At 49.0% G+C, this 56178-nt stretch overlaps 2 protein-coding genes and 1 long non-coding RNA gene across 3 annotated transcripts; 2 read left to right on the top strand and 1 right to left on the bottom strand.

The window, feature by feature from the left end:
• The first annotated feature begins 17734 nt into the window (after positions 1–17734).
• Positions 17735–32767, top strand: LOC122230699. Its single transcript, XR_006207745.1, has 5 exons — positions 17735–17930; positions 18839–19016; positions 21152–21248; positions 24098–24151; positions 32699–32767. It is a non-coding gene; the product is annotated as an uncharacterized LOC122230699 (long non-coding RNA).
• A 1466-nt stretch (positions 32768–34233) lies between these two features.
• On the bottom strand, positions 34234–35370 carry FOXL2 (forkhead box L2). Its single transcript, XM_042956918.1, has one exon. The coding sequence runs from the start codon at positions 35368–35370 to the stop codon at positions 34234–34236; it is 1137 nt and encodes a 378-aa protein (XP_042812852.1).
• A 648-nt stretch (positions 35371–36018) lies between these two features.
• FOXL2NB (FOXL2 neighbor) lies at positions 36019–39340 on the top strand. Its single transcript, XM_042998357.1, is given in 2 exon segments — positions 36019–36118; positions 38432–39340. Coding segments are annotated over 2 exon segments (633 nt in total). The 3' UTR covers positions 38965–39340.
• The last annotated feature ends 16838 nt before the right edge of the window (positions 39341–56178 follow it).

Raw genomic sequence — 56178 nt, 5'->3', positions numbered from 1 at the left:
TGGATACCAACCCTTCATTGGATATGTCATTTGCAAATATTGTCTCCCATTCCATAGGTTGCCTTTTAGTTTTGTTGATTGTTTGCTTTGCTGTGCAGAAAATTTTTATTCTGATGTAGTCCCAATAGTTTATTTTTGCTTTTATTTCCCTTGCCTCAGGGGACCTGTCTAGAAAAAAGTTGCTGTGACCAATGTCAGACAAGTTACTGCCTGTGTTCTCTTCTCTTCTAGGATTTTAATGGTTTCCTGTCTCACATTTAGATGTTTAATCCGTTTTGAGTTTATCTTCATGCATCATGTAAGAAAGTGGTCCAGTTTCATTCTTGTGCGTGTTGCTGTCCAGTTTTTTCCCCGACACTATTTGTTGAGGAGACTTTTTCCCATTGGATATTCTTTCCTGTTTTGTCGAAGATTAATTGACTATATAATTGTAAGTTTATTTCTGGGTTTTCTATTCGGTTCTATTGATCCATGTGTCCATTTTTGTGCCAGTACTATACTGTTTTCATTACTACAGCTTTGTAATATAACTTGAAGTCCAGAATTGTGATGCCTCCAGTTTTGCTTTTCTTTTGCAAGTTTACTTTGGCAATTCGAGGTCTTTTGTGACTCCATGCAAATTTTAGGATTGTTGGGGTGCTTGGCTGGTTCAGTTGGAGGAACATGCAACTTTTGATCTCAGGGTTGTGAGTTTGAGCCCCATGTTGGGTGTAGAGATTACTTAAAAATAAAATCTTCAAAAAATTTTCAAGATTGTCTCTTCTAGTACTGTGAAAGATGCTTTTGGTATTTTGACAGGGATTGCATTGAATGTGTAGATTGCTTTGGATAGAATCTACATTTTAACAATATTTGTTCTTCCTATCCATGAGTGTGGAATATCTTTCCATTTTTTTGTGTCCTCACAATCTCTGTGGTTTTTTTTTTAATGTTTACTTATTTTTGAGAGAGAGAGAGACAGAGAGGGAGAGCATGAGTGGGGGAGAGGCAGAGAGAGAGGGAGACATAGAATTTGAAGCAGGCTGCAGGTTCTGAGCTGTCAGCACAGAGCCTGACATGGGGCTTGAACTCACAGACCATGAGATCATGACCTGAGCCGAATACAGAGGCCGGCTGAGCCACCCAGGCGCCCCACAATCTCTGTTTTTTAATCTGTGTATTTAGATGATTCACATTTGAAAACTATTTGCGAAATATTCTTGTTTTTAGAGCAGTTTTAAGCTTACAGCAAAATTGAGCAGAAAGTAGGAGAGTTCTCAGGTATTTTCTCCCTATTTGTAGCTTGTCTTCTGATTCTCTTGAGACAATTCACATTTAAAGTGATTACTGATATCACTGGATTAATATTCACCATGCTTGTAATGTTTTCCTATTTTTATTCTTGTTCTTTATTTGTCTGCCCCCTTTTATCTGCCTCCTCTGGTTTTAACTGAGGATTTTTGTATGATTCCATTTTAACTTGATCTCTTTTTGAAGAAAAGTTTTGCTGTTATTAGTTATATTAGTGGTTCTCAGCTGACAATGATTTTGCTCCCTAGGTGACATCTGGCAATGTCTGGAGACATTTTTCATTGTAATAGCTGTGAGAGTGTTACTGGTATTAGCAGGTAGGGGCTGGTGATGCTGCTGAATATCCTACAATGCATACTACTGTCTTCCCCAGCAAAGAATGATCTAATCCAAACTGTCAGTGGTTCCACATGTGCTCCCCTTTATTCACTGTGTAAAAGCAGTTCTACCTCCTTCTGCTGATCAGGGTCAGTTGCCTTTTCCACAATGGCGACTGTTTCTGTCATCGGCAGGATGCTAGTGAGGAGCTGTAGCTTGTAGTTCAGTGGGAACTTGTATTCCTTGGCAAGAGTGTAGCCCGTTTGGGGACCAGAACCTTCTACCTTGCAGAGTCCAGAGTTGCAGGCATGGGAAGCACAAATTTGGTCATGGGAGAGATGGTAAATGGGCCACTCCTTCTTCTCCTCTTTAGTTTCCAGACCCTGGAGGATGTTCTGTTCCACTGCAGTTTACCTTCTTCCCCAGCTTAGCTGACCGATTGCCTCTTGGCCATCTGCACGCCAGTCTCACTTTGTGGCTCTTCAGTTCTGTCTCCTCTGTCTCCTACTTGGATTAGTTTTGCCTCCTCAGGGTGCCACTAAGCTCCTGCCACTGGGTCCCTGACTTCCCCCTCTGGGAAGCTTCACTGATTCCTCAGGAAGCTCAGACCAGCACCTCAGACTTTCCGTCTAGTGTTACTGAATGCCTCCCCAGATCTTTGCCCAGATAAAATGTCCTGAGACAGTAACTTAACAAGAATAGGGAAGACTTTTGGAGGAGGAACCTGTATTGCTGAGTTTATTTATCTGTCTAATTCTTGTTATATTAATGCTTTGGTTAGAATGGGATATTTTATAGGATATACCAAGAGGCCTGCTAGGACTGGTTGTTTTGTTGTTGTTGTTGTTGTTTGTTTTGAATGAATAATTATTCACAGTGCTCAAAGTTCAAAAGGCACAAAACAATATTCAATGAAATGTTTCCCTCCTACCTCTATTTTCCAGCCACCCAATTCCCCCCCCGCTTTTTCCAATGTTTATTTATTTTTTTGAGGGGGGGAGGGGAGGAGAGAGAGGGAGATACAGAATCTGAAGCAGGCTCCAGGCTGATGCAGGGCTCAAACTCACAGGCCATGAGATCATGACCTAAACCGAAGTTAGCCACTCAACCAACTGAGCTACCCAGGTACCCCAGTTAATTTGTGTTTTTAACTTCATTCATCTTGGAGATTTTTCCATATTGGCTTCATTAACTTTAATGTCTACACAATCATTGGATAAATGCATCATAATTTATTTAACTATTCCTCTGTTGACAGACATTTAGGTTGTTTTCATCTTTTTTTTTTTTTTACGTTTGTTTATATTTATTTTGAGAGAGAGAGAATTCCAAGTAGGCTCTGTGCTGTCAGCACAGAGCCCGATGTGGGGCTTGATCCCTCACACCATAAGATCATGACCTGAGCCAAAATCAAGAGCCAGGTGGTTAACTGACTGAGCCCCCCGGTGCCCCAAAGTTGGTTCCATCTTTGACAAGACTGCCACAAACCTCGTTCATGAGTCTTTGTGCAAATGTGCTCGTATATGTTTACAATAAGCTCCTAAAAGTAGAATTGCTGGGTCAAAAACTACGTGTATTTTAAAATTTTGATTGATGTTGACTGACTATTCAGATAACAGGTCAAACTAGCTCTCATGGGAGGAACTGAGGCCCCTAGAGCCAATTCCTCCTCAGTCCTCCCATGACACACATTCCAGCATTGCACAGGACTCACCATTTTTTGACATTTGGTCTGACTTGCTGATACGGGTCTCAAGATGTCTCTATTGGCAAGATCTTCCTAAAGTTATATTTTATTCTATAGAAGGTGTACATCACAATCTGCCTAGTCATGTCCCTATTGAGGTTGCGACAAAATGGAGCTAAGCAGATGACCTTATAGAGAGCATTTTGGTGAACAGGTCAACTTGTGTTTTTTGTCAAGTAGTTTGTCAAGTAGTTACTATTTGCCTAAGCAAATAATGATAGCTAACACTTGGTATGAGCCAGGCACTGCTCTAAACCATTGTGATATATTTTCTCAAAAGTCCTGAGTTAGGTATCATTATTATTAGCTTAATTTTATACATGTGAAGGCTTAGGCATACAGGTAGACAATATTTCCTGGGTCCTAGACCTGATAAGAGATGGGGCTGGAGTTAAAACCCAGTCATTCCAGACATTCTAGGGGCACCTGGCTGGCTCAGTCAACAGAACATATGACTCTTGTTCTTGAGGCTGTGAGTTCAAGCCCCACATTGGGTGTGTAGAGTTTACTCAAAAAACAAAAACAATGGGGCACCTGGGTGGCTCAGTTGGTTAAGCCTCCAACTTTGGCTCAGGTCATGATCTCACGGTTTGTGAGTTCCATCCCTGCATGGGGCTATGTACTGATGGTGTGGAGCTGCTTGGGATTCTCACTTTTCCCCCACCCCTCACCCCCATCCTCTGCCCCTCCCCCAACTTGCTCTCTCTTTCTCTCAGAATAAATAAATAAACTTTAAAAAACAAAAACAAAAACCCAGTCAATCTAGCTCCAGTCAGTAGTCCCATATTGAGGCATTTGGTTCAATGGGTAACTTTATTTACTTATTTTTATTTAAATCCAAGTTAGTGAGCATATAGTGTAATAATGATTTCAGGAATAGAATTTAGTGATTCATCACTCACATGTAACACCCAGTGCTCATCCCAACAAGTGCCCTCCTTAATGCCCATCACCCATTTAGCCCATCCCCCCACCCAACACCCTGCCAACAACTCTCAGTTTGTTGTCTGTATTTAAAAGTCTCTTATGGTTTGTCTCCCTCTCTGTTTTTATCTTATTTTTGCTTCCCTTCCCCTATGTTCATCTGTTTTGTTTCTCAAATTCCACATATGAGTGAAGTCATATGATATTTGTCTTTCTCTGACTGACTTATTTTGCTTAGCATAATACACTCTAGTTCCATCTACAAAGGGTAAGTACATTTACAAGTAAGATGCTGTTGGGGCGCCTGACTGGCTCAGTTGGAAGAACTGGCAACTCTGGATCTCGGGGTTGTGAGTTTGAGCTCCACGTTGGGAGTATAGATTGCTTCAAAATCTTAAAAAAAAAAAAAAAAAAAAAAAAGTTATCAAATTACTCTCCAGGAAGGCTGTGACAGTCTCTGTCCCACCAGAGTGAAGGTGGAGGCCCTTTTTTCTTTCAAGCAGTATGTCTTTTTTACTTCCATATCCTGGCTGTAGAGGATATGAAAATGAAATACACCCAGCATACAGTCCAGCATAAAGTAGGCAGGTGCTCCCCTGACTGCTGACTAAAAGAATGGATGGATGGATGGATGGATGGATGGTTGAAGGGGGGCAGACAAGTGTGGAGAGAGGGCACCTAGGTGTCTCAGAGGAACCATTGCCCAGTTCGGTGCCCTACTTGGAAAACTCATTCACACAAGTGTGAAGTGTTTGTTATTTTTCTGCTCTTACCTCAGCTAGCTGCTTAGGTGCTGTCGCCCCTTCTTTTAGGTATCTGCTAAAACGTCTCCCTCTGAGAGGCCTTCCCTGACAACACTGCAGAAAATAACAATCCCCACCCCACTCTACAACTCCTTACCCCCCTACTCTGCTTTACATAGCATTTATTCCCTTTGACATCTATGTGCTGCTTTTTACTACTTCTATCTTATTGCTCGTCTTCCCTGCCTCCCCTCCCTGCCCCTGCAACAGAATATAAACCTCACAAGAGCCTGGGCTTTGTTTTGTTCACTCATTTATCCCCAGTGCCAAGGACATTTCCTGGCATTAGCAGGCTTTAAATCAATATTTGGTGAATACGGCATTTATTATGCACTGTTCCAGGAAGTGACGGTGCAGCAGCCAGCAAGACAGAGGACCTGCCCTCAGGGCCCAACGCGAATCCTGCTGGGGGTAGCAGCCAAAGAGCTTCTCCCTACTCTGGGCTCAAGGTCCCTCGGCTTCTTTCTGAGGAAGTGTGACCAGCGGCGACGCCCTCCGCGTCTGCCGGCCACGCCCCCGGCAGCCGGCCTGCGCCGCAGCGCCCCCTGGCGGGCCTCGTTGGCCCGGCGTCCCTGCCGCGCGAGTCGGCGCCTCGCTCGGCTGCGCGCAGGACCTCCCCCCTGGCCTGGCGCGCTGGGAACCCCGGGAGCTCCCGGCCCGTTTCCTGCCGGCATTCACACACTTCTGCTTCTGCCCCAGGCGGGAAGAGGAAGGAGGGCAGAGGGAGGGCGGAGCGCAGGGCGAGGCTGGCGGGGAAAGGGAGGAAGTTCGGGGTTCTGGCCTCTTCTCCCACCTTGTCATCAGCAAACGTGACTTTTCAAGCGTGAGGTCTCCTCATTTTTGGACGGCCTGGCTTCTTCCCCGGGCCCACCTCGGGTCTCATCTGACCCCCCTTCTCCGCGCGGAAGGAGGTCAGAAGGCGGGGCCGAGGGCTGTGCCAGTGTCCTCCCGGGGACCTGATGTCCCTGCCCGGTACTAGAGTTTGGGGGGTGAAAGCAAGCGGTGCCTATGCATTTGGGTCGAGTTCTACGGGTTCACCGGCACTAGGCGCGTCCCGGCGTGCGCCGCGTGGGTGGACGCCCTGCCCCCAGACTTTAGGGAAAGGCAAAGCCGGCAGCAGTGGGAGCAGAGGTTAGGGTGACACCTGGCGGCCGCAGGCTTCGAACCAGACATACCTTAGGGGTCACTTGCCCGAGGGATCCTGGTTTTGGGCGTCTCTTTCTAGGCCTGCCCCTAAAGCAGATCCTCAGTCTACTTCACTTAGTGGCTGGGAGCCAGGATCATTGGAAATTTGCACGATTAGGAGGGGATCGGTTTTGAAGAGCTGAGGAATGACAAAACAGGATAGTTCTTGGTGTTGGAACTCAAGTTTCTTGCCTTCGTGGTTGGTGTAGTGGCCCTCTGTAGTCTCCCTCCTCACCCCATCTATATATATTTTTTTATTTTTCTAATTTGTAATTTTTTATTTTAGAGCGAGTTAGAGCACGAGCCGGGGAAAGGAGCGGGGGAAAGATTGAGAGAGAATCTCAGTCAGGCTCCATGCCCAGCCCTGAGCCGACTGTGGGGCTCCATCCCACGACCCTGGGATCCTGACCTGAGCTGACATCAAGAGGCCGCAATCAACCCACTGAACCACCCAGGTGTTCCCTATATTGTTCTTTTTATTCTAATCTTGAAAGGGCCTTTGTGATTATAAAAATGATGCCTAGTCATTGTTAAAAAAAAAAAAAGGACAAAGAAAATATTGTTTCCGTTGGAAGTCCTCCCCTTCCCTTCAACATAGGCCTGTGATCCCTGGGAGTGCAGGTGTGCTAGTTCTCTTTCCCTCATCCTGGCAGGAGCCTTCCGTTAAGGGTCAAGTCCACACCCTTCCTGATGTTGGCAGGATTGGCCCATCCACCCCAAGGTTGGAACCCTGCTAGAGGCAGCTTTATAGCTGGTGGAGCCCTCCCGCCAGAGGGTGGCAAGGGGCTTCCCCCAAGGTTTCTCACTGTCTCTTTTTGATTAAATTTGATTAAATTTTTTGTCCTTTTTGTCCTTATAAGGTTGTTGCCTACTCAAAGACAATTTTATTTATTGTAGTAGATTTACCTTAATGTATTATTGGTAGCCACTCTTACCGTGGGTGATTCCCTTTTTCAGTTGATGGGCCAGATCCCAGGTCTGGGGTGGGAGAAACCAAAGGTTGTGGGCCGCTCTTCTGGTTTAGTTATGCTATCCTTGTTTTCTACCTTACATAGTATGTGACTGTATTTGTTTGTTCCTCATAAGCCCACAAAAATAGCCAGTTCAACAATTCTGCGAATATCATGCTCCAAAACTTAGGTGTTCTCTTTCAAAGAGCTGACAATCTGGGCGTGTCATGCAGTTTATTGAGAAAGGCTGTGGGTAGACAGAGTGGGGACAAGTCTGGGTGCAGAGGCTGAGGTTCCCAGAGATTCCCACTCATATGAGGCCTAGAGCCATTGTCTCATGTGGTGGTTCCCAGGTTTTTGGAGTTCATGAGCCTGTGAAGTATCCCCTATAGTTATTGGGGAAACAACACGGACTTGCTTTGGCACATCAGGATGTTGGCCAAAACAAATGCTATGATCACTTCAGAAAAGAAGGGGGTGTTTTAACACCAAGAATCTCTAAATGGAAGTTTTTCGCATTTCACTAAGGACTGGTGGAACAGGCAAGGACAGTATGGGTCCTATTGGGCATCTAGGAGCCCTGGGTGATTCCCTTCACCAGGGGCTGGCTGCCGTGAGCACCCTGAGGCCTTGGTGATCAGGGAGGGACATCCACTCAGAGTGGAAGTCTCTGAAAACGCAGGCTTCACAGTATCAAGCTCCGTGTTTCATGTCCCTGCTCTGTGGCTGGTCACCATCTCTGGACTTTGGGACCTTCGGGACAGGTCTCTGTCTACTTCCCACATTGTTTTGTGGTTCTGACTGCCCACTCAATGACTAGCTGGCTAAGGATAGGCACCTTGATAGATGTTCATATTATATCGGGCATAGTGCCCGATACTCAGCAGGTGCTTACAACATGCTTATTGCCGGAATAAAGTATACTCACTTTCCCCCTTTTGTATTTCCAATTAAATAATTAAGGAAGTACTCACTGTAAGCTACTTTAAAATGAGAGGGGAAATGGCTAATTTCATGCTGAGAGAGGAAAAATATGTGTTAGTTTTCCCACAGGCTACTTTATAACCACTTGATTTCCTTTAAGTTGTGTATTTTCTGTTGCACAATCTACACTCCTCAAAAGAGAGGTACTCATGCCTTTCACTGTCCCACCTTCTAGAATAGGGATTCTTGGGGTGCCTGGGTGGCTCAGTTAGTTAAGCGTCTGACTTTGACTCAAGTCATGATCTCGAGGTTCATGGGTTTGAGCACTGTGTCAGGCTCTGTGCTGTCAGCGCCTGTGTGATTCTGTGTCTCCCTCTCTCTCTGCCTCTCCCCCTACCCCTCAAAAATAAATAAACATAATTTTATTTTTTAGAACAGGGATTCTCGGCCTCACTGCCCATTAGGAGAGTGGGAGGTTAAAATATTGACACTCAGGGCCCTTCCTCTGATGAACAGAATCAGGGTCTTGGGGTGGGGGGGGGGTAAGGTGGGGGCTGGAGGTCTGAATGTTGGTTTTTGTTTGTTTTTTAAATCAGTTTTACCAGCGATTCTAATGTGCATCCGTAACTGAGAACCCATAGCCTAGATGCATCTTTTGGTGCCCTAGCAACTGAGTAAGAGGAAGGGATGAGGTAGGAGGAAGTTATGGACAAGGATAGGAGACTGGGGTTTCAGACCTGGTTCCCCACTTGTTGTGGTTTCTGTGGTTTAAGCCCTTGGTTTTGTCTTTTGTAAAGTGGGAATGATGATGACTGCCTATAGGGTTGTTTTGGGGATTATCTGAGTGCCTGGCACTGAGTAACAGGTTGTGATGGTTATTTTAATTACTTACTCAACTAATTTATTTTTGAGTGGGCTCTGCACCCAGCATGGGGCTTGAACTCACAACCCCAAGAACGAGTCCCATGCTGTACCACTGAACCAGCCAGGTGCCCTGTGATTTCATTTCTTTTCTTTTCTTTCTTTCTTTCTTTCTTTCTTTCTTTCTTTCTTTCTTTCTTTCTTTCTCTTGCTTGCTTTTTTGCTTTCTTGCTTTCTTGCTTTCTTGCTTTTTTTTTAAATGTGTCACTTGTCTAGGTTACGATATCCAGCTCTCTGGTCAAACACCAGTCTAGATGCTGCTCTGTGGTTATTTTTTAGATGTGATTGACATTGAATAAAGCAGATTACCTTTCAGTAATGTGAGAGAGCCTCGAAACAGATGAAGGTCTTGGAGGAAAAGACTGCAGTCCCCTCAGGAGGAAGAAAGTCTGCTTCAGACTGCCTTTGGACTAGAGATTGCAACATGGACTCCTGCTGCAATTTCCAGCCTGGTGGTATGCCTTACAGGATTCAGGATTTCAGACTGGCCAACCCCCTAAATCTCATGAGCCAATTCCTTAAAATCTCTCACCTTTTGCACTGGAGAACTTTGACCAGTGTTCCGTAAATAATGGCTCCTGCCGTTATCATCTAACTCAGCAGTGGCTCCGGCTGGTTTGGGTTAAAAAGGCTGCAGCTTTATAGGTCAGGGCAATAGGCATTATTGTGAGGAAGTGATAGCAATGAGCTTCCACTCTGAGATTCCAGTGTGTGAAGTCCAGATCCAAAGATAAACACATGGCACAAAAATCCTTGTCTCTTTCTTCATCTGAAATATAGAGATTTCCCTCAGGAGGGGAGTCCTATAGCACATGGCACAGAGCCCCAGACTTGGAGGTCGAGAGGCTTGGCTTTGGCTCCTGGCTCTGTCACCAACTTATTGTGTGACCTTGGGCAAGTCCCCTGCCTTCTCTGGGTTTTGGCTTCCTGAGGGACTTGGGCTGTGTGATGTGTGAGGGGCTTTTGGTCGCAAAGCCTCTGAGTCTAGAGTTTCCTCTGGTGCTTCGACTTGCAAAGCACATTTCCCACCAGTTTGTTTACCTGCTGGAGTCTGGTTTCTGCTTCCTAAGTTGTTGCAGGTTGGTGCACTTATATTTATGCTCAGGGGAGAGGCCACATGGCTGAACTGTGGATGTCCTATCCTGGCTTGAGAGGATGCCTCAGATCTCACCCCCAGCTGTCCCCAGGCTCCTAGTGGCTAGGAGGCTCCAGGACGTGGAAAAACCTGGCTCCTATAGGTCCCTGCTGCTGGGATTCCCTTCCAAGTTTACTCACGCACACTGGACTTTCCCTTCCCTGCCAGCGTGCCCTGGAGAGGTCTGAGACCACACACAGAGGACCTAATGCTGTTCCACAAATACGCTGAGAGAAACAGCGCAGCTGTGGTCCTCTTCAAATGATACCGATTCTGACTAATCCCCATCCTGCTTGATGTCGGGGCCCTTGTGACATTGGTCCCCACATATTACAGCCGAGTTGTTTGCTGTCCCTTTGGGCCTGGCATCGCTGCTGTCTCACTGCCATGCTGGTGAAGCTGGGAACCCCGGTGTAGCCTGTGGCTGTTCCCTCTGAGCCTCTGCCTCCTCCCCAGGGCATCCTCAGGAACATTACTAAACTAAGGTCCACTGAGCCTTTCCCTCCGGTGGGTGTTAAGGGTACCCAGCTCTAACCCTGACTTCAGTGACTTCAGTCTCTATCTGCAGAATGCAAGACCTCGGTTTGCTGCAGAGCTACCCTGTCCCCACAGTGCTGCCGGACTCACCAGGGGAATTTTCAGAGAACTCAAACACATTTCTCTCACCTTGGTCTATTCTGGACTGCCCCGCCCCCTTGTGGAACTTTGCTGCCTATGAAGTCACTTGAGGGTGGTGGCTCTTCCCTATCCTGGCTGTGAGGCTATTTTCAATCCAGGGGGCATCTGCCAAGCTGTCAAAATGGCAGTCCTCAAGGATCCACAGGGACCACACAGTTGTGGTCTCGCTGCAGCCGGGCTGTGACCTTGGCAGGGGTAGGAGGATGCTCCCTCCCTCGCATCAGGGTTGCATCTGGTAACCTGGGCACGGATGCGGTACTGCTGGTAGTTGGGGGCTCTTAGGACCCTCCTGATGAAGATTTCTAACTCAGCCTGTGGCTGCATAGGATCCCGACACATATCCGTGATGACCCGACTCCTCAGACAGCCCCCACACGTTAGCCAGGAGTCTGCTGTTTGCAGTGATGGAAACTCAAGCTGCTCAAAAAAAATTTTTTAAAGGAAATTTATTGGGGCACCTGGGTGGCTCAGTCGGTTAAACATCCAACTTCAGCTCAGGTCATGATCTCAAAGTTCGTGAGTTCGAGCCCTGCATCAGGCTCTGTGCTGATGGCTCGGAGCCTGGAGCCTGCTTCAGATTCTGTGTCTCTGTCTCTCCCTGCCTCTCCCCAGCTCATGTTCTCTTTCTCTTTCTCTCTCTCAAAAAAAAAAAAACAAAAACAAAAAAACCATTGAAAAATTTTAAAGGAAATGTATTACTTTATATCGCCAAAAACTCATGGCAAGTCTTCAGGTATGGCTGGAACCATGAGCTCAAACAATGTGGTCAGAACTCAGTCCTTTCTTTTGTGTTGGCTTCAATCAGGCTGACTTTTTCCACTTGGCTGACCCCAAAACTTCCAGGTTTTTATCTTCCTCATAGCCACCAGTCTTGGTGGAAAGGGATCTTCCCTTTGTCTTTAGTCCCCACAAAAGTTCTGGAATTAGGTCTCCTTGGCTTATAATTCACTTGCCTGCTACTGAAGCAATCTGTGTGGAAGATGGGTTGAAATCAACATCCTCTCCCATGAGAATAGAGGTGGCCCCATCTGGACCACTGAAATGAGAGTGAGGGAAGGTCATTCTCCCATAGAACATCAAGGTTCTCAGGGCGCCTGGCTAGCTCAGTTGGTGGAAAGTGCGACTCTTGATCTCGGGGTTGTGAGTTTGAGCCCCATGTTGGGTGTAGAGATTACTTAAAAATAAAATCTTTAAAAGAAAAAAAGGAAGGATGTCAAGGTTCTCTTAGAAGAAGAAAGGAAAATAGATGCCAGATAGAAACAATTTCAGTGTGTGCCTCCTCTAGGCGTACCTGCATTCCTGGACTGAGAACACGTGGGGCTTAAGCTGGGCCTCCCAGCTACAGCTAAATGCCAGTACAGGAGAGGTGTGAGGACTTGTCCAGTAAGAGGCACAGGTAGCAAAGGGGGTGAGAGTTCAGAGGAGAGGGTGAAGGGACTACAGCTCTATCGTAGAGCGATGCTTCTCAAATTTTAACATGCATGTGAATCGCCTTGGATCTTGTTAAAATGTAGATTCTGATTCAAAGTCTTAGGGCAGTGGTTCTCAACCAGGGGTGATTTTGTCCCCCAGGAGACACGTGGCAGTGGCTGGAGACATTTTTGGTTGTCACAGCTGAGGAAGGGCGTTACTGGCATCTAACAGGTAGAGACTACTGTTGAAGAACAAAAATTCAACTCAGTAAGTATGAAGATCTAATTGGCTTTATTAAGTGATTCATGAACCAGGCAGCATTTCATTTAGCAAGAAGAAGGGAGCTCTGGGGAGTTACACAAAATTGTGAGTTTTTACGGGAAGGAGGGTGGGGTAAGAAAGTTATTAGTGAAGGAAAAGATAGGATTGTTCACAACAAGGGTAGCTTCCCTTACAGGGAAAGAGAGGGAGTCTTATTAGGTGGATTACTTCATCTTCCTTTGGGGTATGGAGAGGGCCTAAGTGACATGTTACCTCATCGGTGCTTCTCAGAAAATTCCTGACTGATTGGTTGAGACATTTCTTTCTTTTCTTTTTTAAGTTTAGCTGTTGTTTTTGTTTGTTTGTTTGTTTTGACAATGACAGAAAGCACAGGGGAGGGGCAGAGAGAGAGAGAGAGAGAGAGAGAGAGAGAGAGAGAGAATCCCAAGCAGGCTCTGTGCTGCCAGTGCAGAACCCAACACGGAGCTTGAACTCCCAGACCATGAGATCATGACCTGAACTGAAGTCAGACGCTTAACTGCCTGAGCCACCCAGGCCCCCCTCTTGTTTGTTTGTTTTTTTTAAGTTTATTTCTTTATTTTGAGAGGGGGAGGGGCAGAGAGAGAGAGTGAGAGAGAGAGAGTCTCAAGCAGGGTCTGTGCTGTCAGCCAGAACCAGAGGAGGGGCTTGATCTCAGGAACCGTGAGATCATGACTTTAGCAGAAAGCAAGAGTCAGATGCTTACCCGACTGAGCCACCCAGGTGCCTGGAGACTTACATTTCAGGGGGAGATTGAAACTGCAATTAGGTCAGGTAAGCCCCAGGTTTGGTGACTTGGCCTGGCCCAAGTGATGCCATTTTGGGCGTATGGTTTTCTTTTTAACACCAGGAATGTTGCTAAACATCTTCCAGCATACGGGACAGCCCTTTACAACAAAGAATGATTTGGTCCCAAATATCGGTAGTGCTGTGGTGATCTGGAGAACATGGAACTAAGGGAGGACTTTGAAGCAGAGGAAATGTCCAAGCAAAGGAACTGAAGGAGGAAAGTGTCTGGTTGATGGGGGCAAGTCACAGGCAGCCTGGCGGCAGGGGAGGGTGCACGCTGATGGAGTCTTAACACTATATATATCCTGGGTTAGAAGGAAGCCCAAAGGTTGCCCACAACTTTGCTGCTGAAAGTGTGCTCCAGAGGATCTGCAAGGGTATTGCCTGTGAGTGTTTTAGGACTTCAGGCCCCACCCTAGATCTTCTGAATTAACACCTGCATTTTCATAAGCTCTAGGTGGTTTGCATGCATGTTAAAGTTGGATAAACACTGGCCTATAACAACTCCTTGGGATGAGGTGACTAACTAGTTGGTACTTATTGAGCACCGACTATATGCTCAGAATTGAATTAGATAGGGTTGACTTACCTGGAGTGCTCGTTTGGTTATAGAAAAGCAAAATGAATTTCAGGTGTCAGACCTAATGGGAAGTGCCCTGCCCCATCCCCACTGGGACTTCCCAAAGGGGCACATTTCAACAGTCGGGTTTTGTGACAAGTGACTCTGTTCTCTTTCTTGGTCAGAGCTGATTGGAGCTGGGGTAGCTCATTTCCCCCAGGGCAGCCACTCCAGATGCTGGCCAGGCCAGCAACCTCTCAGGTGGCTTGTCTTGGCAGGATGATCAGCCCCAAACAGAGTCACTAGTCTTGGCGATTGGAATTAGGAATTTCCAAAAGAGGTTGTCAATTTGCAGAGGAAGTGGGAATTGGAGGGGCCTCAGTGGCCACTAAACCCAGGAGGGACCCAGTTGAGAAAGTAGAGACTAGGGGTACATGCTGAGAAGCAGGGAGCCCCTGGGGGAGACCAGGAAGTCCAGGAGAGACAAGGCCAGACCACAGAGAAACCTCTGATCTTGAGGGTAGTCTGGTCTCCAGGCCACGGAATTGAGTCCCTTTTTCTTTCCCCAAAGAAATTTCAGAGTCTAACTAAAACACTATCATTTGACAATTGTCATTTAACTAATTTACTTAAGTCTATAGACATAGGGGCGCCTGGCTGGCTCAGTCAGTGGAGCATGTGATGCTTGATCTCTGGGTGTAAGTTCGAGTCCCACGTTGGATGTAGAGGTTACTTAAAAATAAAATCTTAAAAAAAACCCCAAAACTATAGACATATTTAAAGAAGAGTAATAATATTCCAAGTGTGCGTGGCGGCGGGGAGGAAAATTTCAAATTGCTTTCACTTTAGCTCACATTCATTACTTTTTTGGTATATTTCCCTTTAAGATTATGGTGTTAGCTGCCCCCCAGCCAATTCCCCCCTCTCCTTCTTCAGAGAAGCCTAATTTTGTTCAGGGATGCAGGTTTAGGGATGCAACTCAAATACTGCAGAGACCCTGGCTCCACTCTGGGCCAGATCCCAATTTGTCTGAGCCAGCCACGGGGGTCTCATTTTTTTGCCAGCAAATAGGAACAAGCGTGTGGCTCAGCCTTGGCCAATGAGATGAGTGGGGAGGTCTGCTGAGGGCTTCTGGGAAAGTGGTCCAGACTCCTAAGAGAGAGCCTCAAAGAAATGGGTCCTTTTCCCATTGGACATTTTATTTTTTATTTATTTTATTTTTTAAAAATGTTTATGTACTGGAGCGCCTGGGTGGCTCAGTCGGTTAAGCGTCCGACTTTGGCTCAGGTCATGATCTCATGGTCCGTGGGTTCAAGCCCTGCGTCAGGCTCTGTGCTGACAGCTCAGGGCCCGGAGCCTGTTTTGGATTCTGTGTCTCCCTCTCTCTCCGCCCCTTCCCCACTCCCACTCTGTCTCTCTCCCCTCAAGAGTAAATAAACATTAAAAAAATGTTTATGTATTTTTGAGGAGAGAGAGAGAGAGCACGCGCACATGGGATGAGGGCAGAGACAGGGGGACAGAGGATCCAAAGCAGGCTCAGTGCTGACAGCAGAAAGTCGGATGCAGGGCTCAAACCCACAAACCATGAGATCATCACCTGAGCCAAAGTTGGACACTTAATGCTTAACTGACTGAGCTACCCAGGTGACCCTATTTTTTAAAATTTTATTTTAGAGGGAGACAGAGTGTGAGTGGGGGAGAGGGGCAGAAGGAGAGAGAGAGAGAGAGAGAGAGAGAGAGAGAGAGAGAGAGAGAGAGAGAGGGAGAATCTGAAGCAGGCTCCATGCTGAACCGACATATGGTTCCATCCCATGACTCGGATCATGACCTGAGCTGAAATCAAGAGTCAGACATTCAAGTGACTGAGCCACCCGGGAGCCCCACCCATTGGACATTTTAAAATCTAAATGTGATGCTTGGACCTGCTATAGTCCACAGAGGTAAAAGCTAACAAGTAGCAGGGCTCCTGCTCAAGTCTTTGAGTGACTGTATCCAGAGCCTGGAGCCACTAACCTCAAAGTCTTCTCTTTTGTGAGATAATAAAGCCCTCACTGTTTAAATTCTTAAAGTGATTTGGAAGTATTGTAATTGATGCAGAGATACAGCAGGTTATTAATCACAACTAGATTAATATAGTCCTGAATCAGAAGAGATTTTAGCGGTCATCTATCAATGCAATTCTACTCTAAGCTCACACAGGGAGAGGGCATGAATGTGATGTCACTTCTGTTCCAAGGCTGGTATTTACAAGATGTGTGCATGACCTTGCACAAGTTATTTAAGTTTGCTCAGCCTGACTTTCCTCATATAATAATAGGAAATATAATATAGTTTATGGGAATTCAGTGAGATAACATTGTATTAGGTCTGTTACAGACTAGGTACCCAGTAAAAAGTAACTGTTATGGTTATTATCCAGATGAAAAAGGTTTGGTCTTTGCTTCAATGATATCATAATGAAGAAGTATGTAAAAGACAAGCAGCTATTAAATACAAAGCAAGATGAAAGTGAGTGAAGTTGTAGGAATCTAGGGATGCATGATATTAAGAGTTCAGAAGTAAGAAAAGCTTGATGAACAAAAGGGGAGTTGGGATGGATGATAGTTGATTTTTATTTATTTTTATAATGTCCTGGATTTTTCACATTCCCTGCAAAAAATATCTATTGCCTATATAATCACACAAAAGTTATTAAAATATAGTATACACTCAACAAACAATTAACATTTTTTAATGTTTATTTATTTTTTTTTTTTAAATTTTTTTTTTTCAAAGTTTTTTTTTTTTTAATTTATTTTTGGGACAGAGAGAGACAGAGCATGAACGGGGGAGGGGCAGAGAGAGAGGGAGGCACAGAATCGGAAACAGGCTCCAGGCTCCGAGCCATCAGCCCAGAGCCTGACGCGGGGCTCGAACTCACGGACCGCGAGATCGTGACCTGGCTGAAGTCGGACGCTTAACCGACTGCGCCACCCAGGCGCCCCTTAATGTTTATTTTTGAGAGAGAAAGAGACAGAGCATGAGCAGGGGAGGGGCGGAGAGAGAGGGAGACACAGAATGGGAAGCAGGCTCCAGGCTCTGAGCTGTCAGCACAGAGCCTGACACGGGGCTGGAACCCACAAACAGTGAGATCATGACCTGAGCTAGAGTCCCACACTTGACCAACTGAGCCACCCAGGCACCCCTCAACAATTTAAAGGAAAGAAACAAATATCAAAGATCCCCACTGCAATGTGTGTGTTTCTTTCTTTCTTTCTTTCTTTCTTTCTTTCTTTCTTTCTTTCTTTCTTTCTTTCTTTCTCTTTCTTTCTTTTTTAATGTTTACTTATTTTGAGAGAGAAAGAGGGAGAGGGAGAGACAGAGAGAGGGAGACAGAATCCCAAGCAGGCTCCATGTTGTCAGTGCAGAGCTTGACTCCCCCAGGAACCATGAGAACATGACCTGAGCCAAAATCAAGTTGGTTGCTCAACCGACTGAGCCACCCAGGTGCCCCCGTTCTTTCTTAAGAGTGAAAAATTTGGGGGGGGTGCCTGGGTGGCTCCGTTGGTTAAGTGTCTGACTTTTTTTTTTTTTTTTTTAAGCTTATTTATTTTTTGAGAGAGAGAGAGAGAGAGAGAGCGGGCAGGGGAAGAACAGAGAAAGAGTGTGAAAGAGAATTCCAAGCAGGCTCTGTGTTGTCAACGCAGATGCCGGGCTGGAACTCACGAACCCATGAGATCATGACCTGAGCCGAAATCCAGTCTGAGGCTCAACCGACGGAGCCACCCGGGCGCCCCCAAGTGTCCGTCCGCCTCTTGATCTCAGCTCAGATCTTTATCTTGGGGTTGTGAGTTCAAGCCCCACGTTGGGCTCTGCGCTTGGCGTGGAGGAGCCCCCTGAACCAACTTCCACTGAAGAGATGAGGCCTGGAAGTGCCCTCTGAAGGGCAGTGCCTGACTCCAAGGAGCACCTCCGACGGGGTGATGGCAGGAACCGTGCCTGCCAAGCCGCGGAGGTGAGCTCTTTGGACGGCCTGGGTCGGATCCCGCCACCGGGGCCATCTGCCATCAGGGTGGGGAGGGATGAGTCTCTGGGTGTCGCGGCGCAGGGGCGGGTCAGCTGCGTCCGGTTAGCTGGGACAGGCTCCGCCGCGTAATGGGGACCATGCCTGCGCTAATGGGAAGCAGCCGCGGCGCGGGGCCGAGCCTCTTCCTCCCGCCCCGCCCCAGGGCGGCCGGGATAAAACGGAAGCGCCGCGAGAGGCGCTTTGATTCCAATACGAAACAAATTATTCCTCCCGGAATGGAACAAAATAAGTCAGAGTGGAGTCTCACGGCCGTCATTCCTCCCCGCGAGGCCACTGCCTGCGGCCCCAGGCCTGCAGACCCCGCGACACTTGGCAGGGACCGCGGACTGGGGGGCAGCTCGGCCAGGCGGTGGGGACGTTGCAGTCCCCGGCCTCCGTGCCGACAGCCCGCGGGGGGTCCTAATCCTTTAAGTCAGCTAGGCACCCCGCTGCTGGGCTGGCTCCTGGATGAGCTGAAATCAGCTCCCCGCCAGTGGTCCTCACATTTGGGTAAGGGAGCCTCAGACTCTCCTGGAGGGCTGGTTAAAGCACAGATTGCTGGGGCCCCTGGGTGGCTCAGTCGGTTGGGTGTCCGACTTCGGCTGAGACCATGATCTCTCAGTTCCTGAGTTCGAGCCCCGCGTAGGATTCCGTGCTCTCAGCTCAGAGCCTGGAGTCTGCTTCGGATTCTGTGTCTCCCTCTCTCTGCCCGTCCCCTGGCTCAACTCGCTCTCTTTCTTGAAAATAAACGTTAAAAATTAAAAAAAAAAAAAAGAAAGAGTCCAGATTGCTGAGCCCCACCCCCAGGATTTCTGATTCTGTAGGTGGAGTGGGGTCTCATAGTTTCCATTTTCCAGGTAATGCTGATGCTGCCGGTCCAGAGACACCACTTTGAGAATCACTTGGTAGATATGAATATGCCTAGCTTCACTTTCCTTTGGAGCCTGTTTTTCATTGACCACCTTTGTCCAGCAGTATACCAAGCAAGTCCCACTCCAAAGCTCAGGGGCTGGAATTTCCCAGCAGCCTGTGTAGGTAAGTGGGCGAATGCTGAAGGCCTTTGAAAAACACTGGTGGGGCACCTGGGTGGCTCAGTCAGTTAAGCAACCGACTTCAGCTCAGGTCATGATCTCATGGTTTGTGGGTTCAAGCCCTGCTGCCATCAGCATGGAGCGGGCTTCAGATCCTCTGTCTCCCTCGCTCTTTGCCCTTCCCCCACTCATACTGGCTCTTGCTCTCTCTCTCTCTCCCTCCCTCTCTCTCTCAGAAATAAATAAACATTAAAAAAACTAAAAAAAAAGAAAAGAAAAACACTGGTAACTAACTGCCCTAGGACTCCAGGCAGGGTGATGTTTCTCTCCATATCCCCAGCCTCCAGAGAGGCCCCTGGCTCTGTGTCATTGTGCCTGGGCTGTGAGTCATCTCTGACAGGGAGAGTCTGTGGGGGTGGGGTAGGGTGGGGGAGGGGTTATAGGGGGTGGGTGGTGGGGAGGACAGTGGCAGTAATTCTTGCTGGGGTGACATCTGAGGTCATGGAACCTGGTTAGAGATCTAAGAGCCTGGAAGAGGTTAGACTTACTATGTGATTCAGGAGTAGGCTATCTGGGACAAGTAAGTGCCTTCCCTCCCTGCATTCCCTAGAGTGGACCAATGGCTCTCAAACTTCAGTGTGGATCAGAATAACCTGGAGGCCTTGGGTTGCTGTCCCCACCCCCTAGAGTTGCTGATTCAGTGTGTCTGAGGTGGTGCTGAGAGTTTGTATTTCAAACAAGATCCCAGGTGATACTGATGGTCTGGGCTCCACACTTTGAAAAGTGCTACCTTAGGCTGTTTTTGGCATCTCCAAGCCCTTTCTGTACCTCAAAGTGGTCATGGTATGTATGCCCAGCCTGTACAGCCTGCATCAGCCACTGGCCTTTGTGTGACTGCCTTTCCCAGTTTTCTGAAGGCAATTTGGTCTTGCCGTCTGTGCTACCTGGTGCTGGGGCCAGGAAACAGTTCTCAGGGTGGTTCAAGCTTGGGAAGAGCAGCATCCCCCAACTCCCACCCCCATTCCTGCATTCAACCAAGCATGACAGCTCCCTTTTCCTTCCTGTCATCCTTATCCTCTCCCATTTGCTTGAGTCCCAGCCCTGGGCCAGGCTGGAAAGAACAGGAAGCTGAGAAAGGGATCCCTTTCATATGCTGTTGGGATCCACGCAAGGCCAGGCCTAGAGGGGTCGCTGTTGCACTTCTGCCAGTGACTGGATCTCTCCGAGATGATACTTCTCTTTTTACTCTGTGCCTTGCACATCATAGCTGTTTATGAAATATTTGCTGTTTGGCTGATAAATTGTTTGGGAATTCACCAGAAGGGAAAACAAGGCAAAACAAAATGAAGACACTCCTCAAGCTTGCCATGAACTAGGACAAAGTTTTGATCATTGTTAGCTAGCTTGATGAAGGAGGCACAACCTCTCCTCTTTGGTCTCCTGTGTCAGACGCTCCTGGGTGGGAATCCTGAAGCACAGGCCTGTGGGCATGAGCAAACAAGGTCAGTGCGATTCAGCGTTGGGAGCTTTCAGATTGCCCCAACAAGCAGGAGACCTTGGAAAAGAAGGGGCAGGTGGTCTATGGGGGGGGGGGGGGGCTGGGGTCAGTCAACCAAAGCCATGGGGAGGCATCCTTTGTTCTTGTGGTTTAGGATCTCTAGAAAAGGCACGTTTCTTTAGGAATGTAACTGAACATTTATATCAAGAGGTTTAGAAAATGTTAAATGTTAGTAATCATGGCATTTGAAATTTGGATTAAGATGTCACTTTCCAATTTAGATGAAAATCAGCCATATGCAACCCATTAGGTTTTAATAATTATCCTCTTAATTGGTTGTATTTTGAGGCTGTGTATTTAAGAAATGGCTAAATTGGCTATAGGTTTCCTATTTGGTTATTTCTATGATTCTCAACCCTTGCTGTATATTAGATTCACCTGGGTTGCTTTGAAAACTCTTGATGGAGTTTTCACCCCAGATGTAGAGCCTGGGTGCAATATTTTTTCTGACTTCCCAGGTGGCTTTTGGAGTGCAGCTCACTACTTATTGCATGGTTGGAGGGGCCAGACTGAAGCAAAGCAGAGTTTGGGGGTTGTCTTCTTACCCTCCAATGAGTGCCGTGGCTGCCCTCTCCCCCTAGGAAGAGACCCTCAGAAATAACTGCAGGACCTGCCACCTTGCCAGTGCCTCCAGTTGACAGGACCACCGGTGGACCTCCAGGATAAGATCTGACCCAGGTGAGCCAGTTTCTCTCTCACAGGGAAGTGGAATTGGGACTCAGAGATAATAGCTATAATTGAGGTCCTCCCTTAAAAAAAATTTTAAACCTTTATTTATTTTTGAGAGATAGAGAGTGTGAGCTGGGGAGGGGAGCAGAGAGAGGGGGAGACACAGAATCTGAAGGAGGTTCCAGGCTCTGGGCTGTCAGCACAGATGGTGCTTGAACTCACAAACCGCAAGCTCATGACCTGAGCCGAAGTCAGACGCTTAACTGACTGAGCCACCCAGGTGCCCCCTGAGGTTCTCCCTTGGACAGGGCAGAGGAGAGGCTTGAAGAGGCAGCAAGAAAAGTTAGTCTGCGGCAGGAAGCTACCTGGGCTGCCGCCACCACCCCAGCCCCTGTTCTAGCCTTTCAGGAAGTCTGGCTGCCACCCCTCCCAGGGCTCCAGGGCTCCCTTACAAGTCCTTATAACAACCCCTCACCCCCACTGTTTGGTTTAAGCCAGCTCTGGTGGATTTATGTTACTTGTGGCCAAAGAGGACTGACACGTGCACAGACAACAGCACAACAAAAGCACACGAAAACAAACATGTATTCCCCCCACCCCCATACACACACACACACACTCACACAAACATCCGCTGTTTGAACCAGGCTCTTTGTGAGTCCATGTGGTCCCAAAAGAGGATTCTTTGGAATCTGTATTTTTGTGGAGTCCACTTGGAGAAACTTCAGTTTCCATTCAATTGGGCACAGCAGTGGTTCCCTAATGTGGGTTCATAGTCTTTATCAGAATCATCTGGAGGAATTGACTTATACACACAGACGTGGATCGCCAAGCACCAGCCCCAGAGAGACAGAAGCTGGACAGTTTGAAGAGGATCTGGAAATCCACTCCTTAAAAACTTTCTCCATGAGATTAAAAAAATTTTTTTAACTTTATTTATTTTGGGGGGTGGGGAGGGGCAGAGAGGAGATAGAGAATCCCAAGCAGGCTCCCCGCTGCCAGCACAGAGCCCAACAATGGGCTTGATCTTAGGAAACACAAGATCATGACCTGAGCCCAAATCAAGAGTCAGTCACTTAACCAACTGAGCTACCTAGGCTCCCCTCTCCATGAGATTTTACTGTGCTGTTGAGTCTCCTGGGATCAGACTGGCTAAATTAATGTGATTTCTGAGATTCCTTATTTTTAGATGGAGCTGGTGTCCCTGTCAAGTCTGGGAGATGGCATTTTATTTGGGAGATGGATAAGAGCCTAGTCTGTGTGCATACAGAGTAGAACTCAACAAAGTTCAGGCTTGTTGGAGCCCATATATACAAGCAATCAGGCCAAAGGGACCTTTCCAGATTGACTGCCTGAGCCAGTCAAATGAACCAGGTCATTCGCTTTGCCCTCTTAGCTCTGTAGACACAACCAAAAAAAAAAAAAAAAAAAAAAAAAGTGTGTGTGTGCAAAGGAACAAATGTACCTTTTATTTTAGAAACAAAAATATCATTTCTGACCCAACAATAGCCGGATCCCTGTGAATGAAGGGTTTGCATATTTTCCTGTTTTAACGGTTCTAGTATAAACAGTCCAAGCCCAGGCCTGATTGTCAGAAGGTCCTGAGCAGCCCAACCAGAGTGCTGGAAATGACTCCTTCAGCCCTGAGAACCTGGACCCGGCTTGGTGCCAGGATTTGGGTTTGTGTTTAACAGTAGCAATGGGGTCAGGAGTTGAGGGAGAGGGCAATTGCAGTGATCCCCAAGACCAAAGCTAATGCCAGAAGCAACAGCAGAGGCAGTAGGAGCAGTAACTACCATGTATTGAGGAGTTCTTTGCACAGGCACCGGGCTAAGTGATGTAATTATTTCTTTGAATACTTTAAAAGCTCAATGTGGTAGCATTATTATTCCAATTTAAAGAATGGGGTTCTGAGAGGTTGAGCAGCATTTCTGAGGTCACACAGCTTCTAAGGGGGACGATTCAGGATTCAAATGCAGGTGTGTTTGTGTCCTAACTATTACAAGATACACAGAAACCCAGGGCACAGACACTGTCTTGTGTGCCAGCTGGGGGTGTGGGGGTTTGGTCCTAGAAGCGCTCCAGGGCAGCTCTCCTGATACATTGCTGGTCCCTGCTTTTTTTCTTTCAAGACCTTTCTCCCAGCACTCCAGCTTCACTGGTCTGCAAAGGGAGACAGCTGTCAGCAGGGACTGGAAGGTCCTTTCCTGGCTCCAGGCAATCCCAAATTTTGGGTGGATCCTTTGTGCCCTGCGGGCGGGCCCATGAACTCTCTTTTTTGGGCTAACAAAGGACTCTAGATGTATTGATTAATGACTGATTACATATTTAGGGACCCAGAGAATGAGGCTAAGGAGACTTTCCTGGACCTGAAACAAAGAGATTTGTTCTGTTATATAAAAAATTATGATTCACTCATGATGGATTATTAAACGTTCATTGAAAATCATGTTTCAGGGGCACCTGACTGGCTCAGTTGGTAGAGCATATGACTCTTGACCTCAGGGTTGTAAGTTTGAGCCCCACATTGGGTGTAGAGATTACTTAAGTAAAATCTAAAAAAAAAAAGAAAAAAAAAAAAAAAAAGAAAGAAAAAAAGAAAATCATGTCTCAATAAGATATGGTGAAAGATTAAAAGATGCAGGATACAAAACTGCAAATTCTATATAAAATATGGCTTTAATCATGTACAATTATATAAAATATGAAAATCAAAATAGAAGGAAGTCACCAAAATGTTAACTGTGGTTACCTCATGGCGGAGGGATGGGATTACCTGTAATTTTGTTTTCTTTTTGAATTTTAATATTTTATTTCCCCACCTTTCTTCATTATCTTTCTGAATTATCTTTGTAAAGGAGGGAAAAAGTGAAAATGTGAAAAGTCCTGGAAGTAGCACTGGAAGTAAACAGGTATGATTATTGGTTGATTTGTATGTCAGCTTGGATTTCAGTCCACAGAATGTCTTCCCGACTCACCGTCTAGCATTTATTTCAAGAGCGTGGATAGAGGCGTTTTAAATCGGTTCCCTCACCACTAGGCAGAACCTGAGAGAGACTCGGTGCGGGGCAGGTTGCAATCGGCCCCTGCAAGTCCTTGAAGGCTCTTAATTTGGTTCGGGAGACAAGTGCACTATAACTAGAGGCATCCAGGCGCCGAGGCTACTGTTAAAACGGGATTGGAAGTCAATCGGAGCGGAAGGGCAGGGTTTTCTTGGTGTGGGCAGTAACGCACGGGATACCGATCAATGCTATGGTGCTGGAGTAAAGAGGCTTGAGCACAGCCCGGGGCTCTCCCTGAGGTCCCCAGAGTCCACCAGCGGCCTTCAGGGAAACGCCCGATGGACGCCTGCGGGTTTGCGGCTTCCCACGCCCTGTTCCGCTCCTTCCCGAGGGCCAGTCGGCTGGGGATCCCGGCGGAAGCCGCAGAGCAGCTGGATTGCCAATGTAGAGCTCTGGCTCTCCAAGCAGCCCCCTAGTCCCAGCACTTGGAATCTCTGGCGCCGGCGTGGGGGATGGGGGAGGGGGGCCCGAAGGGTGGTGCAGGGGCCAGGGATCGAGAAGTACGGGAGCGTCCAGGCAGTGGTTGCAAGTGGGGCGGCCACTCCCAGGATCCAGCGAGAGTGGGGCCACTCGCTCTGCGCTGTGGGGTCGCCTTGCCCTGCGCGACCCCCTCGTCGGTACAACTCCCGGGGCCGCTAAGGGAGGTGGCGATGACGTCGCTTGGTGCCAGCAGAGGGCAGCCTCGAGGCTACGCGGCCGCCTGGCGACCTCGCCATACAGTGGGCTCCCTTCCAGCGCCCAGGCTTCGCTGGGTGAGGGTGGCCTTGTAGCGTGGCGACCAGCGACCTCATTCTTCAGGAGTCAGGCGCCGAGGCCCAAGGGCACCTGGCAAATTGTGGTCAATTACACCCCTCCCGCAACCTCAGTTTGGGAGACCAAGGGCTTGGGGCCCATAGTAACCAAATGCCCCAGAAGAGGAAGCAAGAAGCAAAACCCTACACACACAGGGAATACCTACCTACCTACCTACCTACCTACCTACCTACCTACCTACAACAGATTCCAAGCGTGTAGGAACCTTTTTAAATGATGCTGTGAGAGCTAGGATATTCACGTCCTTGGGGAGGAAAGTCAGAGGCTAGGAGCTGGGAGGCTCCCAGAGGCGTGCAGGAGACATGGCTCAAGCTGCAGCCTGGAGATCTGCACTGGGGACAGAGGGATCCGGACAGAGATCATTGGGGATTCCAACCCAGACTAAACACTTCTGTAAAATGGGCATGGTGGGCTCCAGGTCTTGTATGGTTTTGAGAGATTCAAGACAGCAGAAACTCAATGAATTCAAGTTTCATCACTGCTTCGGCTCTGGCACAACACAGGGCTGCTGCATTTGCTGCTCCAGTGAAAAGATCCCGGCACCCCGTGTTTGCCCGACGTGACTGTATTGGAGACACAGGCACGCCAGGCTTTGGGATCAAGCTGCTCGTGACTGCCTTGTCCCTGGAATCTTCGGGTACTCCGTCTCCGTGCTCCGGGGTGACCTGAGCTCCCCTGTCTTGGGCATCGGGTTCACGAGCTCTGGCAGAGCTCACTTATCCGCCAATGGAATGAAGCTCAGCACCTGATTGTTGAGTGTCTCGGCAAGCTTGGCGAAGGGCCAAAGGCCCAGGGGCCTGAGTTGCTTGGGCGCTAAACAGGCCAACCTAAGCACACTAAGAGCACACTGGCCATCACATCTACATTCCACAGTGGGCAGTCTTTGCCTGGCCTTGGTCTCTTATAGACGGTGTGCAAACGGGCATCCATGAACTTCTCTTGGCTTGTTGTTTCCCCGTCTAAAATTCCACAGGAGAGCATGTCCCAGGGTAGTTGTGAAAATCGTGATGGAAAATTGAATAGGCTTGTGTAAATGTGAGGCATAATTCACTCATGAGCAGCCAGCTTCATCTGTGTTCATAGCCTGTGAACAGGACACATGCAAGAACAGCACACAAACGTGGGCGCATGCACGTCACTCGTGTGACAATGTGTTTGCTTGTCTCCCTAGATGCATGGCAAAGGCACACATGTATGCGTCTACTGTACATGCGCATAGATACGAGACACCCTCGTGCTGACGTGTGCATGCACACTCCGCACTCGAACACTACTGTTTGTGCCTAGAGGCAGAGTGTGCGCGCGGCTCAGCCGACCCGTTTCTCTCCAACTGGGTCGGTGCCACCGGGGGAAACGTGCCGCTCCACGGTGCGGGAAAGCCCGGATCCGGTCAGCGACTCGGCGCCGCCCGGCTCCTTCATCTTTCATCTGCAGGCCGGTGGGCAGCTCCAGTTTCGCTGGGGACCAAGATCCACGAATCGGCTGGTGGGGGGCAAGGGGCAAAAAAAGGAAGAGGTGGAGGGCACTCCAAGCACGCGAGGCTGCAGGTCCTCACTCCTCTGTCGGGTTTTCTTTACCTCCCTACGTTGCATCCCGAGGAAGACAAAAGAGGGACCCAGATTCCTCCATTCAGCTCAGGAAAGACGGTCTGGGCCCCCTACCTTCACAAACCATCAGGAAGACAGGCGAACCGAGGGTTCTCCGTTGAGGAAGATGTGCGGCTGCAGCGGACTGGGGCCCTCCGGGCCCGCATATGGTGTGCGTGGGAGGCGCGCAGCGTGGCTACGGGAGGTCAGTCCACCTCCTCACCCGAAGGTCGCGGGGCTCGTTTTCCCTCTCTCGGGTAGGATTCCGAGCCGCCCAGCCCTCGCATCACCTGGATGTGTCTGCGGAGAAAAGGAGTCCATGCATACTCTACTCTGGGAAACCGAGGCTGCCGCCACGCAGAGGCAACGCCGCAGAGGCTCGAGTCCTTCGGCGACCCGCGTTTCTAAACCACACACACCAATAGGATGGGGCCACAAACGCTCTCCCGCCATCTCCCGCAGACCCTTCGGCGGACGAGAGAGCGTGAGGCAGAGAAATTGAGGCCAGGCGCTGGAGGAGCTTCCCGGGCCGCGAGAAGGCACAGAGGCTTAGCTGCGACGGACACCAAACGGGTTCGGATCCTGTTGGCCAACCGAGCCCAGCCGCAGCGAACGCGCGTCTCCGCAAAAGTTGCGCACGGTTGCACTCTGAAGACCAAGTCGGGCGAGGTCCGGCGGGGAGCCACGGCCGCTCACCCTCTGAGAGCCTTTAGGGAGCAGACGTAATGCTGGTGGGAACGTAGTGGCAGAAGGAATTTAGTGGCGGAAGGCTCTCGGGGAAAGTCGGGCGGCGCGGCTCGGTGCCGGAGCTGGGCCTGGGGTCGGGGGAGCAGCGCCCGGCCTGGGAGCCCCGGTTCCGGCAAGGCCGGCCTGTTGGAAGTGGCCAGTGGGAAGGCTCTGCGGCCCCCTCCCTCGGGATTCCGCAGGGCTCTGACCCGGCCTTTATCTCGGCGCGGTCAGCAGTCTTGGGGGCTTCAGGAAAGAAGACAAAGGCCCGGTGTCACTGCAGGCTGGGGCTCGGTTTCCTGACTCTGCTCACACTCACAGACTTTAGCGTTTGTTGGGGGGAGATTTTTTAAAAATATGTGTCGAATTTCCTTTTTTCCCCCTAGAAACAAACAAAAAAAGCAAAAAGCATATTCGCCTTCCCTCCTCGTCCATAGAGATGGAAGTTTCCTGGGATCCTGCCCTTTCCTTTTCTTTGCCTGCCTAGAGGAGTAATTTTCCTTTGTACGTAGAGGAAAATCCGGGGAAAGGTTTTGTTTGATTCGGCTCGTTAGTATTATTACCAACACAGTCAGGCTGGACTCCCAACTTGGAGAACCGGAGTTGGCCTGCCGGTGTGGCGGGGGCTCGGGCGGCCTCTGTCCTCTGCGCTCGGCGTCGCTGGGGACGTTGAGGGTCTCCCGCGCTTCCTCTGCCCTCCCTGCCGGCGGGAGCACCCGGGGCTCACAGCGGCCCGGTCGTTTACCCCGAATTTTGTTTAGAGCTGCCAGGAAGCGACCGCTCCGCGCTCGCAGCTCCGCGATTGCAGCGCCGCCACCGGGCCTGCAAACCGGAGGCTCCGGCGGCACAGGCCCGGGTCTTCGGAGCCACTGGCCCCACACCGTCCCTGCTCCCCTCCCGCCCGCGGCGCCCCTGCCCGCCGCAGCTCGGCCCAACCCGCTTCCTGCGTTTGCCCCTCAGATTTCTCGTTTCTCCACAAATACCGAGGGCGGGAGGGGGGGGGGGCTCTCCCACAAGCTGACCTCCGCAACTTCCCGCCCGGTCGCTACCTACCGCTTTTCTGAAAAATCGGGGAAAATGTTCAAACAGCTCCGCGTTCCAAAGGGAGGCGCCTGAGGGTGGGAGGCGTCGGCCCAAGAGCCTGAGGGTGGCGGCTGTGCCTGGACGGGTGTCACACTCCGCAGGTCAGCTGGGCCTTTGTCAGAGAAAACCTCGTTTATCCGAGAAGATTGCCTTAGGAGAAGAAAGGGCGGTTGGAGGAGCCCCAGGGCTCGGGCATTCACTGCCACAGCAACAGCACGCACCTCATTCTGAAGGTCAAGGGGCTGGGGCAGGGAGACGCAATCCCCTGCGCCCAGACTTGGAAAGGTGCTCCATGGTCTGGGCTCTCGGGGGCCCAGGGGTGGCTATGGCCACTGGGATAGAATATCAGACCTTACAAGGTTACTACGGAAAGTGTTTCCTCCCTCCCTTCCGTCCTTCCTCCCTCCCTCTCTCCCTCTCTCCCTTCCTTCCTTCCTCCTTCCTTCCTTCCTTCCTTCCTTCCTTCCTTCCTTCCTTCTTCCCTCCCTCCTTCTCTCCTTCCCTCCCTCCTTCTCTTTCCTTCTTTCAATGTGGGACGGAAAACCATATTGACCATCTACTACAAACTGAGCATTTTTACATTAGAGCATTTAATTACTTTAATAACCCCGTGAAATATATATACTTATTTCTATTTCATAGATGAGAAAACTGAAATTCAGAATGGGTGCTTTGCTCAAGGTCACACAGTTATTACAGGGGGTTGTTGGGCTCTACACTAGTTCTTCCCAGCTGAATAGGCCTTGCCCCATCCCGCATAGGCCACCTCCCTGGGAGGACATGGTCTCACAACAAGCTTGTCAGAGCTTATCGCTAAGCTGGAGCCTGTGCAGCAAACAGCAGGTCCAGTGGAATGTCCTGGGGGGACAATCTGCTTGCAGCTCAGTCCTGGGCTTCTTTCTCCTCTGGCTGGCTGTCCCTTTACCCACTGAGCTTCTGGAACATCAAACATCGGGCTGCAGGGCCTATGCCACTCAGAGAGCCCAGTGAGCAGCTGGGCTCAGTGCTCACAATGCTTTCTAAAATTCCCAAGGCCGTTTGCCCCACAGATAGTTGGATGACCATTGGATGGGCCTTTTCTTCTCAGGACCTCTGGTTCCTTAAATGTAAGCTAAGAGACTTGGGGTCCATTCTTTTGTGACAGAATAGAGCCCTGTCTCCAGAAATTAGAAAGCAGATACAGAGTGCCTGGTTTTAAGAATCCTTAATTTCTTGCTGTTCCTAAGGCAGAACCAGGGGCATGACGATTACTCCCAACCGCTCCATGGCTCTGGTCCCTACCACACAGGAGAGGTATGCTTCCTAGTCCCATCCTTTCCTGTAGGTCCCACAGGCTACTCCAAGAAGCAGGGACAGCCCCATAGAAGTAGCGAGTGGGACCAATAAGGCATGGTCACCACCAGCTTAGCTCCACAGGGTAGGGGCACTGCAGGGCTCCTTAGCCCAACCAGGCAGCTTCCTGACCGTGATGCCCTCCCTGGCCCAGTGGTGCTGGTGCTCCAAGCCTCCGTTAAGGGAAGAGCTTATTCATGGGCAGACTGTCTTGGGTCTGACCCAGTTCCTTGGCCCATCCTCTCTTGCCCCACTGACTGCAAGAAGCTGTGGTTTGCCCCTGATTTCCACCCACCACCAGGGGGCTTTTAGAAGCTTGGAGCTCCAGCCTCCCTTAGTGGGACAGCCCAGCACCTAACCTCAGGTGAAGTATCCTAAGCTTGATGCCCGCCCAAACTGGGGATGTAGGGCAGTGAACTCTTTACTTATGCAAAGGGGAAGCGGGGCCACGACATCCTCTGGAGTAGGGTGTGAGGCCATCCCAGAAAACACCCTAGGTCCCCATTTGACAGTTCCTTGGTACATGTACTGCACTGGCACTGATTTCTCCCTCATCCCCCTGAGAACAGGACACCTTACCCCGTTCAACCCAAGTATTTTGGCTGGGCAGTCTTAGGGGGTCAGGGATGACCAAAAATTTGTGTGTAAGTGTGAGGAGGGGGGCTCATTTGTCAGTGATGAGTGTGAGGATGTTTACCTGCATAAATAAGCACACACATACTCCTCATTCAATATCATGTGTAGGCACTCATTACCCAGGAGATGCAGAAACTGGCAGGGTATTTGCATCAAACTCTAAATTGTATTTATAGTATACACTGACAAACATAAATACATACACCAACACAGTCCAGCCATCTAGACCAGACTGTAAGTGCTAAGGCATAACTGCTATATATATATCAGGAACTCTCTTAAATACTTTTGCCCTCACTGAGGGAATTTCTTAAATCATCTTCTCTATTAGAAACTCAAAAGTGCAAAGAAGGAGAGGAGAGAAAGGAAATGAGAGATGAAGAAGGTCAGTCATTGCCTCAAACTTTTAGCAGTGGGGGAAATGACCAAACTATAGAGTTATGGAGAAACCCCTAGGGCTGGAATTAGAGACAGATGTCTTCCTGTGGGCATCCATTGGGAAGTGGGGGTATGATCTATCTGCCTTCTCTGTGTGGGATCTCTCCTCTAATCCCTGTGTAGACCAGGAATCCCTCACTGATTCCTTCATTTCATCCTCCATACTTGGTGAGACTCCCACTCCCTCTGCAGCCTTGGGTGCCTCTTGCCTTTCAGCTCTTGGGGACAGAGAGAAGCTGTCCTCCAGCGCTGGCCTAGGCCAGCTTCCCCCACCTCACTGAAGGCTCTGCTCTGGAGACTTCCCTCTTTTGCTTTCTCTGCTTGGGATAGCGGTTAGGAGGTGCTGAGAACTAACCCTGGAACAGACAGCCTTACCCAGCTCAAGCAAAGTGTCTGTATGTATTCTCTCTTATCATTCAGCAAGCCAGGATTATATACCGAGAACATAACTGCACACATTACCGATGGCTTATGAATGCAACACACACTGTCCTCCCAGTAAGCACTCCTTGAGTAGTAGGCATATGATTATTACAACGCCCCAAATATATGCCCTCTCCGAAGGCTAATGACAGACGTACACACCTCCCATCCTGTCACCAGGACATGACTTACACTGTACACACATATTTGCAGCAGGCATAGACAACACAACTGCCCATGGGATACATGTTCACACCACAGAAAGCACAGACAGACAAGCACACGGCAGTCCACTTTCTTTCCTGCAACTCCTTTTAGCCAGACAATGGTGCAATGGTTCACTAGAAGCACGCGGATACTAGGCCTGACCAGTCTCTTGGGCTATTCACCCCAGCTGAACCTCCCTCACCAGCCTGCTCTTTCCGGCTCCCCTGGCATTGGCAGGCTCCAGTTGAGGGCACAGGGTGATGCTCCTCAGAACAGCGATGGCTTTATCCTCTACCTTCCAATCTCCCCGGTGATACCCAAGGGAGGAAAGGTGTCCTGAATCAGAGCTACTTCCTCTTGGGGCCCAATAACACATAACAGGGATCACCCCCCCACCCCCCGCCATGATCCTACAGCATGGCCAGTAGTATAGATTGAAGTGGGAGGCCTGTAGCCTTGGTCCCTGTCACGAGGTGCCCCTGGGCCGCTGGTCAGCCTGGACCTGTGGCCACTACTGTCTGGGGCCTGAGTAGGGGTGGTGACGGACACATGGATGGAGCGGGGTCCAGCCCAAGCTGTACCACAGTCCTGGGAAAAACCAGCCAATACCTGTCATCCCATCAGCCGAATGAAGGCTGCCCACCCATCATACCCCTAGAGCTCCCGGGTCTGCAACATGGTCAAGTGTCCGTGTGCCAGTGCAGAAGCACCAGTCTGAATTCGTTATTTGAAGAGTCTCAGTAGAGGACAAGAAGGAAAAAAATTAGATTTCTACAGCCATGCAGTGTCCATTCCTCTCTGATACTCCTAAATCTCTTACACATATCTTAAGGTAAATGAATTCTGATTATTAAAAATAATAAAGCAATCAATGTAAGTCGCTCCTTACATTTGTACAGAGGTTTGCAGCCTGCAGAACATTTCCCCAACCAGGATTTTCTCTATTTGGAATAAATTCTTCTAGTTACTATATTTGTCTGGAAAAATATAAACGTATGAGTTCAATATAATGAAAACACAGTCCATACACTTAGTACCACTGTGTAAGAGGTAAAATACAAACCTGAACAGTTGCACAAATCGAACAAATCCTACCTACACCTACACCTTGTGAACGAACCACTGATAAAGTCTCTTTGATGACGTTAAACAGCCGCAACAGACCAGCGATGACACAGAAAACAATCTCCCGGAAAACAAAGCAGCAGCGACAACCACAAACGCCCTCCACTCGGGCTGCCCTCAACTCTTATTTATCTGAAAGAGTATAAAATTTTGCTGGACATCTCCCTCTTTTAACCAGCTGCTGAACATACTTAGGCGAAGCGGAAATAATAGAAGTCCGTGTTAAAACAAAAAATTTATTTGGGAATTGACAAGACAGTAACAACAAACAAACAAAACAACAAAAGTGCTCTAGTTCTTTCTAGAAAATTTGGTCCTCCAAAACGACACACTACGGAACAACCAGGTCTAGGGGTTTCGGGCCAGCCGGCTCGGGGCCACAAGCCCGCCTGGTCCGACTGCTGCCGGGTTTCACATTTCTCCTGCCCAAGGTGGGAGAAGCAAGACGTTTGCAAAACAAAAATCAGAGAGAGCACAAGCCGTCCCTGTAGCGTCCGCCAGGCAGGCAGTGATCTCCCCGCACTCCGGGCTTGCATCGGAAGATCCGGGGAAACTTGTTTTTGATTTGTTTTTAGATAGAGGGGAGAACCCCCCCCCCCCCAATTCGTAAAGGAAACCATCTTTTACTGAGCATATTCTCCTACCTCTCTGAACATAGCTTTCTGAAGGCCCGACAGGAATTCTACTTCAAATCTCCTGGAAGAGATTTTCATGTTTTGCTTTAGCAAATTCCAAGGCCACAATACTTCGCCGGTTTTCCCGGTTAGTTTTTTCTTTAAAAAAATATTTTTTAAATGTTATCTAAAACAGCCCTCCCGATCTTTTGGGCGAAACTGTAGCCAGCCGCCTGGGGCCTGGAGGTTCCCGAAGCTCCGGGACCGGGAACGGAGGACGCGCAGCCTGTCTCTGAGGCCGGACGTGCTGTAAACCCCCCGCACAGGCCGCCGCGCGAGGCAGTCCCGCTCCCCGCTCGGGCCCAACCCCCGCCCCATCCAGTGGGCCCCGGCTAGCCGCTTCTGAGCTGCTCCAGGAGGCTACGTGGAGCGTGGAGCAAACACACGTTTGTCCCTTTCTCTGGCGGCGCGGGTTCTCGTTGCCCGCCCGGACCGACGCTTCCAGCCAAGGACTGCGCGGCAGCCGGGCGGGGAAAGCCGAGCGCGAGCGCACCGACCTGTGTGAGAAGGCCAAGAGGTCTGCACGGCCGACGCCCGGCTGCACCTCGGCCCCGGCACTTCCTCTCGGTTCTGAATTTTGGCATGGGGTGTCCAGCCCGGAGGCTTGGGCGTCGGGAGGAGACGAGGCCTGCAAAAGGCGCACGGAGAGGCGGCCTGCAGGCCGGAGGAGCGAGAGGGCAGAGAGGGCAGGGGGGCGAGTAACAGGAGGAGAAGCGGAGGAGACAAAGAGGGGCGAGAGGAGCTGGGGAGCGAGGAGGCGCAGAGGGCCTTGGACGCTGGCTCAGAAGATGGCCCCACAGAGGGCGCGTGGTCCGGCCGGAGGCGGTGGCTGCGGCTAAGGCCGGCGTCGCACGTCCCTGCATCCTCGCAGCCGGCGCGCGCTGGGTTCTCAGAGATCGAGGCGCGAGTGCAGCGCGCCGGTCTTGCTGTCGTGGTCCCAGTAAGAGCAATGCATCATGGCGAGCTCGGGCTGCCGGGCGCAGGCGAACTGCAGGCCCGGCGCATTAGTGGGCGCGGGCGCCGGGGGCGCGGCGGTAGCAGGGCTGGCGGGGCTGAGCTGGCCCGGGGGCGGTGCGGCTGCCCCGTGGTGCGGCGGGGCCGGCGGGGGTGCGGCGGCCGCGTGCAGATGGTGTGCGTGCGGGTGTGAGTGAGGGTGCGGCGGCGGCGGGGGGGCGGCCGGCGGGCCTCCCAGGCCGTTGTACGAGTTCACCACGCCGGGAGGCAGCGCCATGCTCTGCACGCGTGAGTACGGCCCATACGAGGCTGCCGGGCCAGCCAGCCCCTTGACCACCGCGGCCGCGCCCGGGCTGCCCGGGCCCGCGGCTGCAGCGGCGGCGGCCGCCGCTGCAGCGGCCGCCGCCATCTGGCAGGAGGCGTAGGGCATGGGCGAAGGCGGCTGCGGTAGTGGCCAGGAGTTGTTGAGGAAGCCGGACTGCAGGTACTTGGGGGGCGCCAGGTAGCCGTAGCCGTCGGCCCCCGCGCCAGCGACGCCGCAGCCGCCCGCGGCGCCTCCGGCCCCGAAGAGCCCCTTGCCGGGCTGGAAGTGCGCGGGCGGCGGCCGGAAGGGCCGCTTCATGCGGCGGCGGCGCCGGTAGTTGCCCTTCTCGAACATGTCCTCGCAGGCCGGGTCCAGCGTCCAGTAGTTGCCCTTGCGCTCGCCGCCGCCCTCGCGCGGCACCTTGATGAAGCACTCGTTGAGGCTGAGGTTGTGGCGGATGCTATTCTGCCAGCCCTTCTTGTTCTTCTCGTAGAACGGGAACTTGGCAATAATGTACTGGTAGATGCCGGACAGCGTGAGCCTCTTCTCGGCGCTCTCTCGGATCGCCATGGCGATGAGCGCCACGTACGAGTACGGGGGCTTCTGCGCGGGGTCGGGTTTCTCCGGGGCTGTCCCGGCGCCGCCGCCGCCTCCCTTGCCGGGGCTCGGCGGCGGCGGCGGCGCCTCGGGCTCCTTGGCTGCGCGGCCGGTCTCCGGGGCCAGCAGGGCCCCCGCGGCGTCCTCGGGCTCGGGGTAGCTGGCCATCATGACAAAGCCGGTGCGCGGCGGCCAGGCAGCCCCTGCTCTTTTCCCTTGGCGCTGGCGCGGCAGAGTCTGGGCGCACAAGTCCGCTCACCGCCGAGTCTCAAACTTCTGGAGACTGCGGATGCCGCCAGTGCTCGCTCGCTGGCGGCCTCTCGCTCCTTTCCTCTCCTCTTCCCCTTCCCCTAGGGAGCGGCTGGCGGGAGTGGAGCTCAGCCTCTGGCCATGGGGAGTCCGCCCAGCAGAGAGGGGCTCCGGCCCCGCCGCCCCTCCCCGCCCAGGCCAGTCCCCGCCTCGGTGGGTTTTCTTTTCGGCGCTCTTCCCCTCCCCCCACCCTCCGGTTTCCCGAGGCACGACCCGCGTCTCTGGCGGAGCTGCCTCCTGGAGTCCCTAGTGCGCCAGGAGCCTCGCTCAGTTCTGATTCGTATGGGCTCCGCGGAGTTCCGCTTGCGTCAGGCGCCTTCGCCCCTATAGCGGGGCGGCCAGTCGCGCACGGGCGAGTTCATCTCCAAGTCACTTTTTGTAAACGCCCCGCACAGCCCGGACCGGCCTGCCCCCTCCCAGCGAGCTGAGGGGGCCCGGCGGACGACCGGGCTCACGCTTTCGCAAGCCCTTGCAATCCGCGGGTGCTGGCTCTGCGGATTGGGCCGGGAGATGCCGAGGGCTCCGGCGGGGTCCGTCCGCACTCGGCCAGTGCCCAGGGAGCTCGGGCCCTAGCGAGGAGAGGCGCGCCAAGCCTCCTCGCGGCTTTCAGGTGAAGGAAAACGACTCCTCTGCTCTGCCCTTTGCGGCGGTCTCGGGGCTAAACTTCTAGCTTGGGGCTGGGGGAGGGGCGGGACGGGGAGGGGGCTGGATGGCGGTGGGGTGGAGAGAGCTGCGCGGTGGCTTTGGGAAAATCAGCCTAGAAACGAGGGTCACCGAACCAAGAAGCCTCGGCCTGGCCTGGCCTGTCCGTGGCGCTTTCAGAGTGACTGGGCCGAATGGGGTTGGGGAGAGGATCGGGAAGGGGTGCCCAGAAGCTCCACCCGAAGCCCCTTGACTTTTCCTTGCGCTGCCCCTGGACCTAGGGACCCTCCTCAGAATCCGCGTTGTAATCCTACGGGTAGGGTTGTATGTGTGCTTTAACAACACCAAGCAGACCCTACTCTAGTCCTGCTCCTGCACGGTGTGACTGTTGCTGTGGGGCTTTGGGGAATTTTATTTGCATGTGCACCGGTATCACATATAGAGGTCATGGGGAGGGTCTATCTTTGAGACACATGTACTGGTGCAAAAACACAGGTATGCACACGGACAAGGTGCGATTTATATTTCTGGTAAAACATTTATACTTACAGATATGTAAGGGTACATGTGTATCATCCAGCAGTAAACGTGGTTCCGGGATCTTCTTTCTTTTTCCTCTCTTTTCTCTCTCCTCCCCTTTCTCTTTTCTTCCTTCTTTTCATCCCTTCCCCCTTTCCCCCTTCTTTTGTCAATATTCTGTTACAGACTGGGAAGAAAAGCAAGAGGCTGTGAGGGAGGCATTTGTTCAAATCTCTCTCTTGACAAGACATTTGTTCTGATCTTTCTCTAGGGCTGAGGGGTGAATGAATGCTCACCTGCCTTAAGCAGAAGTCTGAATGGGTCCCAGTTACACCTGCATACCCTGAGATTGTCTCAGGGAAAATGAATGCTGGCAGAAAAGGCAGCTGTGCTTTTTAACAGTTTTAACTTAGCTTTGACAAAAAGTCTGCAATCATAAAATGTGAGAGAGATGGCTGGTGTTTTGAATCCCCAGGCTCCCACCTCCTTGGTACTGAGGTCAGGATACTTTGGGGGAGGAAGGTGGACTGAATGGATGTCATACAGGGGTGTGTCCTATGTCTGGAAGGCAAGGAGTGGCTGCCCCTGTGCTCATTACTACCTCTTCCTCCTAGGCTGCCCAGTCTCTGAGGAAGCCTGAAGAGCCCTTAGTGGCCTGTGGGCCCAGCACCCATGGCCACCTTCATGTGCTGCCTACTTCCCTCTCAGGTCTCTGATCTACATTCCGAGATTAAAGGAAAGGAGGACAGGGTGATGGGGCTCTTTGGAATTCAGCCTCTTGAAAATGACTCCAGAGAGGTCAGCAGGACAGCTTGGTCTGACCATTACAGTTAGAGGGAGCAGGGCTCTCCTAAACTCACCTCAGTAAATACCCTCTTCCACCCACCATTGAAAATATCTCAAAGTAGCTTGATTGTTTTCTCCCACCGCTCCCAGTATACACCAGGACAAGCAGCACCTCTTCATAACCTCTGTGGCTGTCTCCTGAGTAGGCGTGCAGGTGTATTTCTTCTTCCTCACCCCCATCCACGCCCAGGCTATGGGTGGGAGCAGTGTGGGTTAGGTTTGGGGCTGCTGCAGATTGACCCCAGTGCCCATCCTCCCCCTGGGCCTGGGCAGGGGAAAAAACAGCTGGGTCCAGCCCCAACCTGTGTGTGTGTGTGTTCTGTCCTCTCTTTTTTTCTGACCACCCAGGCTGGCTCTCTGTCTCTTTCTCCCCCTGGCAGGCATTTCCGCTGCTGGCCTGCAGCAGCCAGGTGTAACAGCATTGTTGTGTGTGTCATCACTTCCCCGAATTCCAAACTCGGCTCCCTTTTCAGCTTTTAAAGAGTGTGAGTGTGTGTGTGTGTGTGTGTGTGTGTGTGTGTGTGTGCGCGCGCGCGCGTGCGTAGGGGGTGGGGGTAAAGGAAGGAGTTCTTCTAAAGAATTTTCTGAGTGGACAGGAGTCCTGCTCCTTTCAGGTATTGATCTCTCCAGGAAGCGGTGGGGCGCGCCTTGGTTTACTTCTCAACCGTCTCAGGCAGGCTGGGTAGGGCCCCGCTTCCTGGCGGGGTGGGGATCCCGTCGGGCAGGCAGTCCAAGTCGAGGCTTGTGGGGGGGGGCATCCTCTTTCTCCCCGCGGCATTGCGGCGAAGCCCGCCCCCAGCTCAGTGACCTCGGGGCGGTGCCCACCTCTGAGGGCGGAGCGGAGCTTCTATCCTCTCCGCCCGGGTTTCCCGGGGGCCTGCAGCTGCCGCTCAGAAACTGCCGGTCCCTTCTGCAGGTCTTCCCGCCCGGGCGCCGCCTGCGGACGCAGTGCCAGAGACCCGCCGACCGGGCGCGGCGTCCGCTCCCGCACCTGCCCTGCTCCCACAAGGCCGGATAGCCGGCGCGAGCAATTCACTAAGATCTGACGGAGGGATGGAGGAAGACGCTTCTCTCGCACGGCCCGGAATCCTGCAACAGCTGCGGAAGGGGCTGCGCCTGGGGATCCCGGCGGCCGGGTCCTGCCAGGTGAACGGCCCAGGGGCCCAGAGGCAGGCAGCGCTTCCCGGGCGCGATTCAGCTGGCCCCGTGTTGCCGTGGGCTGCCCCGAACCGGGTCCCGCGGTGCCCTTTCCTGGCGGGGCCCTGAAATAAACACCGGATTCCCGCCCCGCGCGAGGACCGAGGAACTGAGCCCGCTGCAGCCTTCTCCTGTGGGCCTTTCGTGCGCAAGGCGGGAAAAGGAAGCCTGGATGCGTTCATCAGTACATCCCTATACAACTGCACGCCTCACCTGTTAGCGCTACTCCTAGCCCCATCTACATGCCCGTGAACTCCAGGTCTCTCTAATCCCGTTACATTCCTCCATCACTTCTCTCCAATCAACCGTGTATCCCCTCCGGTTCTCTTTTACCCACTACTCTCTCACACTCACCTGTTACATATATTAGTTCAGATCCTGCACATTTTGGTGGAAAACATGTCACTCTGATGCCTGCACTTTAAGCCTCCTTACACCCTTGGGCACTCAGCAATCTCATGACACAGAGTACCTCTTGAGTCCACATCTCCAAGTCTGACTTCTAGAAGCCTGTTGATTCTCTGATGTCTTTGGCCTGGGGTTAGGGTGACTGGGCTGCCACCTGGATATTCCCTTGGTGATGTTGCTGCTCAGAGTTCTTTAAGAAGCTCAGGTACAGAACATACCCTCATGCACTTTATTTAAAATTTTTTTAATGTTTATTCATTTTTGAGAGAGAGAGAGAGAGAGAGAAGAAAAACATGAGCAGGGGAGGGGCAGAGAGAGAGGGAGACACAGAATCCGAAGCAGGCTCCAGGCTGTCAGTACAGAGCCTGACTTGGGGCTCAAACCCACAAACTGAGATCATGACCTGAGCTGAAGTCAGAGGCTTAACTGGCTGAGCCACCCAGGCGTCACTCTGTCACATACTTTAACACACACAGGCCACTCACACAGGCTTCCTCTCTGTTTGGTAGCTGAGCTCCCTATCACTTTGACAGGCTGCAGCCTGGTGCTTGGTTCCTCTGCACACCCACACGGTGCCCCCAGGCCAGCCATATTATTCTGCCAGGTTGGGATTAGCAGTCACTTACCCAAATATGTGCTTGGGAGAAAGAGTGAGAGAAGAGGGAAGTGGAGAGAGAAGGAGAGGGAGAGAGGGATAGAGGCCACTACCCATTCTGGGGAATGGCTGTTTGATGAGAGCTGTTTCCAGTTGGTATCTTAGTGGATCCTACCCCCCTCATCCCATGGGTGGTTGGGCTGGGAGGCAGTAGGCTGGAGTTCTGGGCTTCTCCTTACCTCACTGATGTTGGGCCTCAAGTTCACTAGCACCTCTTTGTCCCGAGGAGAGTGTGCCCTACCCTTTACCAGGCAGACTGTGGGGGCTGTTGTAGCCATTTCTCCTGGCTGAGCCTAACTTAGGGAAAAAAGGCAGAGCGGGCTGGTTCATGAGTCCTGCAGGACCTTCTCTCTCCAAAGACTTCTGGAGTGCTCCCAGAGAGAGAATTCTAGGGTGGCAGGAGCTGCTGACCTGCTTCCTTTGGTATCCCATGGCCATGACTCCCATGGCCAAAAGCCATTTTGTTCAGCCCTGAACAGTGAGTGCCTTGCCACCAGCGCTCCTGCCCCATGCTTGAGAGTGTGATGTGTTGTTGTTTAAAGTTGCCTTGTTGCCTTTCTCCACATCCAGACTGTAAGTCTTGAAGGGTAGAGACTCTGTCCTTCAGTTCTCACTCAGTGCTTCCCACCAGGATTGGTTTAATGCACTCTAATGGCATTGGAGAATGCCTCCACTCCATGGAGAGAGTTGAGAGATGCCACTTTCCTTGTAGTGAAGCTGAAATTTCCAAGAAAGGGACTGGAGGTAGGGAAGAGTGGCTGGACCATGGGGGGCCAGCTCAGGATCCAAGAGTCCTCTGCCATCTGGGGCTATCTGTTCATTACAGCTGCACAGCCATGCTGCTGGACCTTAGGCTAGGACACAGTACACCTTCCTGGTTCCCTGATCATGGTGAGGACCTGTGTGAAACATTTAAACTAAACTTTACTAGTATAGAATGGCTTTGCATCTGCAGCAGCCAGCTAAATGTAAGGCCTGCTGTCTGGAGTCCCAAGTAGGCCCAAGAGGCGGTGGCTGAAAGAGCCCTTCCTCTTGGTCCTCATTCCCTGCTCAAGTGTTTTTTCTACAAATGGGCGCCGTGTAAGGAGCCTTTGTGCAGGAGGGCAGTTTTAGATTCCTATCTTTGATGAAGTTTGGAAGAAGGGAAAGAGAAGGCTGAGTTTTGTGTTTTGCATTCTGAAGATTTCCCTCATGCTAAGTTGGGGTGTGTGTGTGTGTGTGTGTGTGTGTGTGTGTGTATGCTGTATAACTTGCATATGTAAACAATAAGCATCTCAAGTATACAGTGTGATTATTTTTATCTACACTGCACCATGTAACCACCACCCTGATCAAGATATGGAATGTTAACATTTTTGTCACCTCAGAAGGTTTCCTTATATTTTTTCCTCTTCAATACCTGCTCCCAAAAGATAACTGTATTCTGATTCCTACCACCATAGATTAACTTTGCCTGCATATAAATGGGGCAGGCAACATGTACTCTTTTGTGTTTGGTTTCTTCTGCATAACATAATATAATTTATTGTCAAATTGGTTAACATACAGTGTATATACAATGGGCTCTTGGTTTTGGGGGTAGATTCCCATGTTCATCGCTTACATACAACACCCAATGCTCATCCCAACAGGTGCCCTCCTCAATGCCCATCCCCCACTTTCCCCTCTCCCCCATCCCCCCATCAACCCTCAGTTTGTTCTCTTAATATTAAACACTTAATTTAAGAGTCTCTTGGTTTGCCCCCCTCCCTCTCTGTTTGTAACTATTTTTCCCCTTCCCCTCCCCCATGGCCTTCTGTTAAGTTTCTCAAGTTCCACATGAGTGAAAACATACTGCATAACATATTTTTGATAGCCATTCATCTTTGTGGCATATGTCAGACATTAATTTCTCTTTATTGCTGTGTAATATTCCATAAGTTGCTTATCTGTTCACCTATTGTTGAACATTTGCATTGTTTCCAGTTTTGAGATATCATAAATGAAGCTGTTGCCAACATTTTTAATTTTTTTTAACGTTTATTTATTTTTGAGACAGAGAGAGACAGAGCTTGAACGGGGGAGGGTCAGAGAGAGAGGGAGACACAGAATCTGAAACAGGCTCTGGGCTCTGAGCTTTCAGCACAAAGCCCGACGTGGGGCTCGAACTCACAGACCACGAGATCATGACCTGAGCCGAAGTCGGACGCTTAACTGACTGAGCCACCCAGTCGCCCCTGTTGTCAACATTTTTGTACATGTCTTTTTGCGAAGGGCATTTTATTACTCTTGAGTGAATACTTACAAGAGTAGGCATATGTATAGTTTTAGAAGATATTGCCCAATGTTTTTCTAAAGTAGAGCAAACTACAGTGCTGGACAGACAGACAGATAGACATGCTGTAACAGGTCCTTTTCCCTGTGGATAGCATTCATTAAAGACCACTGTGTACCTCCAGCTATCATTATCATTATCCTCATTATAAAGGAATAAGATAGATATCCTTTATTAAACACTTATTTTGAGCCTGGAACTTTACATGCATTCTCTCATTTCATTTTTATGACAAATCTAAGGTGTTGGTACTTTTCCCATTTTATAGATGAAGAAACCGAGGTGCACAGAAGTTAAGGAACTTGCTGAAGGCCCCCAGCCAATAAGTGGCAGCTTGACTTTGGAGCCCTGTGTTTCACCTCTGCACATGTGCCTCTATTTGCCCGGGCAAGATCAGGAAGGCCTTCCTTCCATCCGCCCGAACCTAGCTGTTATTTATGAGACCTGTTTCCTATAACCTCTGGTCTTCCCCATATACATTGTCATACCCAGGACTGAGATGTGTGTACTCATATGTATGCACAGTCTTCCTCATAGCCACACACACTCACTGTGAAGAAGGGCATGGGGGACAATTCAGTGAAAAACTCAAAGTTTTCCAGGCCCTGGGCCCAGCAACCTGGTAGTGTGCCTCTTAGGGAATTTGCAGAAGATTGGACCAGGGACAAGTCTGCTTCTGAATGCCACAGGGCAGAATTCAGAGGCCATCCTTCCCTGAGAAGAGATGGGCATTTGGTCCTCCTCCCAACATGTTGAGCCAAGCCCATTATCATGATGCTTCAGGGGCATTAATCTGGGCATCTCTTCATCTGCAGGGTTTGTCCAGGGGTGTTCATCTTCTCCTAGAAGGTGATGACAGCCTGGGAGTGTTGCACCTTGCCCAGGAAAGTGTTAAGTGGGGAGGCAGATTTGCATGATCTGAGTAGGGAGAAAGCATGGGAGTCTGCGCTTCTGGTCAGAGGGCTTGACCGGGCCGTGCAGGGAATGGTCACTCTGAGGAGAGCCAACAGCCTTCTCGTGGTCCTAAGGACGTTATCAAGGATCCAGGCCCCTAGGCTTGAGTCAGAGGAGTGTGCTGCCCCTGTGGGTGAAGACAATATAGGGGGCTACACTCTATGCAGCTGGCTCCTCCTCAGGCCTCTTTTTAGACTAATTGAGGGCTTGCTGGGCTCTGGGTTTGTAATTGGTGGTAATTGCTGACAGGCTGCTGTGGTGGTACAAGCAGGCTTTTGTTGGGGAAACAGTGGTCAGGATTTTGGTGCTTTGAGTGGGAACAGTCCAGGATTCTGGTGTGCTCTGTTTCAGGTACTTCTTGGTACCTAGCTTTTTGCTAGGAGGCGGCATTTCTGAGGAATGGGGACTGGTAGCATGTCTGAATGGGAAGGGACCCACTCGTGCAGGTGATGGGAACTTGGGTCCAGAAATATACAAGGTCTGCTTTAGGCCATAGAGCTAGTGCAGTTGAAAGGGAGGTCCTGGTACTGTAATTGACGCATGCCCCACGGGCTGGGAGGCACCATGGTGGGGTGGTTAACACAGACCTCTGTCCCAGTGCTTATGGGTATCAGCCTGGGAAGTCATGAAACCTTGCTGAGCTTTAGGGTTTCAGAATTTCATCATTTTAAAATAGGCAACATATTCATGTATACCAAAAATTAAAAACATAGAAAGCTTATAATGAAAAGTCTCCCTCCCACTTCTGCCGCAGGTCGCTCATTTCACAGGTAGCCAGCGACCCTGGTTTGACACATATTCTTCCAGACATATTTTAGGCATATACAAACACATGTACATGCATTCTCTTGCCCTCCTTCACCTTTTGCACATGGCAGCATCTAATGCATGGTGTTTTGTATCTTAAAAATCTTTCCATACCAATGCATTTTCTTTTTAGAGCATTGGATTTTAGAGTGTTAGGTTTCTTCCAGACTTTTGCTTTTATAAACAATACTGCAATGTATAATCTTGTATATACCTAATGTTTTAGGTGTGTGCATATATCTGTAAAAAATTCTGTAAGTATAGAGTTAGGTCCAAGGATGCCAAAGGATATGTGCATTTATAACTTTGGGATGTTACCAATTACCCTTCCTATGGATTGAAACATGATAATGTCCATAAGAGGTGTATGAGATTCCTGTTTCTCCACAGCCTCACTAACACACATCTTTCTTTTTAAGACACAAATCTTACAGATATAGTTGAGGACACTTCTGTACCTTTCCTTGATCCCTCTCTGTCCGTCCCTTTCCTGAGGAGATTACTGGGGTACACTTGAATAGTCCCAGAGCTGTTTGAATACTTGTACTACATGTGTATCCACTTGTAGGCAGTACTTAGTATTGTTCTATGTTTCATAACTTTATATAAATGGTATCCTGCTGTTGCAGAAAGACACGTGCTTGCTTTTTCATTCAACCTTATGTTTGTGAAAAGTTCCTAGTTGATACTCAAAGACAAGCTCCATTCATTTTCACTCTGTTGTCCAATTCCATTGTATGAACACACCATGGTTTATTTATCCATGTTTCTGTTGAGGGACGGTTGGGTTATTTCCCATTCTTTATTATTACCAATAGTCCTGCTATGGGTATTATATATACCTGCTAGTGCTCATTTGCTACAGTTTACCAAGAAGTGGAACTGCTGGATCAAAGGGCACAGACATCTTCAAACCTTACTAGTTATTGCCAAACAGCTTCTTCATCTGTAAATCAGAGAAGGAGTGATGCCCCTACTGCCGGAAGTCAGTGTCAGTGAATGAGATGGTGGAGTGGGAGAGAATCTGGGTTTGGATTTCAGCAAATCTAGACTTAAATCCTGGCTCTGTGTGATTTATTTGCTGTGTGATTTTGGGCCTCTTGTTTAGCCTCTCTGTTCCCTTATCTACAAAACAGTAATGATAGTGTCTAGGTCGCGGGGTTCCTGAGAAGATTAAATAGGATTTGGTGTGAAAAGTAACACGGGGTCTGTCACAGAGGAGGCACCAAACATATATATATATATACACACACACACACACACACATATATATATATATATATATATATATATATATGTATATATATACACATACACACATATATATGTATATATATGTAAAAACATATTATATATATATATATATATATATATATAATATGTTTTTTATTGTTGTTGTTGATGTTAAGTAAACTCTACCCCAACGAGGGGCTCAAACTCAGGACCCTGAGATCAAGAGTTGCATGCTTTACTGACTGAGCCAGCCAGGTGCCTCTATTATTATTATTATTATTATTATTATTATTATTATTATTATGTCTTTGACCTCTTTGGTTTTTTTTTAATGTTTATTTATTTTTGAGAGAGACACACAGAGTGTGAGTGGGGGGAGGGGCATAGAGAGAGAGGGAGACAAAGAATCCAAAGCAGTCTCCAGACTCTGAGCTGTCAGCACAGAGCCCAATGCGGGGGTCAAACCCACAAACTATGGGATCATGACCTGAGCTGAAGTCAGACGCTTAACTGACTGCACCACCCAGGCGCCTACGACATAAGAGAGAGAAAAGTACAATGAACCCTCATCTGGTTTCCTCTATATCCCACCCATTTCTTCACTCATCCCTAATGAGATTTTTTTGAAGCCAATTCAAGACATCCCATCTATTACTTCACTAGTAAATATATACATTTATATCCCTAAGGCATAAGCACTTAAAAGAAGCATAGTCACCATACCATCACAATACCTAAAAACTAAGAGGGATTTTTTTAGTATGTCAGATCCACAGTAAATGTCCAGATCTTCTCAATAGTCTCAAAAGGATTTTACTATTGGTTTGTTTGAGTCAGGATCCAAAAAATATCCATACATTGCATTTGGTTAATATGCCTCTTAAGTCTTTTAATCTATAGATAGATAACTGTCTCCTCTCTCTTTTTCCCCTCCTTGCAGTTTGTCTGTTAACAATAGTGGGCCCTTGTCCTATGGAGTTTCTCACAGCCTGGATTTTGCTGATTGCATCCCTGTGGCATCTTCTAGCATGCTTCTCTGTCCTCTATTTCTAGTGCATCAGTAGACCTAGAGGCTTGGTTAGATCAGGTTTGACATTTGGGCAAGAACGCTTCACCAATAGTGTTCATTAGTTCCATCAGGGGACACTAATGTCTGATTTTTTCTCTTTTGGATTTTAACAGTCATTGATGACCACTGACTAGAGCCATTATTCATTAGAGTTCATTGGCAAAATGGTGTTATTCTAATTCTGTCGTTCCTTCTTCATTAATTAACTGGACTATTCCATAAAGTGAAACTTCTCCTTATAAACCGTTCGCCTTCCCTGGGGTAGAGTTCTTCAAGGACAGGCAGGATGAATGCTTGATTCTTCTTATATTTAATGACAATGACAGTGGGACTCTACGTGATTATTTAGGAAATGGCTGATTTTGTGGGTCCTGAAAGATATTAGTCAGTGTCTTCCATTCAAAAGAAGAAAGGAAGAAAAAAAATGAATGCACCAACTCCCCAATCATGTCATTTGTTTCTTTTTAAAAAAATTTTAAATGTTTTTTTAATTTACTTTTGAGAGAGAGAGATAGAGTGTGAGCGGGGGAGGGGCAGAGAGAGAGGGAGACAGAATCCAATGCAGGCTCCAGGCTCTGAGCTGTCAGCACAGAGCCCGATGTGGGGCCCCAACTCACGAACTGTGAGATCATGACCTGAGCCGAAGTCAGACACTTAACTGACTGAGCCACCCAGGTGCCCCCATGTCATTTGTTTCTTCATACATATTTCTTGGACCCTTTACTGTGTAGTGGCTTTCTGGGTGTGGGGATGCCAGGAGTAGCAGTGCATGGTTTCTGCCCACAGGGAGCTCCAGGTGACCAGTGCACAGCCTGAACACAGCTCCTACACCCCAAGACACAGGTGCCATAGGATGCATGAAGATGAAGAAAGGAAGGATTTCTGGCTGGGTAATCTGGAAAATCCCGATGGGTAAAGGTCAGGTCCGCCAGGAGAGGCCACAGTAGGGCTGAACTGCTCATCAATGCCACTGCAGGTGCTGGGTGCCAGAGGACAGCACATTATTGCTCTAACCAAGAGGTACTTCCAGCTGCGTACCTGACAGGTGCCCAGGGAAATGCCAAGTGCTCTGGTGGACATAAGAAATGACGTAGTTTCCAACTGGGAAGAGTTTTCTTCAGTCTGATTGGGAAGAAAAAAACCCCACAGTTGACTGGGTGTTAATTCAACAAATTTCTGAATGTTTATTGTGTACTCCAGAAGTAGGCTCTGAAGGTGAGTTGGGCTCCCTGTTCCCATACACCCCTCCTCTTACCTCAAACTAGAGGTGCATCCTCAGTCATATGGGCCTTCTGTTTGCCCTACTAGGGCATGGTAACGGAGACTCACTTACATGCGTCCTCTCAGCTACTTGCTGTTCATCCTTCAAGTTGGCTCATCACCTCCTGGAGGTCTTCCTGGCCGCATCCTCCACATTAGCAGGCTGGGTTGGGTGTTAGAGAGCTCCCATGGCACCTTGTCTGTGCTTCCTTGTATCTCAGCAATGATTACCCTCTTTTGTAATATATATACATATATGTATGTATATGGATTTTTTCCATCTTCTCCTAGACTGTGAACTCCCTGAGGGCAGTGGTTGTTCTTAATATCTTTGCATACTTAGTGCCTGATGTATCTGTGCGTCTGGCAGAAAATGTTAAACGAGTGTCGGTAATTCCATATTTAGCGCTTGTTTCTTTCTTTCAGGTGAAGATTAGTCTCAGAAAAGATTAGACATTCAAATGTTCTAAGTCACTGACAGTGTAGTATGAATTGTATAGTTCTGCCAGAGGTCTAAAACTGGGAGTGGGAAGGAATCTAGGGTGTCAGGGGCCCAAATGTGCGTGTTCAGTGATAGCGAGGGGTCAGCATGAAGAGGAGAGGAATTCAGGATAGGAGAGGGCCCTGGAAGGCTGTAGGGCAAACGCTGTCAGCAGTCTCAGCAGGCTCTCCAGGGTGGGAAGGCAGGCACAGCTTCCGGGTGTGCCAGGCGGACGGCGCGCTGGGGTGCAGGACGCTGACCGAGCGCCGCGCGTCCCATCGGGCCGGAAACGGGGCTCGCCCGAGCGCGGGGGGCTTCCTAGCTTTGTACCGCGCCACTTCCCCCACGGAGGCCCGCCGGAAGCGGCGGCCGGCCGCCGGGGCCAGGGGGGTGTTATCTTTCCCCGCGGCGCGCAGGAAGCCCGCTGGAGCCCGAGCCCGGCACGCCGGGCCTTCCAGCCCAGGCCTGGCGCGCGGGTCTCAGGGCGCACCGGCGCAGAGCGCGCGCGCAGGGCGGCCCGGACGGGCTGAGGGTCCTGCGCGGCGGTCGCCTGGCCATCTTCCTGCCTCAGCGATCCCAAGGACTCCGGCTTTCCTACCGGCAAGACCGGCCAGCTCTCACTGCCTCCCGCTGCCAACCCCTGCTTCGGACGCCTGTCCCAGGAAGGGAATAGAGCATCCTTTCTGAGATGGGGAGTCCGACTGCAGCTTAGCTGTGGCTGCTTCCGGAGGCGTTTTAATAGGGGCTTTTTAGGCCCAAAGAAGGAGCAGCTAAGACATTCCTTAGGTAGGGGCAACGCTGGAGACAAGGTGAAGTCCACGTGGAGGGAACACCTTGTGTGGGAATGGCTGGCACTGCACTAAGGACAGGAGGGACTGTCTCAGCCCTAGTTTTCTATGAGAAATGGTGCCCACGGGTTCTGGGACTGGGTAAAGGCTTTATTTGTATGTCAAGGGATGGGCTTTCCTTAATCTGAATAGTATATAAATAGAAAACACAATCACGTAGGCTTGGGTGTGTCCATACATACAGTTGCACATACAAACTGCACACTTGTGTGCTCACACATGTACACACAGTTGTGCTCACAGATGCATGTGTGTCTTCCCTTGAATGTGTGCCGGATGCGCGCGTGCACACACACACACAAACGCACACACACACCTTTTCTGTCCAGGTTGAGTCCTAGGGAATCTGTCCATACAGAATACCTATTATACATGGCAGTTTGTGTTTACTGAATGCTTCCTTATACTTCTTTATGCGTCAGGTCTGGGAAGGAGATTTCTGTTGAGATCCCGCCAGATTTTCTTTGGCTCCTGGGGCTTTGGGGCTAAGTGTTTTTTGTTTGTTTTTGCAAACTTTAAACTATAGGAGCCATTTACGAGAAGGAAACTTCTGCCACAGATGTGGGTTTGCTTGAGACGTCTGCCCTCCCAAAGACTGCCTTCAGGTGCCACTCCATGGTTGGTAGAGTTTGTCATTCATTTATTCATGTGTTCAGATGAATGTGTCTAGGCATCGCCTCTCAACTGACCCCGTGCTAGGTTTGGGCATCTGAAGAAGACAGATTTGTTCTTGCCCTTCGGGGAGCGCGGTTTAGTGGGGAGTTGGATAGGTAAACAGACAAATGCAAATATGGATGATAAGAACTGCGAGGGGGAAGGTCAAGGCTGTGGGAGTGTGGGGGATGTCTTTCTGGAGGAGCTGAGAGAGGGAGTAGTGCTCTCTGGGAACCATCAGTGGCTGGGTTTGGCAGCATCCAGTGTGGGGGAGGGGCAGTGGGAAATGGGCAGTGGGTCGTGAGGCTGGACAGACTGATAAGGTCTAAATTACTGATGGCTGATGGTGCCTCTCTGAGAGACTTGGACTTCATTCTGAGGCCACTGGAGGTGTCATATGAGAGTGGAAGGGAGGGCTTGTGCGTTGGGAAGATGCTTCTGGCTGCAGCACAGAGAGTCCGGGGGAGAGTTGATGGGCCTGCATTAATGAAGGAAGAGATGGATGGAGACAAGGGCTCACCTTGAGAGGCATTTAGGAAGTGGAATCTAGGAGACTTGATTGATTGGAGGGGGAGGGAGGGAGGAGTCAGAACCACTCCCAGGTTTCTGGCTTGGTCCACGGAACATAGAGTTCGGCCATTCTCTGAGACAGGGAAGGTTGGAAGCACGGGTTCTTGGGCCAGGTGATTGTCTGGAACACATTGAGTTTGAGGTGCCTTGAGGCAGAGATGTCTTAGGCAGTGGGACATGAAGACCTGGCTTCAGGAGAGAGGTGAGGCAGGATGACATCGCCCAAAGAGGATGTGGGGACAGAGAAGAGAACACTGAAGGAGAGAGATGGGTAGAGTGGGGAGGCTGTACCATGCCTGAGTGGAGTGGCCAAAGAAGTGGAAGGTGGCCAAGGGTGTGCCATATTGCAGAGATCTTGGGAACATGGTGGTCAAGCCTACTCAGGACCCTCTCTAAAACCCACCCTCCCTGGTTCCCTAGGCCTGGGGTGCCTTGCCCCTTATGGGGTTGTTGGTATCTGTGGTGATAGAGTCTCTCTGATGGAGAAAATTCACATACTGCAGTAGACTAGCTGTGGGACAAAAGTGAGGGTTTCATATGTGCTTCAAATATTCATATTTCCTATTTAAAAATTTAAAAAGTTTATTTTGAGAGAGAGAGAGAGAGTTGAGTGAGAATGAGTGGGGGAGGGGCAGAGAGAGAGGGAGAGAGAGAGAGAGAGAGAGAGAGAGAGAATCCCAAGCAGGCTCCATGCTGTTAGCACAGAGTCTGACTTGGGAGTTGATCCCACAAACCGTGAGATCATAACCTGAACTGAAACCAAGAGTAGGATGCTTAACTGACTGAGCCACCCAGATGCCCCTCATAGTTCCTATTTATTCAGCTCTTATGAGGTGCTGGTTAGGCACACTATATGTTTAATCTTCAAACAACCCTTTGCAGGTAGAGAGTATTTTCTCTACTTTACAAATGAGTAAACTGCAGCTCAGAGAGGTTAAATGTCTTGTCCAAGGTCCTACAGCTAGCTGGAACTGGAGCTGGGATGTGGAGTATGGTCTTTTTGCTTTACATGTCCCCCATTTTTTTTGTTTTTTGTTTTTTACTGCCCTATGCTTTCTTCCTTAGTGCATGCTCTGTGGTGGCTGCCTCCTGGATTGGCATCTGAGGCTGGCCTGGCTTGCCCACACCCTTCAAACCCCTAAGCCCCGGGGACTTCAGAGGAGGCCTGTATCCCAGATTAGCCCTAAAGACAACATACTCCTGAAGAAGAAAGAGGAGGTCTAGGCACAGCCAAGGCCTGTGATGGGAAGGGCTTCCCGAGAATCAGTGGGGAACTTCCTTCTGGAAAAGCCATGAGAAGGGCAGTTCCTCTCCTAGGCCAGGCATCAGGGAGTCAGGGCCCCAGCTGTTCCTGCCCAGCCGCCCGCAGCCCTGAGCACCCACCGGAGACAGGAGGCCCGGCCTGCTCACTGCCCATTGTCCCAGCACCACAGTGCCGCTTCCCATGCGCCTCCTGTTTATACAGGAAGCTCCTGCTCTGGGATGCCACCTCCCAATCCTGATGGCTGGATGCAGGCTTGAATTCCTCACAGGCAACCCCAGGGAGCGAGGACTAGAGTAAGTTATCACTGCTCAGTGACTTTAAGGATTAGGATAGCGGAGCGGGTAAAAGCATGGCCTTGCTGTGTGGCTCTCATGGCTTTGAGTCTGACCACTCATTAGCTGCATGACCTGGGGCATTCACGCCAACCCTATGAGTACAGGTTCTTTCTCTGTGATATGGGGAGTAATATTCCTACATGTCTCAGAGGTTTGATGTTTGATGTCGGATAAATGAAATATGGAAAGTATCTGGAACACAGTATATATGATCAATAAATTATAGATCTCGTTGTGGTTACTTGTTCTCTACTTCTCACTTTTAGTTGCACCAAATTTCAGCTGTGTTTCAATTGCAGGTGATAGTTTTAAAATATGGCCTCCAAATTCTGTGACACTTCTCCCATTGAGAGGTAGGGTCTATGTTCCTGCCCTTTGGGTCTGGGTGGGGTTGTGACCACCTTGACCAATATGGTACAGTGGAAGTGATACTGAGTGATTTGTCAGGCTTTGTTTTGGTTGTTGGAACATTTATACTTAGAGCCCCTATATCACCATGTAAGAATCTAACTACTCTGGGAGTGCCTGGCTGGCTTAGTCGGTAGAGCATGTGTCTCTTGATCTTGGTCATGAGTTCAAGCCCCACATTGGGCATGGAGCTTACCTAAAAAAAGAAAAATCTACTTTGGAGTTTGGTAGGCAAAAAGGGATTCTTCTTGGGTGTACTGTCAGTGGGATGGGAATAGTTTTTTCCATTTCAATAAAAACTTATTATTTTTCAAATGTTTATTTATTTTGAGGGAGAGAGAGACAGTGCATGCACATAAATGGGAGAGGGGCAAAGAAAGAGGGAGAGAGAGAGTCCGAAGTAGGATCCGTGATGTCAGTTCAGAGCTGGATGAGGGGCTTGATTTCATGAACTGTGAGATTATGACCCGAGCCAAAATCAAGAGTAGGTAGCTTAACCGACTGAAACACCCAGGTGCCCCTCAATAAAAACTTATTGACTTGAGTTTCAAAATGGTAGACTGTACTCAAACTGGAATTTCCTCCCTTACCAACAGAAGATGGCGAAAATTAAAAAGATAAAATAACAAAACAGAATTGTCCTTAAATTATGAATGGATACTCTTGATAGACCAGTAATGATAAACATTCCTGGAATAAAGAAGTAAATAGAATGTGATAGCTATACGCTGAAGTGCTTCTGAGTTCATGACCCAAACGTATGCAGAATTATGTCTCAGAAGAGGGGCACACAATCAAGAATCACCAACCAATAAACATTTGTCAAGCACTTATTATATGCTAAGCCTTTGTCAGCATTATCTGTGTGTTTTTATAGTCAGTGCTTGTTTAGAGTTACCTACATGTTTCCCTTTTCTTTGCTTACCCCATTCCTTCCTTCTGAGTTCCCTTTCCTTTTTCCTGAAGTGTATGCTTTATAGTGCTTTCACCAAAAGCCTGTGAAGAGTAAGTCTGCTGAAATTTAAAAATTTCATTCTCCCTCTTAAATGTTAATATAGCTGGATATAGAACACTGAGGTTGACAGTATTTTTCCATAGCACATGGAAGATACTTGGAATATTCTATTACTTTCTGTCATCTGTAGAGAAGTTGAGAAGTCTGCAGTAAGCCTAATTCTTCCTTTGTAGGTAATGTGTCTGTTCTCTCTAGTTGATTTTAAGGTTTTCTTTTGGTGGTCTGCAATTTTAATATGATATGTCTAGTCATGGAATTATTTTTATATAATCTGCTTGGGGATTGGACTGATTTTTCATATGAAGATTCTTATTTTTTTAATCATTATTGAGAATTCTTGGTTGTTATGTTTTAATACTACCTCTTCCCTATTTCTTTTGCTCTTGCCTATTACATATTTGTCAGACTTTCTCGTTCACTCTTTCTTTTCTCTTAATTATCTTTCATACTTTCCATTGCTTTCTCTCTTTGTGCAATATTTTTTTTAATGTTTATTATTTGTTTTTTAAGGGAGAGAGACATAATGTGAGTGGGGGAGAGTCAGGGAGAGAGGGAGACATAGAATCTGAAGCAGGCTCCAGGCTCTGAATTGTCAGCACAGAGCCCCACATGGAGCTCGAACTCACCGACTGTGAGATCATGACCTGAGCTGAAGTCAGATGCTTAAACAACTGAGACTCTTAAGTGCCCCTCTCTGTGTGTAATCTTATGGGTGATTTCCTCATAGCTGTTTCTAATTCAGTAATTCTCTTTTAATCTCCATCTAATCTACAATTGTACTCATCTATTAAAAATTTACGTTTGCATTCCTAGTTTTATTTGGTTCTTCAAAAAACCTGCCTAGTATTTCATTATGGTTTCTGTTTCTTCTCTTTTCCTTGTTTTTATTATTTTAAATATACTTATTTCATTGTCTTTCAGAAATTTTCAGTTATCAGAAGCTCTTGGTATGCCATTTCTCCTATTTGTTGTGTCTGAAAGCTCTTGTTCATGGTAAACTTTTCTTTGTATGGTTTGCCATTTTCATTGGTGATTTCTTTCCCTATGGGACTTCTGTACTACTGAGTCATAGGAATGACCCTGCAGAGGAAGTTTTATTTTATTTGTATTTTACTTATTTGTTAGCTATTTGACATAAGATATCTGCACAAATGTGAGTGGTATAAGTCCAACTCTAAACTGTCACTTGGTGTAAGCTTGGTGTTTTGGTTTCTCATAGGAGACTAAGAAGAGACAAGCTTTGTCTCTAGACTCTTGGGGGGAGCTTTTCTAGCCCTTTTTTCACTAAGGGAGGAGTTCCTAAAAAATCCTGACTTTATGTTGGATACTCCTAATTTAACTTGAGTAATCTCAAAACCTTGTCTCTTGTCCCTTGTCTCTTGTCTTTTAAGATGGTTAGAACTGAAGCTTCTCGGAGAACCTGAGTGGCTCAGTTGGTTACCTGACCAACTCTTGGTTTCAGCTCAGATCACAATTTCACAGTTCCTGGGTTCGGGTCCTGCATTGCGCTCTGTGCTGGCAGCTCAGAGTCTGCTTGGGATTCTGTCTCCCTCTCTCTTTGCCTTTCCCCCACTCACTCTCTTTCTTTCTCAAAAATAATTAGAAAATAAATGTAAAATAGAAGAACTGAAGCTTCTCATCTTTAGAGATGTTTTCCAGTCTCTCAGCCCTCTGCCGGTAGGTCTCTCCAGTGTCAGCTCATGTACTCCTCCTGGCTTTTAGTTCTCTCTATTTCTGGTGTCTAGAGGTTTCTCTTTACTGAGAGCTAGAAGTTGAAAAAAGGGACTTTTTTTTATTAGTTACTTTTAAGCCTAGAATTTCTGTAAGTTTGTAATGGAAGACTTTTTTTATTTTTATAGCTGTTGGTCACAATGAATCTTTCCAAGCCCTTTGCACATATTCTCTCATATCATCCTCACAAGAATGCTGTGACACAGATGTTATTCATCAGCTTTCTTTCATGTGTTACGACTGAGACTTGGCAAGTTTAAGTGTTGTCCTAGATCAGACAGGTAGGAGATGGCCTCGACAAGATTTGAACCCAGGTTTCTCTGATTCCACTTAAAGTAACATGCAGGAAGTTATGGTAACTCCCTTTGCCCCCGGTCATCTCATTATGAAAATCTTAACACACATAATACGTACACTATGCACCCAGATTCTACAATTATCATTTTTCTTTATTTGCCTTTTTGTATATCTATCCATTTACTCATCCTTCTATTCATCCCTCTATCCATCTTATATTTTGATATATTTCAAAGTAAGTTTCAGACATTAGGATACTTCAACCCTAAACAGTTCAGCATGCATTTCATTAACAAGAGTTTAATATTTATTTATGGTTTTTTTTATCACCCTACTTACAAATGAGCCAATATTAAGTCTCCCATCCCTGAGTTTTGACTAATACTTACACCTGTGTAATGCAAACCCATATCAAGGTCTAGAACATTATCAACGCTGCAAGAAGTTCTCTCCTACCCCTTCTCAATCTCGGCACTCACCCAGAGGTAACCACTCTTTTGATGTCCCCTCCCCTCCAGGACTAGTTTTGCCTGTTCTAGAAATTCATGTAAATGGATTCTTACTTTCATTCAGCCTAATGATGTTGAGATTCCTCCATGTTGTGTGTGTGTGTTATCAGTAGTGTGTTAACTTTTATTGCAGAGTCGCAGCTCAGCCACAACACAGTTAGTTTATCCATTTTCCTGTTGTTAGAAACTTGAGCTGTATTCAGTTTCTGGAAATCATAACATTGCTAAAACATTTTAATATATTTTGCTATTGTAACAGTTTCTGTGACATGGTGGGGGAGTAGTGTAGTAGCCAGACTGTAGTTGAGAGAGAGTAGAAGGGCAGAAAATGAACTCAGAGTTTTCTTAAGATGAGTAGATGAAAAGCAGGAGACAAAGAATATAGCTAGAGGGATGTTCAGGGGTCAGGGACAGTATAGATATGCACCATATATAACAAATGATATGTAATATATATTTAATAATATTATGTGTTATAATAGAAACAATATATTATAATTTTTTTGTAGAAGTGCATGTAAATTAAACATATATATGTGTACAAATACAGACATATATATTTCTATTTAACAGGAGTAAGAGGTGCCTGGGTGGCTCAGTCAACTCTTGGTTTCGGCTCAGGTCATGATCTCACAGTTTGTGGGTTTGGGTCCC

This window comes from Panthera tigris, chromosome C2, assembly GCF_018350195.1.
Source record: "Panthera tigris isolate Pti1 chromosome C2, P.tigris_Pti1_mat1.1, whole genome shotgun sequence".
Taxonomy (NCBI): domain Eukaryota; kingdom Metazoa; phylum Chordata; class Mammalia; order Carnivora; family Felidae; genus Panthera; species Panthera tigris.
The sequence above is the reverse complement of the archived record's forward strand: the minus strand, read 5'-3'. Positions and strand labels throughout refer to the sequence as shown.

What these genes read in the sequence shown, in the direction of transcription:
- FOXL2 (XM_042956918.1), bottom strand. Translation starts at nt 35,370, where the DNA reads ATGATGGCCAGCTACCCCGAGCCCGAGGACGCCGCGGGGGCCCTGCTG.